Source organism: Coturnix japonica, chromosome 3 (assembly GCF_054131305.1).
Source record: "Coturnix japonica strain WE chromosome 3, WE-NBRP24, whole genome shotgun sequence".
Classification (NCBI taxonomy): Eukaryota; Metazoa; Chordata; class Aves; order Galliformes; family Phasianidae; genus Coturnix; species Coturnix japonica.
Window position 1 is genome coordinate 32,306,594 of NC_140665.1, and position 72,089 is coordinate 32,378,682.

General features: G+C 37.3%; 1 long non-coding RNA gene across 2 annotated transcripts; it reads left to right on the forward strand.

The window, feature by feature from the left end:
* Nucleotides 1-8,206: 8,206 nt before the first annotated feature.
* LOC107311348 (uncharacterized) lies at nucleotides 8,207-40,219 on the forward strand. 2 transcript variants are annotated; one of them, XR_014943893.1, is made up of 6 exons: nucleotides 8,207-8,723; nucleotides 8,846-15,826; nucleotides 18,629-18,689; nucleotides 34,812-34,995; nucleotides 35,459-35,597; nucleotides 39,532-40,219. It is a non-coding gene; the product is annotated as an uncharacterized LOC107311348 (long non-coding RNA). The 2 variants fall into 2 exon arrangements; XR_014943894.1 differs by lacking the exons at nucleotides 8,207-8,723; nucleotides 8,846-15,826; nucleotides 39,532-40,219 and adding an exon at nucleotides 18,006-18,211 and having other exon boundaries at nucleotides 35,459-35,565.
* The last annotated feature ends 31,870 nt before the right edge of the window (nucleotides 40,220-72,089 follow it).

Genomic DNA, 72,089 nt, shown 5'->3' on the forward strand with positions numbered 1-72,089 from the left:
TTTTAGTGTATGTTTGCCTCTTAATCACATTGAAACTGTTATAGAAAATTATAGGCTTTATTAGAGGAGAAGAAGGGGAAAAAAAAGTTAAAAAGAACACAGTCAATATTTTTGTAGTTAAAATTGCTGCTTACTCTTACATAGCCTGGAAAAAGTAGAGTAGCACTGCATCCAGAAGTATCCCTGAGGTAAGTGTTCTGAAGTGCCATCTCCTTGAACATACTTTCTATACCTCTTGTCTAACTACTCCATATACTCATTTCTAGTCATCAAAGCCACATTAATTAATACATTAAAACTCTGGCAATATAGAAGACTATTATCAAACTTGCACAGACAGTTATTAGCATATTTACCCTGGCTCAATTTTTTCATTGATTCATTTCCAAGTCAAAAACAATTTCAGCAAATACATCAGCACTTCATCTCAACAAAAAATGTCTTCATTTCCTCCTTAGCTAAAAATCAAGTTTATAATGTTCTGAATAATACATTAACTATCTGTATCCATCCATCCATTCAACCAGAACAGAGTTATCTCTAGGCTGAGCAACATTTTACGTTTAATCTCCCCATTTACATTTCTGAAAAGGTAAGAAAAAGATCTTTACAAAACACTGTAAGTCAAAGGAGTCTATTTTTATTCAGCATTGGAAAGGGAATTCTCATTCCTGTAAGTAGGGAAATTTGTATGTTTTAATTTACCACTTAGATCTGGGTATCTTAAGCTCTTCTTGCATTTACTCCAGCATCTATTTCATTATTAATTGCATTACTTGCTTTTTGCCTGCTAGGCCTCCTACCACTTTGATTTTACAGCATTTCCTATTTTTTTACATTAGCATTAAGAATTTTTACTGCCCCACAGTGCATTCAAGGCTTTGGGTTTTATTTCACTAATGGCTCTTTTTGAAAGGGGAATATTACTCAACTTTTAGCTTTCTCTATTGCAGAATGATATGGTACTCTATTTTTCACCCTTGTAAAAGTAAGAAATTATGCATCTTTTTTTGTTGGTTGTGGTGGCTTTTATTTTATTTTTTAAACCAATGTAACTTAGTTGGGCTTTTGATCAGCCATTACTTCAGAGACTGCACTTCATCAATGTAAAGAAAATTCAGTAACCTGTGAGAAGGGTTTGGGGCAAAACAGATGCAAGCTGTATATCTCTTCAAGGTAAGAGAATTGCTTTAGCAGCAGCTATGGCTGATCCTTGGATCACTCCAATATATTTTGCATAGAATAAACACAGAGCTCTCACATTAGAAACACATCCAACCTCTCCGTGTTCAGTGTGTGATCTTTCCTAGTGTTTCCAGAGGCTTTTTTCACATGATTGAATTTAAGTGTATGTTGGCTGCTTTAGGGCCAGAAGTCTGAAGGAATCAGAATTTAAAAATTATTTTTATTTTCCATTTTGTATGTAAGCTTGAAAAGTTGGGACAGGGCTCTCTATTATCCAGCAGAGTGCAGATAGATGGATAAATCCTATTTCATCCATGGTAATGAAAGGGTGCTACAATGCAGATAAGCACATATTGAAGCTCATATTTTCTGTCTTTTTCCTATATTTTTCAACTTGGGAGTCTAACTCTTCATGCTTCATGAGTTTTTAACTACCCTTTGGAATAAAGAGTGTAGTGCATCTGCTGCTAAAGGAACTTTAGGTTGGTTTTCATCCAGACCATGTGAAGGACAGCCATGTGATACTAAGGTGCCTGTGTCTGTAGCTTGGGCAAAAGGTAAGGCTGGGCTTGAGACTGAACTCTGAGCACTTAGATGGGCAGCAGCAGTAAAGACAGAAAGGCCAGAGAGCCTGACCAAAGTCATATGGGGAGTTGCAGTTAGAGGAGGAGCAGAGCTGAGCTCTTTCAGGACATCTGTACACAATTCCTTTTTGTGCCATCCTTTCTTACTGCAACAGGAAGAGTTACAAGGTCTGAAGCTCAAGGACTGAGAGAAAGCAGAATAGAGTACTTGAGATATATGCGTATGTATGCATATATCTATATATATCTTTCAATAGTTAAAGTGGTAAGTGCATGCATATTCCTATGTTCCACTAAGAACTTTTCCTTGCAGAAGAAAGCACATAAATCTGAATCTCCAGATTTTTGTGTACTGAAGCTAAATGAAAGAAAGCTAAAATGTAACCCTGCTGCAACATCAAAGGATTTACATCTCAGAAATGCATTAGTAAGTGAATACAGTTTTCATGTGATTGCAGTTATGATAAAGAATAATGCAGTGTGATGCTATTCTAGCTTGTTTCTACAATAAATTATTATAGCGGATTTTCCTTCTTTCTTCTGTTTCCTTATTTCTATTTTTTAAAATTGGTGAGATTGTAGGTAGAGCTAGTAATATGCAATATATATTGACATTTAGCAATATAACTTTGGAAAGCTTTATTTTTCACCTTTAAAGAATGCTAAATCTGGTCATTCGTAGAAATTTAAGAAAATGTACTTCTCGTAGATTGAATGAGTAGTGCTTCTGAGATGCTTGTAAATTGTATTTCCATTCTCCCTTAGCTCTACTGAAGTTCTTCACAGTCTTTCTTCTCTGTGCAGTTGTGCAGATTGTATCCTATGTCAAATTTTAAAGGAATAAATTTAGACACTTAACACTAGTTTTTCTAGTTACGTTTATTTTACTGCTACCCTACACTGAATCTTACTGAAGTTTTCCAAATATTGCTGAAACTCATCAAAACAGTCTCATTCAATTACTCTCATTTAATCAATTACTATTGTTATTAGAGGTCTGACAGTGAGAAGTCAGCCTCCTACCCACACAGTAATTCATGTACACCTTTCTGCTTTCTGAAGGAAGAGAAATTACCTATCCGGTGCAGATGGAATAGAGAAATATTAGAATTTCAGAACTTAAGAAAATGTATCTTTAAAACTAATAAAAGTAAAGAAAACAAAAAGGAAATATACCTCATAATATTTGAGGAACTACTGACTTGTATGGGACAGTTAAAGTACACGAGTAGGAAAATATTTCAAGAGAAGAGGTAAACAACTTTATACTATATTCATGATCACAGTAGGAGCAATTGGTGATTCTACTTATCAATTCATTTCACTTAAGTTTCTCTGAATATTAAAGCTTTGACTGAATGTATATATGATACCAAAATGGCAGTCTTTCTCTGAAAAACCTGCAAATTCCTAGTTTGCACCAATCTCTGTCTAGGAGATCTTGCACACAAGTGTAGGTGGGCAATTCTGCAAAACAAGAATCAACATCCATTGTCTGCCATTCATATAAACAAGTATTTGGAAGTCCAGTCTGAGAAGCCTTTGAAGATTTAGTCTGCCACATTTCTAATAAATAATAAGGGTGCCATTAACTTCTAGGAAGATGCAAAGTTGAACTGTGCTTCATCCTTTTCCAAGAAACAAGAAAAATACTTTCAGAAGTTTAAAATGTATTTTATGCATGTCAGGGAAGCTGGACTGTTGAATATTTTATCTAGTAGAAGTTGTGACTCATTTAGTCATAAAGAAGTAACTGTATGAGTCTGTGCATATTTATAAGCAGAATATCTTAGAAACTAGCTTTTTCATTCTATTCAGATACCTCTTCTACTTTCTTTATCTTGTTGATAGCTTTACATCCCAGCTGGGATGTAAAGGTCTCACCAATTACCGAAGACCAATTTATTGACAAAAGCTTACTCTTATCCTTCACACCTCTGTCTTTGCCCAAGGGCAAACTGCCATTAGTCAAGAAGCAAGGGCACAAAACGGAGCCCAGTGCATCAAACCAGACTTCTTGCCTTAAAAAAGCCTCTCATTAGTAAATACCATTTTGCTTTTTAAAAACTCAAATAAATAATGTATATTTGTGAAGGATTACATATATATATTAACTAGGTGTGTAATTAATTATAATATTTATATGTTTTTATCTTTCCTTGTTAAACATCAGTATTGTTTCTCCTCTCTGTAGCTCCATGCACTGAGGAGGCCCTTTGATTTAAGGCATTTATAAATCTCTCCACTAGCACAGAAGCCACAAATAGTTCAGAAATGAGCTCAGTCTCTCTGCTATGTCTATGGGGAGGAAGGAATGGGTGGTAAAAGGAAGAGAGGCTTTAATCATAGCTCTCCATGTTGCTTGATAAAACATCACAGGATATGAGGCTAACAAATGAGTGGCCCTTTTGTTGTATAGTAAGCATACCAGGTTGTGCTAGCAAGATTCATCTGTTGCCCATTTGTCATCCTTTCACCACAGTGTGGGGGCTGTGAATTGTTACACATCTTTAAAACAAGTTTTAGGCATCAAGCTGGGCACAGGCACAATGAGAGATCCAAAAACCAGGGTTGTTCCCCTTTCAAACACTTTTGCTCCTCCATTCTTCCTCTTCTTTCAGCAGAAGTTCTGTGCAAGCAAGCAAAGTAAATCCCCACTGCTGCTGTCCCAGACAACTACTCATAGGCATGAAGCAGCATTTGCAAGGCATCTGGCTAGGGAAGCTGCATTTCTGTAGGTCTCCTGATCATCCTGCTGTAATCAGCCAGCGTGTCTAGGAAGCTGCTTCTGAGTACCCATATTCTGACAGCTAATTCTCACCTCTTGCATTACGTATCCCTGCTAATCTACTGCTTGATCTACTTATTTGTCCAATTGCTGACTCATCTTTCTTCCTGTTGATACCTGACGTATTAAGTAAGGTAGCTAATTATTTTGCTGATATCTTCTACTTATCTTGTGAACCAGTTTATTGCTGCTTGTGTTTTTTCTTTCCCTAGGTAGCCGACTTAAATGGTAAATTAATTGATTATGTTCCTTTTAAACAGACGTTGCTTCCTCAGTTGATAATTTCATATTGCGCACCTCTTCCTTTTGTCAGCTGCTAAACTACCCTTCTGACATTTTGATTCCTACCCTGCATACTCACTACCAAATACATTTGTTCTACTATCATCACCCTTCTCTTTTTTATTGCTTTTTCTCCTTTCTGTTTGTTCTTTCCTTGCCCATACTTTCTTTCATGGCATCTGTCACTTATACTCTTTGTATTCTCCCTTTGACTACCTGTACCACATCACACCCTTGAATCTACCATGTTGCCAGTAAGATCAAAGGAGATTTTTGCTTGGCTTTGTCACCCCATCATTAGTCTCCACCATATATAAGACAAGGAGATAATGTAAATCTTGTAATTTTGCTTATATTTTACACAGAATGGAATGCTGGTGGTATGAGCAGCAATAACTGCACAATTATTAAACCTGAATTATTTCTAGCAGGAGAGCTGGAGTAAAATAAATCAATAAAACCATATTAATCCTTAATAAATATACATAGAAATCAATTATTAATTTTTCAACTGTAAATATAAAAAATAAAAAAAAATGGGATTTCCTAATTTTTTGTGCCAAGCCATTTCAGGAAATTTCAGTAGTCTTTGTATAACACATTATTTTCATTGATCTAATGTTCCCAATGCTTTTACAGATAATTTTCTTTGTCTTTCCTTATTCCAATGCAGTTGTTGTGTTTTTTGTTGTTTTTTTTTAATCCAAAATAAAAACTATTTATTGCATAAACAATTCTACTTTTTTGTAGTTTTTAATATTCTACACAAATCTGAAAATGGTAATCTTCTCTACTTCCTGTAATTTTAATATAGAATAAAAAAAAGGTGAAAGGTCTTGAGCAATGTTTATGTACTTTTTAGTTTTACAATGAACATATAAATGTGATAGAACTGCTAAATCTCTCACTGCATTTTAGCATGCTGTCTCTTCTTACTCTTAATTAGTATCCTTTACTTTTGACAACTCATATTTACTGCCATAATAATTTTGCTGGATGTCAAAGACATTTTGAGGATGGATCCATTTTTTTGCTTTCTAATTACTTTCAAGACCGAAAAAAGCATCCAATAAGAGAAATGCTGAAGTTCCATGGAAGCAATATTTTCCTACAGAATCCATATTTCTTTAACACAGCACTGATGTTACTTCTTCACTGATAATACTTAAGCAAAGAATCAGCATTTCTAAATGTCTAGTACTGTCATTCATTTATTGTGACTTTGTTGCATTCTTTAAGGAATCTCCTTCTTAAGCAACTAAGAAAATGCAGAAACACACAAAGAAAAACTTATTTTCCCCTCAATTTCAGAATCCCTACTGATGGCCTTGGCAAACAAAAGAATGTCTGCCTTGGTGTTGATTTTATGTGTGAGAGTAAATTGAAGAAAATCTTATGTAGTGTGAAGACATCCAACAGAGCATCCATTAATGCAGATAAGAGAATCTATTATTGCACTAGTGTAAATCAAAGAAATGTGTGATTCAAATATAGATAACAACAGCTGAGTGGTAACTAATGAGATAAAATTCATTCTGACAACAGATATATTGCAACTCGGTCCAAGATGCCTGACTCCAGGATACTAAAGCCTGATTCACTTACACTAGACCCACATCAAGCAACTCTATAACAAAAAAAGATTTTCCTGTTTCATTCTCAGGTGGAGAGTCTTAAAACTTCTGCTGTAATCACATGAATAACAAGTCAGTACTAAACACCTTCTCTATGAGGACAGGCTGAGGAAGTTGAGACTGGCACAGGCTGCCCAGAGAAACTGAGGATGCCCTGTCCCTGGAGATATTCAAGGCCATATTGGACAGGGCCCTGAGCAGTCAGGATGTTTGTGGCTTCAAATAAGATAGACCTGATGTCTGTCTCATGGGGCAAATAGCCTGGCAGAGCTCCCATCTACAGAACCTAAACTAATTTTTTTTTTCATAAAACGCTCAAAAAGTCTGCATCAGACAGCCTGTTGGGTACAGTCCTGTTAATTTGTAACTACCTGAACAGTTTCTGGCTGCCCTCTGAAAAACAAGCACATGAGCAACTAAACAACTAGACAACAATATTTCAGTATTGCAGCTCATGTCTTGGATTACCACAGTAAGGTTGTTATCTTGGAGTCTGCTGAGGTTAGATATACCTAGAATCTCTTTCCTGTCTTGTGATCATTCAGGGATAGAAGAGAAAGACTTGCTATGGTCTGACCTGTGCCTTCAAAGCAGGAATGAATTCTGTCTTTTCATCATAAACATTTGCCTGAAGAGCTACAACAAGCAAATAGAAGAGTTACTTGAGCACAGAATTTGGACCGTGACCACCTCTGAGTTAATTAAAAATTGTCTGTGTTCATTGGACAGAAAATCAGCAGAACTAGCTATCCAAATGTACAGATGAAAAAATCAAAATCTGAGAGAAAGAAAATAGTACACTTTTGCCGCAGTCCTGTGGGCTATATTCACATCAAAAATTCTGCTCACTTCATGGTCAGCTGTTCATTTGTTTCTGTGCTATACAACAGTCATATCAAATGTTTTAGGCTACATAGTCTTACTGCTGATTTTCAAGACTTCAAGATTTTCACTGCAGCTGCTTCTCCTTACTAGTATGGTCTAGTAATCACTTACTGCTGAGTGTGCTTCTGAGTAAGGGAACTCTCCAGTCCCGGTGTGCCTGAAGAGGAGGCCTGATGAGATCTTGATCCCCTTTTTCTCAGCATGTGTTTTAATTCCTTTGTGTGTCTTGGAGTGTTATTTGCCAGAGAAGTGAGTAGAAACTGCTTGGAGGACTGCACAGAGTCTCAGTATTTCTCCCAGGCCAGAATGGTAAGGACAGTCAGAGATGTGTTGTCCCAGATGCCTTTTCCTGAGCTGTAATTTAAAATACTTCAATATGTTTTGAAATGCTGTAGAAAAACTTGACATTATTGTTAGCTTTAGCTTTGTGAGGAAATGTGCTCTGTCAAATTGTGATAGCATGATTGTAACTGCTCTATGTTTTAAACACTGTATCCAATCAACACACACATCCTCTGAATACCTGTTTCCTTCTATCTACAGTTTTATGTATGCTTGTAAGTAGCTGTGTAACAAAACAGATACCTTATTCTCCAAGTACTGTAAATTCTCCCCATTAGAGAAAGAAGAAATTTTTTTTTTTTTTTCATTTGTTGCTGTCTTTGTATTTTCCTAGCAACGTTGTTATAATCTAAACATTTTCCTTTCTTATCATTACTGGAAAATATTCATAAGTCCATTGTATAAACATGAGCATTTTATCTTTTTATTATTTTGTGGTTTAACTGGGAAAAACGGCATGTTTTTTTTTCTAAACACTTTGCTTCTTTACAATCCTATATGCTATGTTGTAGCTATTTGAAAGATATATTTTCTGATTCAAAATCTTTGGAATATGATTTTCAAAAACATAAATTTATTTAAGTCTGCAGTCTCTGACATTTACAGGAGAGAAGATGTTGGACACCAGTAAATATTCCTGCCCTTGGATTATCTTAGAGCTGTGGCACCACTACAGATAAGGCCTTTCTTTTTTTGTTTTCTTTTTTCTTTTTGTTCTTTTTTTTTCAGGCTACTTCACCTGAAACAGAATAGATGACCCAATAATATAATAATCAAATTCTATGTTCCTATTCATTGTTCTTAGTGATAAAGACTGTCTGGATGTTTTCAAATTCTATTGTGTTGGCTGCTTGCAATTCTGAACTCTGAGATTTTCTGCAGAAGTTGAATAATGTTATTTCAGCTCATGTGCCATTCAGGCAAATGTCAGTTACAACCTTACTACACCGCCTAGGCTACTTGCATACAGCCGATTAGAGATGATGCACTTAGGATTCACCCTAATGTGTGAGGGTGTTCCATGTTTACTCATACCAGAAAGTGACATTCCACCTGCACTTACTGTAGAGGGGCATTCAGCAAAATACTTGAAAGCGTATTCTCCTGCCATGTCCTTTGCCAACAAACTACTGCACCTAGTGCAGCTTTCACAAATGATATATCCAGGTTACATCCACAGCATCATTTTTATTAAGCTTCCATGTAGAACAGAAACAGCATGATACCTCCAAAATGGTACATCTACAGTAAATAATAGGATAAGGCATATGCTAATACTATGAGATAAACATGAATGCTCAGGATAGGAAGATGAAGCAAGTGTGGTCATTGCTATGATGAGGATACATGGAACACATAGAGGATATTGGAGTGCAAGTTCCTGTATGGTCTTGCTGTTTTGTAACCTGGATAACCTGAAACAGACCATAAATGGCAGTTTATTGAACAACTGATAACTTTGCAGTTAATCCCATGATCAAGCATAATTTTAGAGTCCAGCTCAGCAAAGTAGAGGTAGGAGGTAGAGGGCAATATTGTACTAGATTCTAATAACATGAGAAGTCTTTCGGTAGAACAAGGAAAAACAGTGAAGTCACTGACCACAGGTTGCAGTTAGGAAAACTAAATAGAAAGAAAAACAATTTTGACAAAATGAAGGCCAGCTTTAAACCAGGTCACCAGAGAGGTCATAGACTCTCCTTTCATGGGAGTTCTCATATTCAGCTAGGCAAAGCCTAAGTGATCTTGTCTTTTGCTGGCTTAGAAGTCTTGCTATAGAAGTCAAGTAGACGAGCTTCAGAGCTCTCTTTTTTTTGAAATGGACATGCAAAAGATGCCGTAAGTCTATCTAATGTAAAATATTATAAAGTATTAATTTGCTGTTAATCTGTAATTCATCTTCATGGACAGCTAATGGAAAACAGATATGTAATTAATATTAAACACCCTCAAAACTTTTGACTCTGGAAGAATCCTTTTGCTGAAAAATGTCTAACTGGAACATACAACACATATTTTATTTCAAATGTAGTTGAAACATAGCTCTTATTGCTCTATGTTTCCAGCTTACTGAAAATATTCCATAGCATATGGCCCATCTTTTCTTTCCCTACATCTGTAATTTATTGAAGAATCTGAGGCATTCGGAAAAGAGATAGAAAGCATCATGTCACCTTTCCTTTTGAACAGCTTTGAATTACTTTCCTGTAATCATTACCGCAGATTAATGCCATCAAAGAGCAGTTCTGCAGCAGATAAAATGAACAGTTTCTGATAAATTTATCATTATAGCAAATCACACCGAGCAGGATTTCTTCCCTCAGCTTGCAGAATGTACAGATGATTTTTTTTTCCCTTTAAATTTTAAAGGACTCCATAGCTGGGAAGGACAACCTGAATGTCAGTATGAAAGTCCTGAAAACATGCTATGCTAGCCATGTGGGAGAAAAAAATAACAAAATACATTTGCCTAAAATTTGGACATTTGTACTGTATCACTGTGGTGAAGCAGATCTAATTATAAGTTTAAAAATCTTTAGAGAAAATGTTAATACCTAAAATACGATCTGGGAGAGAATAGCATTAAGAAATTCTGAATCTTCTTTTGGTTTTGCTTTGTTTTATCCTAAGTCATTGTCATTTGAATTAGGTAGGATTTATCAGGTTTATGGGTTGCATGCTGAAAAAAACAGACAAAGTAAGGGTCATCAGGTTTCTCTGCAGACCAAAATCTGCTGTGCGTGCTCATCTGTCTTCTATCTCTCAGTCATTTCTCTGGCTATTAAACATTAATGACTATTGAGTGACTCAGAAGAAGGGCAGGGGGCACTTCTGGAAGAAGTTCAAGTACTCTGCTGATGAGAGCAGTACTAGCACCTTAATAGTGTAGAAGAAGATATACCAAGTTGCATATTCAGTCATATTTCTTCTTTTATACAGAAATGGAAAAAGGAATACTAAATTAAAAAAATAAAAAGAGTGATCATTTAGACCTGAGGCAAACACGTGGTGTAATCTTTGGTGTTGCACTATTGAATGCTATGAAACTGGCATGTAGCACTGTAAAGACAAAATAAAGGTATTATGGGACTGAAATTTGAACTGAAAGAGAACACCTGAAATAGCTCTTGTGTTTGCCTCTGTGCAGCCTCATATGATGTATTTGTCGATGACAGCGGAGAAGTGGACCTGAACCTAGAGGGGCCTCTTGCAGCCCATGCTTCATCTTTCCCACCAGAAACACAGAGCAGTTCGTCCACCTACCTTCCTGCTGTGCCCCATTCTCTTAATAAGCACTTTTTTTCCTGATATGATAGACAAGCTTGTTTCCCACAAAAGTGTTTATTATGTGGTTAGCAAGTGATAAAATGATTATAACAATATGTGCAAAGTCTTATGCTAAGTTGCTGTATGGTAACATTAAAGAGGCAGTCATTAAGCAACATTAAATACTTTGTTACAGTATTATAGTTTTACATTTTCATTCCAAACTTCATGTTTGAATCCATTCCAGTGTAAATAAGAATAATTTTCTCTGAGTTTGTCATTATTTTAGTTTTATCCATGTTTATGGTTTAATTGAATTGGACAATTCTGTCAAAAATATCTCAGCCATTTTTGATCTATCCTCAAACATAGTTAATCAAAGCATGCTTCACTGGCTTCACAGAAATAATCAAATAACTGCAATTTTTGTGATTAGACCACTCAAATTCCTTTCATAGTTGTCAGGTATATTGTCTTCAAAGAGTGTATGTCTTTTTTATATGTTAGAAGACAGTTGAGTTTCAAGGAGCTGAAAGAGGAAAATATTTCAAAGGCAATCTTGTAGCATTATTTCTTATATCTTCAGGAGAGGCTCTGGGAAACAATGGGACAGAAGTGTCTTTGTTTTATAAGACTGAGTTTTAAATCCTGGCTGTAGCACTGAATCTGTGTACAACCAGGAACAAATTATTTTACACTTCAGTCTTCATTTCACCTTTAAAATGAGGGTAATAGTATTTACAACCCTTTCCTGTCTGTTTCACAGCAATCCTGGGGTTGTTAATGAAAAAATATATAGTAAGACACTGTACTCCGAACAACTAAGGCTACAACTAAGGCTTCATAACAGTGTTATAATAATATTTCTGAAAGGAAGCACACCAGTTCCCATAACAATGTACACTTTTCCAAAGACCTTAATTTGTTATTAACTCAGTTTCTATACATGGACACCCTAAAAACATGGGAGTAGGTAGATGAAAGCAAACAGGGACTTTTCAGGTACAAGAGTGGTTCCAGCTTGTCTCTCTTTTTTTCAAATTTTGAAATTTTGCTTTCCAACTTTTTTGTGTTTGTCCATTTCTCAGCAATGCAAGGCAAAAGAAATTTGGTGAGCAAAAAATGGCTTCTGCAATTATTCTGATTCCATTCGTTTTCATCATTACCTGCTTCCTAGCTAACCCTACACATACGCACATTTACGTTACTGTCTGTACCAAGCTTCAGTATTGCTGGTGGCTTCTGCTTCGCTGCCATGTCCCTCTGCTTTTTATTTTGTTCCCATTTCAAGTTTGTGTCCTTGAAGATTTCTTCTTTCACTAATTGAGTCCTTGACATTCTGGAAGATAAACAGGTCTTAGGCACGCTGTTATCAATGTCAGATTTGCTTCAAATATTTTGGGAAGTTCTGGGAGTAGAATTTGAAAACAGCATTTACAGTTTTGGAGATCTGGTATCCAGTGAATGAGGGAACTAATTTTTGTCCAGATGGTGAAATGAATTCTTTTTCAAGATTTCATCTTCCTCTTATGCACTTTTCTCACTCATAGTGTCCCTTATGACATTAATACCAAGTCACTCTCTGTGACATGACCTGATCTGCTGTGGTATCTTTTCTTCACTCCCTTTCTCTTTTATTAACACTTTTGTTCATGACCCTTGTTAAATACACAATCAAGGCGAGAAAAACTGAAAACACATAATAGTTTTCTATTAGAGGGAGTATGAAGTACACACCAACTAGGAAGGATCTAAACTGACATTTGGAACAGGTTATTGCATAAAAAGATCTTCCTTTAAAAGTTTTATAAATATTTTTTTCTCTATGAGGGACACCACCAGGTGAACCTGGTTTACATGTTTTGTTTGTACCAGTCTTTTTTTAATAACTCATGAAAACTGCAGCAGTGTGTCTGCAATGAAAAATATAACTTCTGTGATTATATAGTGTGCTAAACATGACACGTTTAGTCCATGGCTAATAAGTGCAAATGGAAGGAAGAATGTGAAGGGAAAACATAAGTGTGTTGTTTCATACAGTAGACAGTGGTGTGATGTAGGGAGAGTATGAAGAGGTAACAAGTACCTTATAATTTTCTCTGTGGATAGGAATAAACTAATGCTGAACAATCTTTACCATATAAGGCTTCTTGAAGAAATTAATGAGTCACAGATTGCTGGAAGTTTCCCTGTTGCGAGCTGTTTGAGCATCTGCTTCTAAATTTCAGAACAAGACAGATGTCATATTTTATAAATGTCCTCAGAATATATATATATATATTAGTCATTTCCAGAAGCTTCAATTTCACGTGTGGGAGCAACTAGTTTTAAGACTGATTTGTGAGAAGTCCTGCTTGTTTTCACACTGTTATTTAGCTACAGACTTAATGATGGGCTGTGTTCAACAAAGCATAATGCGAGAGTGTACTTTTTGCAGGTTCAATACAAATTATAAAAAAATAGTGCAACTGTTCCTCCTCCATCCACCCACAGGTCACTGACAAGCTATCTCAAAATCAGGCTGAGGCTCAGATGAGTTTTGTGGTCATTTGTCATCAGGGTAACAGAATATTTGCTTCATATCTCATTTATAGAGGAGTTGTACTTCACATCTGTCTCAGGCAGAAGGTAGAAATACTTCAATTTTCTGTTCTTAAGGGAGACTGTTAAAGGAACTCTTAGTTATTTTCTGCTGAATTGTTCTCCACAGAACTAAGGCTGAATGATTTGCAGGGAAGCACTTGTACAGGGGCCATTCCCTGGTGTCTTCTACCCTCACCCTGCCACTGAAAGTTTGCCCAGACTCACACTAGAAGAAAGGAAGACACTGCTTAAAGCAATTTTATTCATACCAGCTTTTTAGAGAACTGCTATTGGAAACAGCAATATGAAGCAATGAAATTAGCTCTCTGGTAACATGCCTCTGAATGGTTTCAGACCAATTATGTGATCAGGTTTGAATACCTGTGGACAAACCGCAGGGTGATTTTGATGTCTGAGGGAAGTGAATGTGAAAGGTGATTCACCAGGTCCCCTGATACAGGGAAGCCACTGACTTCAGTGGAGTTGTGCTAATTCACTTGGGGATCTAGTCTGTGTTTCACCATGTTCACAATACCATCCATCGATGTACTATTTTGCCTCTGTGTCTTTGATTCTTGTTCTTTTCTCAGTCAAGATTTGCCCTTAAGATTGCCGTTTAAATATATGGTTTAATACTAGCAACAAGCTCTGTTCTCAGATTGCTCCTTTTCTGTGACCTTACAAACACCTGTAGTCATGCTGTTTATTTCACCATGTGTTACTGTTTGATGCAGGACAGCATCTCCCAGTAGCCAGGCCTGGCAGCCAGTGCCAGTGTCCCACTGGTCCACAGGGGCAGGCAGCTGGGGGCACAAGGGCAGCCCCAGACAGAGGCATTGGAAATGTCCCTGGGGATGAGCTCAGTTGGGACTAAGATGTAGACCTGAAGGTAGGTCCAGCTCAGGAGGGCCCATGGCTGGGCAGGGCAGGGTTGCAGGTAGCTCTGTCAAAAATAGACAGACTGTGGTGACAGATAGGCACCAGGCCAAGGGAAATACATTTTTGGTAGATATTGCCAGGACAATGCCACCAAGGCAGAGCAGAGCACTGACCCCAGCCCCATTCACATTCCACATGGAGAACTTACTCTAAGGGCAGCCAACAAGGTGTTGGGGTCCTGTGTGGGCAATCCTGGCGTGAAATCTGCTCTTTTCTCCCAGATGCCCAGTATAACTGATGCAGCATTGTTTCCCCAGCAAGAACCAGTATTTGGCCAGTCAGCCATGAAGTTTCTACTCCTGTGTTTACAGATTTGCTTCGCAGAAGTGCTGAAGTCACAGGAATGCTTGCTGTGAACAGTCTGTGTGGACTGATGTGACTAATGCCACGAGCTGTACTTGTGGTTAAGTTAGAAAACATTCATTTTATTATTAACACAAAATAGTTGCTGCGCTGTTAAGAATGCTTATGTAGGAATTATTTGGACCCTAACAAAGGATTTACCTCCCGCTATTATGAATCAGTCCTCCAAGCTGTAAGCAGAAATAATGCCATGTCATTTAGGTAATTAATTATCAGTCTTTAATTATGAATAACAAATAGCTACTGTGACTGCTTTAAGAACAAATCCCAGCATAAAATTTGTCTTCACAATATATTTGTCAAAAAATAAGAAATAATGAGTATGAAGCAAACTGATTATGCAAGATTGGTAAGTAAAAAGGTTGCTTAATGAATGTCATTTGTTTTTATACGATGAAAAATGTGAACTGTAATTCACCCTGATATGTGTTAGAATTTCCATGGGCCCATGCCACTGAAAAATTATGATTCTTCATTCACCATAAAGTTAAGCACAGATGAAAGCTTTGACAGGCTTGGAAAACAACTAACATTGGGTCACCACATCAAAAAACTAATAAGTGAACAAGACACAAACCAGTAGTTATTACAGTGATTAGTTCTGGTGATGTGGAGGAAAAGAAGTAAAAAGAAAATAATTCAAAGAATATTTATTTATTAACAATTTCCCCTCTGCAGTCTGATATTTTGTTTTGTTTCCCCTCCATCTCCTCCTTTCTTTTTCTATTTATTTATTTATTTATTATTATTTTTCTTGTCTGGATGTAAGAAAAATTTATGTTCCAGCCTGAACTGATGATTGAGCACCTGGTGAAGATGGTGGCTGGCCCAGGAAGCACAGTGCAAGCAATTCACCTGTGCCTCTCACATGACCAGAAGTTCATTTAAAGGCTAGCCAAGGGAGAGTATTTTCTGGATGAAGGCTACTTCTGGAGAGGGTGTGTTCTTTAGCTGGAGACCCTATCGCTTGTTGGGTGAGTTAATGTTTTCGTATATGTGATTACTGATATTCCTGATGATGTTTCATCTGGTGTTGCAAAGACTTTTTCAGAAGGAATTTCACTGCTTCTAAGGGCCAACAATGGATTATAAAGTTTTTCACATCATTGCAAATATACTGAGTAGCTGAATTATTGGTGTGTGTATGATTGGTTTGGTGTGTGTTTGAGGATTCCCGGTGTACAACCCAGTCTGCACACAGTAAATTTGGGGTTGTAGTGTGTGTTGGACTTTGTTGGTACTTCCATCACAGAGCTATCATAGGCACCAGAATACAGGATCTTGCCAGAGGGCTCAGGCTGTTCTGCCTCATCACTGGCAGTGACCGGTCTGGGTTAACATGATCTCCATGAAGGAAATACAGCCTACCTATGGCTAAAATAACTTAGAAGCCATAATGACTGCTAATGTGTGTTTGACAGTTTAAATTATCACATTTAACTTACAGATCTATCTTCTATCTTAGAATCTGCATCTGTTTTGTAAAGGTGAAGAATCAAGGCATGGGAAGTCTGAACTGCACTTCAAATTCCTGTTTTTAAAAGTTATCAGATATTCTTTTATTCTTATATCATGATTAAGTTTTTCTTCTATTTTTCACTAATATTTTGTATCCTGAGTCTGTTCTTTATTTGAATTACTTCTACACTCTTCGTTGCCTTCGTTATGTCCACAAATGATGCAAAAAGCTACACCACTTCAGAAGAAAAAAAAAAAAAAAAGCATGAGTATTCAGTAGTAATCATATGAATAATTTCTCCTAATCCTGGTTATCCTAACTTGGCAGACAAAAAATTACAAGTCTCTGTCTATTATTGTCTCTCACAATCTGGAAAATACTGGGAAGGAAATAGACGTTGTCTCTTGCTGTTGAAGACTGCAGACATTTTTCTATAACACAGGGACTTGGGTAATAGCTTTATAGTTAAAGAGAGCAAGTGTACAATATTAATAACATATTTGTCCAACCAAAATTAATTATTAGGAAACTATGGTTGCTTTATAATTAGAGTTATAGTACAGTTTGGGTTGGAAGGGCCCTTAAAGACCACCTAGTTCCAAATCCTATGCCATGGGCAGGGACACTGTCCACTAGGTAAATTTACACCAAGGCCCATCTAACCTGGTCTTGAATGCTTCCAGGGGTGGGATATCCACTAATTGTTTGGGCATCCTGTGCCAGTTCCTCACTGTTCACTGAATAAAAAATTTCTTTACGCTACAACTCCACCTAGGGCTCACACAAAAAGGAGCTAGAACTAACAGATTTTGGCAGCCCTAACATTATTTTGGAAGCAGCTTTCCAGCCCCTCTTGCACAGCCTCTGTATTTTCTCTCTCTTTCTGAATACTAACCCTAGGCAGTGCCTGGGTCCAACAGCCACCCCACATAGGGCTCCCTGGAAAATGGTGAGGACTGAAAGGTGTTGACAGCCCTTTTGTAGCCCTACTCAGCCTGGGGCTCTGTACTTTCATGATTGATATGGGCTGTACAGTGCAATTTGAAGTTCCCCATTTATTTATTTTGTGTGTGTTATGTGGATCTTGAATTTTGGAGTCTGAAGTACCTAGAACAGGAAAATACCTGATTGAGTAGGGTTCACTGTGGTTAAGTAACGTTGAAATTTGTGATGCTGAAAAACAGAAGGAGAGGAAAGTGGTACTATAAAAACTGGTTGTTTTTTTTTTTGTTTTGTTTTGGTTTTGGTTTTTTTTTCTGTGAGACTTGTGCATGTTCACACAGTCCTACAATCACTTCAAGCACCTTCATGAAAATTTATATTTCAAGCCCACATTAGTCTTGGATGTAGTTCTTCGTGTTCCTCTTCAAGGAGACTATATTGCTATAAGTTTTGTTTTTGAATATGTGCTTCTTAAATGAAAACTGAAACTTTCAGAAGGAAAATGTAATTATTTGAAGGTGAAGGCATAGGCTATAGGCTTACATAAAAACAAACAAACAAAAAAAACCCACAACAAATATTAGGAACATGAACTTTAATCATGGTGAATAATGACCCTGTCTTACACCATCTTTTTCCTGTAATGCTGTTAATGTTCAAACAATCTTTGTTCACAGAAAAGTAGCTATTACCATGTACCACTACACTGACTGTTGACCACCTGGCTTCCTGGCCTCTGTATGAACAAGACAGCTTAGCCAAGAACAGTATAACTTTAGCCAAAGTCACAAAATTAACTAGTAAAATAATAAAGTTTGCCAAACTTGGTAGAATAGTATGGTCCTAATTTTTGATCTGGCTCTGCCAGTCAGGATTTTTTCCCACTCGCTTCTAATCAGTTTAAATTGTGGGTGATTTGTATCCCCCATAAAAACTAATTGCATGTTATTATAACTAGGTAAGTCTAGGTGAAAGCATCATGAAACTATTCTTTAGGCACTGCTAATTTAAAGAGATGAAGTCATCTGTGTTTCTCAAAATGACACCACAAATGATATAAACCTACCCTAAATGTAAATGTCTTTGGTGTGCTTCCTTATTATTTCTTTTAGTCTGATTTTGTTTGAAAACTCCTTGTTATTTCATATTTTTGTGGATTGTAGGCCAGGTGTAGATTTATAAAGCAGGTTTTAAATATATAAAAAAATGAATTCTAGTTGGGCATGCTCAGGATTTCTTTTTATTTTCTCTTGACTATTTATCCTGCGTCCTTACTGAGTTTTCAGGAGATACAACAGGAAGGTGCTTCAGAAAGAAGATGGCATCATACAAAGCCACATTTTCTTCATGCTGGCATCTTTGTTCTTCCTTTCAGAATTGTGTGCTCTAGAGAGATTGAGGAAATGGATCATTGAGGATTGAGCTACTCTACAGATGTAAGTCAACATCCACTTTTTATTAACATAAGGTGGTAGAAAATGACCTTTTTCAGTTAGTTTTCATGAGAACTTGCTTGTTTAACTATTACAGCTATTAGTCATATTAAGAGGAAACTGCCTTTTGGTGTCTTTGCTTAGTCAATGCTATCTACAGTGCTGTATACTCTTCAGTGATGTTACATTCATGACTCTTTTTGTGACGTTGCTCCTTGTATAAGCTGTTATTTCGTTAAAAGGTTACTGCCCATTCTGTTTCAGAAGCGAAGGCTGCAAGCTATTAAATGTGTACATATGAAATTGTTCCTGCAACTCAGGAGTTTCAAAACAAAACAGCAAAAGTACAAATTTGTTGGAATACATATTGTGGTTAGACTTGTTAAAGCAGTGTGCTGTCACTGACAGGGTTGGCAGGGTGCATATGAAGTCCTGAGGCAACAGTTATGCTGTGGTTGGTGTGAGAGATCGGGGAAATCTGGCTTGTTTAGCGCTCTTGTTTGCCATCACTTAAGTAGAGCTGAGTAGGTTAAGTAAAAATGAGTGAAATATGATATTTGAAAGTTCTTTGACGTATAACAGCAAGAAGTTTATTGGAAGTATCTCCCTTTTTTATCATCACTTTTTTTTTTTTTGGTACTTTTTTTTTTTTGTAGTAATTTACATGAAATACAGTTATTTCTTGAGACCCCTTTTGTTTCAATAAGAATTCAAATTTATAGTGCTTTCAGCAAAGTCTGCCTAATTCTATTCCCTCTTGTCATAGCACTATCTGCTCACATATGAAGGTAGTCTCCCCCCGTTCATAAGCTCCCTTTAACTACTGTGAGGCTGCAGTGAGATTTCCACTTCTTCCAAGCTGAGCAAGCTCAGCTCCCTCTGCCTTTCTGCACTGGAGAGGTGCTTCAGGCTTCCAGTTGACTTCACTGCCATCCTCTGGACCAACTCCAACAGCTCCACATATTTTATTTTATTTTATTTTATTTTTGAGGGTGGGGGGAACTGAGGCCTTGATGCCATACTCCAGATGGGGCATCACAAGGGCAGAACAGAAGGGGATTATTACCTCCCACACCCTCCTGGCCAACCCTCTTTTGAGGCAGTCAGGGATACTGTTGGCTTTCCAGGCTGTGAGTATGCAACACAAGTATGCTGGAATCAAGCTTTCCATCCACTAAAATCCCTCTAAGTGTAACATTGTTTAATAGAGATAATTCTCAGCTACAGAATGCTTTTTCAACATAGTCAACAGCATTAACCATACATTTCACTAGCAATGAACAAGAGTGTGCAAGCCATTTTTTTCCTGCATGGAGGAGTTCAGTGACACTCTTCTGCTTTATTTGCATTTCCATGTCAAATGCTGGTATGTCAGATGCCATTTTGTCAGACTGCCTCTCTGCTGACTTCTGTCATGTGACAACAAAATGTAATGAAATATTGGTATGAATGTTTGGCCTCTATTGCCACACTGCCAACATACACATCTGACTTCATGGTCCAACTTAATAAAATAGGAAGCACTACTTTCAAAGCAGCCCTTGTATGTCTGATATATTTATGCACAAAGGTTATCTACAGAGAGAGAAAAAAATACAATATGATTTCAAAATTTTCGTGTTCTGAATCTTTCTATAGCTCTTGCCTAATGAGATATTGTAAGTAACTTGGAGACTTCTGATTTGTTTGTCAGTCCTATAGTTTTCATCCTGCATCTCTTCTGGTTCATAGAATAAGATTGTTTGTGTATATTTGGGACTGTTTTCATGTACAATCTTTTATTGGCTTATTTTCTTCTTTACTTGCTATTTCCTTACATTCTACTAAGAACCTTTTACCTGGCCTTTTTCTTTTCATAATGGGATTGTTGTTAACATACCCTGCAGCAGAAAATTTGAAACGATGCATGAAGTCAATTGGATTTTGAATACTGCACTGTTTATTATCTATTTCCAACATACAAATATACTTTACAATATAATGACTTTTCTCTGAAGCTGTGTTGGATCTCTGGGCGTTTGTACAGGACAAAAGCAGAGCTGTGGCTATTCATCTAAGCATCGAGTCTCAAAAGACACTTTTCCTAAGTGTTTGAATTCATACATTTGAATTTGTAATTCAAATGTTTACAAAAAAGGGAAAACAAAAGCACATGAGACTGAATCATTTAATCCCTGCAAAATATCTTGTAGAATCTCAATGGGGACCACCTGAGACAGAAACATGGAAGTATTAAAATCTTCCTTTTAAAACTGGTTAAATTTGAGACCATGATAGAGTCGCTCAGTTCCATCCAAATGCATAGATAAACCCAGAAAGTTAGAGTACTCTGATCAGCTTGAAAAGGTAGATCAATCTGAACATGATTCATAAAGCTAGGAAGATTTGGTCTGAGTAAACATGTTTGTGTAGATTTAACTATAGCTAAATATGCATACAAATACTGCTGAGAGAACCTGACCTCTTATACCATTTGAAGGTCAGGCTTTGTGTTTCTATAGGCATGTAATCCAGATATTAATACATATGGAGATAACATTTTGTCCTATGTAAAATAAGTTAGCTCAACTTAAAAATATAGGAGAACTCACCCTGCTAGTCACAGAACCAGGCCAAATCAACCCATAAACTGTTGATAGAAGGTGAGGTTAAATATCTAAGTGCATTCTTAAGAAGTTAGATAATGTGTGAATGGAAATCATCCTCTACACTTGAAGGGTTTTGCTGAGAAAGATGACTCTCATGGAGACATCTGGGTCCACAAAGGTTTCTACTGTCTGCTACATGTTATTCTAAGCAGAAGAAATTGAGGAAAGTGCTCACAGGAAATGAATTCAGAAATGAAGGATTGTCATTTATATGGAGGTAATTTTCCTCCCCATACAGAATACAGGGAAACTGCAGTGTTCTCCTGCACTAGTGATGTGAGGAAGTGCTATGTGACCACAATGGAGAGGTACTGCTATGTGTTTGTTCTGCTCTCATATCCAGGAAGTCAATGCTCCTCCCTGCTGAAGAGGAGTTGTTTGGCTGAGAGAAACCTTTGATCTAACCAAGCTCAACTTACTTTCTCATTTGTAGTGTTTTTCAAGTCCATAATCCAGGCAAGAGAACTTAGATGCACAAACTATTATTGCTATAGAACTCTTATGCAAAAAGAATCTGAGTTATATACACTGCACTGAAGCATAAGCCATAAACTATTATTAGACTATATCTGAGAGGCCAGTGGGACTGCAGACTTGACAACACTGCCTGATTGGCCTTATTTGTTATGTTCATCATCATTCAGAGCTATTGTCAGCACAAAATAAATTCTTGCAACAGAGTCTATCATGATAAATTTTGTGGCAGACTCCTGTGCTTTCTTTCCCATAGTCTTAACACTCTCAGAGGGAATTTTCATTCATCTTTGTGATAAATGATGAATCTAGCAATTTTATGTTGAAACTTTTCTGCTTGTCTTTTTAAATTTTCAGGAATTTTGCATGATTATTTAAAATGTGTCAAAGCAAGTTGAACACAGACTTTTACCCAGTCACATCCTTGCTGTTCTGAAGATCGTGCTCTGGCAGCTGGCTCTGGTGAATCTTGGGCTGTGCTGTTAACTCAGTCCAGAGGGACAATGTGCTCTAGAAGTTTTGCAGGCATCCTCTAGCTGGCATTTCCACCTCTTACTAGTGACTCTGAATCACAGTATTAGCAGGCTTTGGAGAAATTCGATGAAATATGTATTTTTGAGCTGTAGTTCCAATATTTATGTTATAACTAGAGAAATAATAGCTGAGTAGCTGTGGAAAGGGAGAAAGTTTCTCTGTAATGGTCCTAGAGAGCAAACACCATTGTCTGCTTTTCCTCACCCAATTGTTACAGCCTGATCAATATAATTTAATGTTTTGCTGAATACGAGTCTAGTAAAAAATAAAAAGCAAATATTTCCTTGGGTTAGGATTAACCATGTTCCCTTGCTGCGTGCATGTTTGCTTCTAGCAGTACACATCTGAACTCGTGGTTAACAAACATGTAGTGCCTGTGCTAGTTCTATTCTGCACTGTGTTAAGTTAAAAGTAAATTTTATAGCCAAGAGCTACCAAATACTACAGTGCTAATCCCTAAGAGTGTGTGGCTCAATAGAGAATTCAATGAAAAAGTTGCTGTGAGGGACTTATTTTTTGTTCCACCACATTAGTTATGAGCTGTAAAAATCCAGCAAACCAAAGAACAAAACAGAAAAATAAGTGTTAGAACAACTTTTGCTTTTAATTCTTAAGTGTACAGTATTTGAGACATAGATTTTTCTGTCACCATAGCAATCACTGGACAATATGACAGCATTTGAAAACAATATAAATATTTATTTTCATGTAATGTTTTATCTGGAAACCACTGCTATCCTACCTATTTATTCCAACTTCTGCAGGTGTTCAGTTTGTTTGGTTTTATTTATGTGTGTTGGTTTTTTTCATTTTTTTGTTTGTTTGTTTGTACTGGTAGGTGCATTTATATACGACAGGTTCAGATAATTCTTCACCTCTGCCCAGGTAATTGTGCATTATTTAATTTATTGTATTGTTATCACCATTTTCCTCTGTCCTACTTTGTTAGGCCATATTTAAGTAATATGTGTGCACATCTGATGTCAGTCCAAGTGAAGTCTGAATCCAGATTCAGATGTGACCTTCTCCCAAGGATATAACTTCTTCTAATAAAAACTGACTGGATTAGAAGCATAAAAAAAATGGCTCCCTTGTTTTCTCCTTACTTCAGAAATCAGAACAATTTCCTAGCTTTCTCATTTTATATCTTGCTGACAAATTCTGTCTCAGAGTATCTGTATCTCATTGTCCATTCTTTTTGGCTTCAGGGCATCTCATGTGCTGTATCTGTTGAATGATTCCATGAATGAACTGCAAGATGAAATATAGAGCCTGTCAATCATATTTTTAGATGACACAATTCAGGGAGGGATTGTAAATTTATGGGAAAATGAGAATAAAATACAGTGTAATCATGCACTGGAAAAGTGGTCTGAAATCAATCAACCAGATTCACTAAGGATACTGGCAAAGTGGCTCACATAGGAAATAACAATCAGAACAAAATTAATGAGATTAAATGCAACATGGAAAACTTATAGCTTAAAACTGAGGAGGAAAAAAATCCTGAATAACATGTAATGGTTACTTTGGATTTCATCCAATTACTGCAAGGGAAGTCTCCCTAACATTGCTTAATAGTACTGAAAGTATGAGAGAACTTGCAGTTTTCACTCAGACTTTTGGAAGATTCTGAAGCACTTTTTTTTTTCCAGAGTTTTTCAATATAAAAATTGAAAATATGTAAGACTCTGCTCCATTCCTTCTCATTTTGAATCTTTTACAGTGGAAGGCACTTAGGTTTGGTAACTCCTATTAACTAAAATGTCTGCCTTTAATCCCAAAGGACATATTATGACTGGGTAACACGAAGCGTAACTCTGTGCAGCATCAGCATATAACGAATAACGTTCTTCTTTCATCATTCACAGCTGCACAGGATTCCTTGTCAGTTCTGTATTATAGCTGTTCTCTCTGTACTTGTGTCTATGAATTAATTACAACAGAGGTCCTGATTAAGGTTATTTGTACTACAAGTACTAACTAAAGTGGTATAAACACAGAATGCTTTATATGCGCTAAGAAAAAATGGCAATTCAAAGAGTGAAATATCTTCATTTCAGGTCTTGGTTGATTGCATCCCTCTAACTCTTCCAAAGTTTTGACCACTATACAGTATAGAAGACAGAAGTTGGAAAAAGACAACCATCTATTATCTGAAAACAAGCCTTTTTCTCAGAGGCTGCCTGGAAAACCGAGCATGAAATTCTTAATGATAAAATACTAAATCTAAAGTTCTAAAAAATTCACTGAAATAGGTACTTTCTTTATAATTGAGGCAGCCTAATAAATAATTACAGCCAGGTGTTGTTTTTTTTTTTTTTTTTTTTTTTTTCTTTTCCTATGGCTGAAGACTTGCCAAATCTGGCTGACGAAGTCTGAAAAGTGTGATACAGTGCTACTGAACAGCACTCATTAGTTTTTTGGAAGTTATCATGTAGCATGTTTGCATTTACTTCCAACGTGGAAGCATAGCATTCTTCTACATTAAGGCCTTTACCACTAACTGTGTCATTTGGGTAAACAGAAGCCAAAAACATCCTTAGGTGGTCTGCTATAAACTTTTAAGGGACCCCAAAAGCATGTTGTATAACATGCACAGGAATTAAATACTGTTTCTCAATGGCAGTGACTCCAATTTGAACTTTCTACAGTTTCTGCACAAAGATTGCTTGGGAGAGCTGTAGGGAAGAGAGCTTAGCATTTAGGAGGTACTGTTGCAAATGTACCAAAACATGTGGTTAACTAATGGCATTATGCCACTGGAATTAGAACTACACCCAGCCATCTTGACAAGGAAACAATTTCTGTAGGAAATGTCTGCAGGTGAATGTCCCATGTAATGAAAAATTTGGCTCGTAGCTGGTATTGGTTGCAATCAGAAGGTCTTACTGGTAGAAAATATGGTACTTGCTATGGTGGGGTTCCTCTATAAGCTGTTCTTCAGCTGTCTTTTCTGCCCTGTTGAAACTGGTCTATCACCTTGTAAGTGGGCATTGCTGCTCCCTTAACAGATGGCAGTGTGCACAGGCATGCTGCAGAACCAGACTATGGATCTATTTTAATTATAATCGCAGGATCCCTTCTGTGCAGGGCAGCCATGCATGAAGTTATGAGGATAATATCTCATTATCATTCTATCAAGGAAGCTAGATTAATTTGGAAAGAAAATCAAAACATTCCTAGAGGTAAGAAAGAAATGGATGAGGTTTCTTCAAAGTAAATTACAATCAACAGCAAAAAGAACAAATTATTTCTTTCAATATGTCAAAGTCCAGCTAAATGGCTTAGATGGGTGCAGAGAGAAGCTGTGCTGACTAACGTAACTGGCCATGCAACGTCAACCAACAGATTTCCCTTAAGGAGAAACTGAGTTTCATGAAACTGTTTCTGCAGTAAGGTACTGCTCAAGGTGGGTGATGCTGGTCCTTCATTGTGTTCTCAAGCAGAAGAGGGGAAAAAAGAGAGAAGAAGAGAAAATATTTTAAGGATGAAAATATTTAGGGTACTTTATGCAGTGGATTTACTTTATTTCCTTTGATTTTGTTTAGGAATGAATTTGCTTTGCAAACCCTATTCTCTGGGGTTTTGTTTGCTTTTGTTTGTTTGTTTGAAGATCCCTTAATGTGCTTTTCTTTTTTATCTTCTGTCTCACATTGTCTTGGTGACACCTTTCTATATAGCCCTTCCTTGGAAGTGCATGATTCTCCCTTTGTTTAGAACATGTGTTAATAAAGTGAAAAAATAGCCTGAAGGCTGAGAGGGTAGATAGGAGGAAGGTTAGTCATTCCTTTGGAAATGTTGAAGATGAAGTCAGGAAAAAAGAAAGACAACAGTTGGATTGTGGGAGGATTTATGGATGAACCAATCAGAGGTTGAAAATTAAATTTTAAAGCCAGCTCCAAAAGTTACTACATTTTATCCTCCTTTGGAAGTCTCTGTTAGAAAAGAAAATATCTTTCATCTTCTTTACATTTCCTTAAGGGAAGTTTAATTTGTTTACGAAAAAACCTACAGCTTTAGAATAAACTTGCAACTCTCAGCAGAATACCTAGCCAATCTCTATGTGAAATTTACCCTGTGAAGGACAAACATGTAATTCAGAATCCTTCTGTGCTCGTTTCCTTTCAAAAATGTAAAAGATAATCTAGCTCTAGCACCCTTTGCAAGATAAAATTTCTCCACTGTCATCTGCTACCTCTGGGTGACACCAAAAAGTGTGTGGAAGAGATGGAGGGCTTTGGGCATGGGAGGCTGGCTAAGCAGGTGGAGTGCTTTGGGCTCCAGCCCCCCAGGGGATGGTTAAGCATACAGCTCTGCCAACTTCTGCATAGGGCTATGCTCAGTGCTTGGTAGAGGTCCCTCTCCAGCCCATGTCTTTGGTTTCAGACCTGCTTTCCTAAAAGAAAGAGGAAGGATGAGTTCTAAAAGGAAAGCAAAGATGAACAAAGTGATGTAAACACAGCTTAGCAACTAAGTCTAATAAAAAGTACAGCTAAACACCAGAAGGAAAGTAAAAGCACCTTTAAGTGCACTGCAGTTACAAGACATAAAGGCAATTTAGTGGAACAAATCAAACCCAGGCAACTACTTACTGAACTGTAAAGGCAGTAACAGAATCAGCAACACCTGAAGGATTGCCTTCACTGTTTGAAGAACAGAGAATCTCTTGTTAAGAAACACACAGAGCAGGAATACATTAGAGGGAAATGAGTTAGGGCACCCATTGGAGAAAAAGAAATATCCAATTACCTACAAAAATATTTCATAGTCATTTCCAGACAGGTTACTATTAAAAATATCTCTGCGGAAGTGAATTTTATGACAGTTATAACAAAATAACTGGACTCTTCAGTATGTGATGGCTTTATGGATATGATATCTGAATTTGAAGGTATGTTCATAACACTATGCAATTACTAAAAGTAATAAATAGCTTTTAGAAGGTTTATTCTCTACTGAAATGATGAATGCAATGCAAAATAAAACTCTGAAATAAAGAGCAAAGAGCATACAGGACTAAAAGATAAGCCATTGTGATCTTAAATCCATAATTAAAATGGAACAACTTCTGCAGAATTGACCTTATTTTTAAAATTCATATATATTTTCCATTACAGTTCTGTAGTATACAATGCTTTTAATGCCAAGTTGCAGACCAAAGGTGAATGTTACTGGGATGGTTTCTTGAAAACCAGACAATTTACTTGAGCTATGAAGCAGTAATCTATTTCTTCTGTGTGGAAAGTATTGTGGGCTGGGTTTGTTTTCCCAGGACACAAACCATGTGACATGTTTGGAAATATCCACGCTAGGAATGAGTATGCTAGGCATGTATAAATTTGTTAGCCTTTTAAGCTGCAAGAGCTCACTGCAATAGATATTATAAATGTGCCAAGGATTTTTGAAAGTTATAATACTTGCCAGGTACAGTTGTATTCTTCATGTTTATTGTTCCATCTGCTGATTTCTACATCAATTTTTACCTGTTGGCTAAAAGGGTATCATGCAATTTGTCATGCTATTTAGATATCTTCTACAGGAAATCCTGAGCTGGATTTTTTAATCATACTGAAGTTTGCTCTTTTTGACATTACAAATTTGTAAATTCATACTTGGGATAAACACGAATCACAGAAAAGCATGGTTCAACTCTCTGCTTTAGAAAAAGATAGTCTCAGAAAGATGTGATATGGAGCACCTAGTGGATGATGTAGGATTTTTCAGGATATACATTCTCCTATCTATTTATATTCTCCTATGAAGAAAGGTTGAGAGAACTGGGCTTGTTTAGCTTAGAAAAGAGAAGGTTCCAAGGAGACCTCAATGTGGTCTTTCAATATTTGAAAGGAGCATATAAACATGAGGGAAAATGACTGTTTATGAAGGTGGACAGTGTTAGGACAAGGGGGAATGGTTATAAAATACTATGGGGTGGGGGGTTATGTTAGATATTAGAAGGAAATTTTTTACTCAGAAGGTGGTGAAGCACTGGAACAGGTTGCCCGAGGAGGTTGTGGAGGTGTGTGCCCCATCCCTGAAGGCATTCAAGGGTGGCTCTGGCCAGCCTGGTCTGGTGGTTAGCGACCCTGCACACAGCATGGGGTTGAAATTGGATGATCATTGTGGTCCTTTTCAACCCAGGCCATTCTATGATTCCATGATATACCTTTGAAAATGTTTATTCACTGATACTATGCTAGCTATGCTAGTTGATGTCCCAGGGCTATCTCACATTGGTTCTGTCTATTGAAATGGCCAAAAAAAAAAAAAAAAAAAAGCAGAACGATTATCTTCTAAATGAAAATTTCACATTTTCAGCTAAGATGGAACATGAACAATCCAAACCCAATAAAAAATCATTTTTGTCTTTAACTGATTTCCTGAAACTTGGACTTATCTTAATATTGAATGGAGGAGAAAGGCTTCCAAATCACTCTTTCACTTCTTCTTTTTTTTCTTTCTTTCTTTTTTTTTTTTTTTTTTTTTTTTACTAGTGGGAAACCTATTTTTCATTCAGCTGTAATTACCTTATTTTGTTCCTAATGAAGTGTGACATGAGAGAAGATTTATCAGATATTAGGTTCTTGGACTGTAAAGAAAGGATAGTAGATGAAACCATATACATCTATGCAGCTATCCATAACTGTCTCTTTAACACAGTTTGGAACTCAGAGCAGAAGGTATTTCAACAATGAACATCTCATTAATAAATTGAAATCTAAATTAAATGTTACACTGAAAGAAGGGGGTCCTAAAGGTGAAAAACAAACAGCAAGTGATTCAATTTTTTTTTCTTTGTCCTAGTACTTTTTAATTATTTATGATGTTTCAGTACTTCTTCTGACAGTACAAAAGAGAGCATGGTACTTGTCTCTGAATTTTGGTGGCTAACCTAATTACCAGCTATGAAACCCTATGAATTTCTCTCCTCACTGAAGTCTCACTTATACTACATTAAGTGTAGTTCACCTGCTTCTATCCCAGATTTCCAAAGCTTTGTATGCCTCTAGACTGACAGCTCCACACCTGATTTTAATATGCTTATGTTCTCCTCAAAATTTATCACTGTTAGAGATTCTAGATTTTCTTGCCTTGATGGTTTGCCCCCAGGCTGGCATGTGGGACCTGAGGTTTCCCTTTAGTTCCATCACTTTGGACATAAATAGTGATCTGCCTAGATTTTGGCTCTCCTACCAGGTTTTGCCTAAGTTGTCCAAGTCTTCCACTACCAGGAGATCAATGGAAAGGCAATGAACGTACCTCTGTGATACTCTGGTTAAGTCTTAGATCTCTTTTCATACAATGGAGAGTGTGTTTCAGATGGTAGGGATGGAGATCCTTGGTTTTCTGATACATGGAGATCATGGGCCACTTAAGCAGGATTCTGTGTTTCCCATAGAAATTATGGGATTCCTGACCATGCTCGCATGCTGCTTTGCTGGTAGGCCACATCAGCACTCACTGTCCCATATCTGCTCCCAGTTATTTCACTATTTCCAGGTCAAATTAGGCTTAGAACATTTGTGCATCCCCAGAGAAGCCTGTCTTCCACTCCATTGATCAGGAATGGCCTGTGACCAAGGTGTCTGTACAATCCCTGGCTTGCATATCTGCCCTGCAGCTTTCCTCTATCCTGGACAGAGTTGCACAAGTTTGTGTGGATGCAGCCCATTGTTGCCCCTCACCTCAGACGACTTTCTGCAAAGTGGGATGGTGGTGTCACATGGCTCAGCTGGAACACAGCCCCTGGCAATGGTATAGGTTCAATTCAGGATGTTGGTTTCAACTCTAGGCTCCATGTATACCTGGGCTCTGTCTCCACAACAAAGTCTTCAAAAAGCAGAGTGCATTACCCACATCTGGCAGCAATTGATACTGAAGTGTCTTGGGCATTTCACAGTAGCTTTTAGGAGCCTGAAGTCCCTATTTTAGCCCAATAAATACAGTCTGGTCCCTGTAGACTTTCTCAAGTCTAGATTTTGGGCCTTAGCCATCTTCAGATCCAGGCTTCCTCCAAGTTTAATCAGTTTCTCTTTGCATTCTTAACATTCATGTGACTGTGGACATGGATAATTTCTGCAGGCATCAGAGTTTTCCTTTAAAATGTAACCAATCTGCAAATATTTTATGCTGAATAATGCCTTCTTTTATGCTATACTTCTATGAGGTTTAAAACTTGTTTGAAATCGTTTAAACCTTCGATGTATTGTGTTACTCTAGAAAAAGAAGGAAACTGGCAGTTATTCATGATGTAGCCTAATCCTTTTACCTGTGGTTTTTTTTTTTTTTCTTTCCCATTTTACAATTGGATAGCACAGCTGGAAAAAAAAAAAAAACCCTTTACTAAAATGTTCACTCCTTATAAACTGCTTTGCTGTTCCAAGTCATAAAACTCCTGCAAACTGTAATAAATTTCACTTCCTCATAGTAAGAGGCACTGTACATAGTGTTAAAAAATGCAAAATAAGCAAGTATTCAGCTAGCCAGTAGTGCAGAAGCTTCAGCTTTAAATGTGACAATAGAAGAAGCACTAATCCAGTGATCCGGGCAAAAGTGGCCCTTTGTTCTTTATTCCTTTTTTCCACACTCCGCTAACCAGCAGCAATTTTCTGATGTCCTAAAAGCTCAAAATGTGCTTTCCCTGTTTAGTGTTATGTAAAGAATATATTTTAAAGGTCAGAATTTATTGTTTTATGGATAAGAATTCATCCTCGGTCTGTCTTGGTAACTACCTAATTTCACAGTTCTGGCATATCAGCATCAGAAAATGACTTCACCTGAGAGTTTTAGTTAATTTTTAGTGATTTTTTTGGAATGAAATCTCAGAAGAAAAGATATTTGCTTTCTTTGAAGAGCTGCTGTCATTCCCATGAGAAGTCTTCTTGCCACTGAACACTGTACAGCAATTGTCTGAAACTACCTGAAACTGTGTGTCATGTAGCTGGAAGCTAAGCCAGAAATCCTTTGAGGAGATGTTTTCTTTCAGAATCTTCTTGTGCTTCTTCTTATTATTATTAGTTCCTCTGTGAGCTGCAAGCCTTGATTGAGTTTAAATGGAGGGCAGCTGCTTTGCATGGCATGCTGTGCAGTCCTGGTGCCCAGCTCCTCTGAGTAGGCAGGCTGCAGCTCCATCCATCCGCACCTGTTGCTTCAGCTTCCTTCTCCCCAGCTCCCATAGAGGCAGAGGACTGTGGTGCTGCTGCACATGATATTTCTGATCACTTCTATACTGACCATTCAGATACAGTCCTTGAAACTATCTACAGCTCTCATCTCATTGTCAGATATTTAAAAGCAATACCAAAGCCACATGACTTAAAATCTTAAGTTTAGTTAGTCATCTCATAAAAACCAGGCAGGCTATTGTAGCTCTGCTTCTGATTTCTACTGTGTCCAGAGAAAATTTAAAATGTATTTATGAATGAAATTGTAGATTGGAAAGAAAGCATATGTAATTATGTTGGTTAAAACTAAGTATAGTATCCACTCCATATACTACCAGAAATAAATGCCTTTAAAATTTGCTTTCTGCAGAAATTTCAGAAGCACGTTCAACTAAGGCAAGCATGAGATTCTCCTCTAATTATCAGAGTAATAAGGGAGATTGGACCTATGAAAGTCATATGAACAATAAACATCTGAGAACAGTAATTAATGCTGAGTTAATTGAAATATTGAAAGATTTTTGAATGACACCAATGAGGGGTATTGGGATAACTAGCAGAGATCAACCTCTCCATTCAAAAAAACATAAAAATTTAAATGGCTTCAGAGGGGCCACCCTGCCTTTTCAGGTGATCCAGTTTTAGTCTCTTTTGTCCACAAATACTATAATTCTCCAGCAAAACATTCTACAGAAAGAGTAGGAGGAGACAAGGAGAGCTCTGAAGAGTCTGAAATCCAGCAGGGAAGGAGATGAATGAATAAAATTGTTAGAACCTTTGCAGACCAGTTCTTTAGGCTAAATATCCAACTCTGTGCACTCCTTTGTCACAGTATTATTTTGCATTTAATGAAAATTCACTTATTAATAGATACAGTATGTGATTCTTCATGGGGAAAAACAAAGCAAAACAAACAGGAACCAGTCAAATAGTTTGCATACAATTTTATAATGCTATTTTCATTCCTAAAGTCTGCTGTGCATTTGTTTTTTTTAGGCTAAGTATTGTTTTGGCTGCATAAAGTCTAAGTGATCAAACAGCTTCATCTTAAAATAAAAGATAATTCTGCATTTTTACACCATGTGTGATATAGAGAGATGATTCAACTATGTTCTCTTATCTAACCTCCTCCAGCTGCCAACCACAATAGCAGAACAACCTGCCCCACATAGCCACATTGCTCCTTATGCTGATTAAAAGGGCTCTTCAATATGTGCTCATCAAAATGACCACTGACTTCTGCTGGTACTATCTGTTAGTACAAAGAATTTGAGATCATGCCACATAGCTACAGTATCCTAAAGCACTATTAATGGAGAACTCTGATTGCTGAGAGATCACATGCTGTTAGACTTCTGTTAAACAGAATTGGATAAAAGTATTCTTTTTATTATTATTGTTGTTGTTGTTGTTGTTGTTATTATTAATGGGAAGGTGAGGGCAAGAAATTTTACTTTGATAATTGCAATTATGTAATGAATTAGAATAGCAAAGGCTCTTCTTTTGCGTGTAATGTGCCGAATAAATGTGTTTCTTCCATTTATTTCTTCCTTTTTTTCAGAGAGGTAATGTCACTGAATCTCAAGATTTTACAGCTTCTTAGTAGTCAAGTAAGGAAAGAAAATAGGGATCCTTCATAGAATCACTCAGGTTGGAAAAGACCTTAAGGATCACTGAGTCCAACCATGACCCAACCATACTACCCTAACTAACAACCCTCTGCTAAATCATGTCCCTGAGTACCACATCCAAACAGTTTTTAAACACATTTGTCTAGTTCAGTTTAGAAGTTGATGTTGTATTGATGGTGCTATGATAAAGCCAAGAAACATCACAAGATTGCAGTATTTCTAGCGGCTTTCAAGTGTGTAGTTGTGTAAAAATCTTGCACAACTCCCTAGAAAATATTTGGATGATAGCTCCTATCAGGTAGGAGCTAGAAAAATGTGAAATAATCTGAAAGCTTGGAAAGTTATGACTATTTTATTCAGATACTTCATATTAGTTAAGCTTCCTGGCAATACCTATAGCACCTGTGAGCTTGTAAAACCTTCACATTAGACTGCATAGTTTAGTAAGAAATACCTAAAAAAACTCCCACACCCACAACTGTCTGAGGTAAAAATCTGAATCTCACACATAACATACACCAGGGACAAAGACTGGGCATAAATGTCACTGGCAGGTATTCTATAAATAATTCTTGAAATCTTATGTGTTCACTTGAGATATACTTACTATTAATGAGTTTGGTTCCCAAGGGAGTATTGAAGACAGAGAAGGAAAGAACATTGTATATAATGCATATATTCTAAAATGCCATTAAATGTAAAAGCTGCATCTGAGTGTAACCCAGAGAAAGCTGTGGAATGCCATACTCTTATGACTCCAGGGATGCAAAGCAGTTGTGGAGCAATCCCATTACATGAGCATGACACCCAGTCTCTCCCTGCTTAGCCCTGTATGTGATCAAAATGAATTTGAAAGGGAGAATAACAACCTTTCCAATGCATTTATTTTTCTGGGGGAGGATGGAAATACTGCCAAGAAAGGCTGGTTACTGTGTGACAGCCACATGGAGTGCGAAGATGGCATCCAGCTGGGCATGTACGGAGACTGTGAGCTGCTTTCCTGGCATGAAGCACTGCCATATTTACCTTGCCCATAATAACATTACAGCAGTGTAATTCATATGGGAATGTAGCCCAGAATTATTGTCCCACTTCAGAGCTTTAAGGTCTGTCTCATTCAGTGTGCTTGCACTGCAAGGAATATAGCAGATGTCTTATTCCAAAACTTTGTATTCAAATGTAGATGAGCTGAGTATGTGTGTGCCATCAGGATTATTCACAGGTTATTAAAGGCTATAACTTCTTGCTTTTTAAACTCTAAACTTGAGTTAATTCTAGGGGGCATTCTCACTAAACAGTAGGTGACCAACTACATTAATAGTCTCTGAAGGGAGCTTCAAAGCAGAGCCTAACTAGAGATGTATTTGGTCATATATTGCATGCAAATCTACAAATCAAAAACACGTTTGCAAAATTTGAAGTGAGAGTAATTCACTGTTTGAAAATGGGCTAAATCCCTTAGATTATTTATTTATATCTCACAATTAAATCTGATGTAGATGGTATTCATTTAACATGGATGAAATTATTGATTTAAATATAATATGGAGAAAAAATCAAGCCAGATATACTGCAGTATTGCTCTGGATGAGAGAAAAGTGAAGTTGAATATTCTGAAAATGGTTTTCATTTTAAAGATGCATTATAACCTGCTCTTCTTTCTTTATAAAGGGGCCAGCTTTACAGATGGTACAGCAAACAGAGGGCTGCAAACCAAGCTGTACCTGAGCTGGGAGCAGCCTGATCCTGCCACAGGGACGTTGGTGCTGAAAAGTCACGGTGCAGTCATTGGCAAGGCACATCTCAGAACAGCTCTGCAATCTCTGTCTACTTATCCATCAGCAAGATCTGTAAGGTATACCCATGATTAAAACTTTTCGTAGGCCACCCAGATAGACACTATGGGTCATCAGTGACCTGTAGTGCCTGACTGCAGGGCTGCAGGATGTGTTACTTTATCTGTGTTTTACAAAGGAAGCAGTGATTCAGAGGGTCTTTTCTTTCTGAGATGTTCACACTGCAAAATCAAAGCATCATGAACAAAAGGTGGCACTTGAAAACGATGGTCTTAAAATCAGCCAGAAGTACTTCCTTCAAATGCTTTATGAAAATCCTTAACCCCACCACTGGTTTTCTTCCCAGCATAATTCTTGCTGACCCTAAAGGCAGTGCCTCTGATCAGAAATATCATCAGTCTACAGTCCTTTACATTTCTAAAATGTTTCTTGTTGTGAACTACCTTTTCATTACAGAGAGAATTATATGGCTAAATCATCATTAATTGAGTTTTAATCAAAACCTTTTTTTACATTTTTCAGATGCTGCCAGGTTGGCAAAAGCCATGATTGGTGGGACAAACATGTGTCTTGAAAAGGATATACGTTTTTTGGAGAAACAACCAAATAAACCAGGCTTGCCTACGGAATATTCTATAGCACAATCACTCATTTAATGCCTGTAAGATTTTGAGGGTTTTAAAACAAAATTTAATTTTAGATTGGCACCAATGAATTCTGGTCCCAGACATCATGCGAGCAGTGATCATGCAGAAAACAAATGAAGCTCTGTGGTTAGATGAAGATTGATTAATAAATGTAAGAGACAGAAATTTGTACAGACTGCTGTACATATATGCTTCCTTGAGTAGGTGCCTGAGATGTATTAATGGCTGACTGTTAAGACTGTGAGGTCTGGAAACTTCTCTGATCTTGAAAATGAAAATAACAAAATACATAAGAAATAGGGGAAGAAAAAAAAAAAAGAAACAAAAAAAAGAAAGAAAAAAAGGTAATTCATACATTGAGGAAGGGAAAGGGATAAGTAGCACATTGTTTGTGAACTTCCAGTGCAAATAGGTCAGCATTTCTTTCTCTCACAGCCCTCCCTTCTCCCTTTCACTTCTCAGTGACTTGAAAGGCCTGTTTACGACCACTGCATTGATTTCCTTTCCTCTGACTCACTGCAATCTGGCTCCAGTCCTCCCCATTCAAACTAGCTCACCAAGGTCTCAAGTGACCTCTTTCTGGCTAACATGGGGATCTCTGTGTCCTCTTTGACCTTCCTGTCTAACCCGATACCCCTGATCACTCTTCTTGCAAGGCTTTTGTGGTAGTACCCCCTTGTGGCTCACTGTTTACCTTCTTCACTGCTCTTCAAAAGAGTTCCTACCTTCACGGCTCTCTCTCAAAGCCACCACATACATTCTATTCCCTGCACGCATTTATTTTTTTCCTCTTGTTTTCTGCTATTATTCCCAGGCTGAACATTTTCACCTCCCTGCCCTGACCATTTCTATACTATTTTGTGAGTTGAATTGACAGTTTGATGTATTCAGGACAAATCCTTGTCACCTGAAGCTCAAAAAGATCACAGGTAATTCTTTCATTTGAACTTGCCACTCTTCCTCCTCTGCCCATTGCTGTTGACATCTTCACCATTCCCCTTCAGATCTCAAACTCAGGATCATTTTGGCATTCCTTTGCATGTTTCTGTGCACTGAGATAATCATGGCAGGCTTGCTGCAAAACCTCTGGGAATTAGGAAAATCTGGCAAAGTCATACAAGTTTAAGTAAAGCTTGAAGTAGTATCTTCCCCATCCCCCACCTTCAAATTCACCCCTTGAATTTCAAAAACCCTACTCAACGTTTCTTTTCTAAGTTCCACACTTTAGGCACCAATGTTTTATATATATTTTATTTTATTTTATTTTATTTTATTTTATTTTATTTTATTTTATTTTATTTTATTTTATTTTATTTTATTTTATTTTTTAAACCTGGACTATGCTCTTAAAGTATTTAACACTCCTCCAGAGCGCCTCTCCGAAACTGCCTATCACTGCTCTCCATCAGTGTTGCTTGGCGTTTTGCCCTCTTGCCTGTACCAGTTGTTCACTCACTCACCATAGTGCCATGGCCTTGGCAGTTCAAATCAAGGAAGTTGCATTTCATATTCTCACCATCCTGTGAAAACTGAGATTACATTTTTCCCTGCCTTTTGCTCTTTTGGGAGTGGTGGGAGGGATGTCCTGGACACACCTTTCACAACTTTCCATGCTCTCACAGCGTGACAGTTGTTGTACCCAACTCCGTTTTTTTTTTCTCCCTCTCAAGATGAATAATCATCAGAGAAGGAGCAAATCTCCATAACAGCATTCCTCTAAGGATTTCAGAGTAAGCCTTTTGGAGGCTGGCAACTTTACGTAGTAGATAATCACACAAAATACTGAGTGCTCTGAGCGCTGCAGCTCAGTTTTTAATCTAGTTGCAACCTCAACAATCCTTGTAGTCTGGACCTTCCTGAAGTCAGTGGTCACGTATTTAGGATAGTGACTCTTGCCACAAAGTGTCATAAGTTCTTGTTATCCTTTTGATACACAACTCAATACTTTTGATTAAAATCAATACTGTATGTGAAAATCTTAGCACATTCCAGAGCTAAAAAGTACATCTTTCAGAAACATGCCTGTTGTGGGTTTTGTGTCAGACCAGTTTTTAAGCAGAGACTCCACCCTAACATTACTTTGGAGTACCATAAAAAGCCTTCCGAAGAGAGTACTCCTCAGAGACTTTTGGTTTGCACTTAAAGAACTAGAAGGCAAAATGTAAAGCCTTCTTTCTAACAAGTGGAGACAAAATAAGTCAAAATAGCAGCCCGAAGGATCTTCATAATTAGTGCCTTTCTGTAACAGAATTCACTCCCTTGCTACTGTTCCCTTATAGGTATACATTCACTTTTCTGCCTGTAGTAATGCACACCTTAGCAATTTTTGTTCCCAGAAGGTGCCCACTGAATTCCCATGGACAAATTCATCAGCTGAACTATGATCTCATTTCCCTTGGCATGCCACGGAACCAGACACATCATGTTTTCATTGCTGTAACTTAATTCCCCAAAGTACAGCAACTGGAAGTTGCTGCCAGGAAAAATGTGACAACCATAGCATAATTTACCAAAAGGCAGTAGTGACCTGAGCATTGAAACACAGCACCTAGGTTAACTGATATCGTACAGCTCTGCTCTAAGGGAAACTTCTATGCATATGAATCTCTTTTGTTTATTTAATTATTTCAGTAATTTGCTCTTAAGTGTGGTAGTGTGGCAGTGTTACAGAAATATGTATGAATATGCAAGAAGTAAAAGAAAAAGAAATCAATGGAGGAAATCACTCAGAGATTCCATTATGTGTTTTCATAGATTTTCCAAAGATGGAGACATATTTGCATTACAGGCTTCAGTGACAGAGTAAAAGAACCAATGTATCCTGTGCAGTGTTTTATTCAAATAAGAATTATTATTATTATTACTGTTATTTTTTGTATTTACACTAACAAAAGTCAACAGTGATCAAGCAGGGAAAAAAAAAAAAAAAGTATTCAATTCCTGAATAGGAAACACTGTAACAATCACATATATTATATATGAAAAAAAAGAAAAAAGAAGAGTAATGGATTGCAAAGACCCGCCTTTAAAAATGCCTATCAGGACTGTGTATATTTAAGGTTGGTCAGACTCATCAGTATTAATAGGATTGGAACTTCATTCTGTTAGAAATAAACTCTCAACTAAAAAAATAAAGGGACATGAATCTGAAAATGTATGTGGACATCCAGATGCTTATAGGAGGAAGCAAGATGCAGGTTTGATCCTCATTTTCATTATTCTCCATTTTACTTTGTGTTCCTCTTCTATAGCAGAAAGTCAGATACACCCTTCTGGGAAACTGGGAATGGTCTGTATTTGGCACTGTTGCTCTCAAACACACCCTTTCAGGAGATGAAAGCAATGAAGGAGCCCTCCCAGGGCTCAGGGAATTCTCCAACAGATGACAGAAGTTGCTGAGGTCGCTGAGACATTGCTTCCCTCCTTCCTGTCAGCTTGCAAGCCTAGATTTGCATTGGACAATTTCCTGTTCTCCAACATAGTCACCGCAGTTCACAGGGGGAAAAGTAGGAATGACTGAGGGAGAGCATCTGTTGAAAACAAGAGTGGCAATTAACTAACTGGCATCTTAGCTGTTATCTTTTGTGTTCTGGACAAAAGAAGAATGGCTTCCCAGTTAAGATCAGATTAAACAGCTGCAGGTTGCAATTGCTTCAAAAGGCACTGACAGTGAAGGAAAGAAAAAAAATATATGCCAGATTTACTCTGTTTTATGGTATGGCCTATTGGACACATTTGTTTTTGAATACCTAATGTATTCTCCTGGACTCCTTTAGGTTTTGTTTATGCAAGCACCAAGGCTTTTTCACTGCAGATGGACAAAAATCATTTATGACAGCATCAGAACTTTAGAATCTGACTACTTTTAACTAATATATTCAGGCAGAAAATTACTACATTGAAAAAGTCCACTAAGACTAAGGACATTAATCTTTTTCTGATTAACAGCACAAAGTCTGTGAAGCTCCTGGCACCACTGGATGCCTTTGAACACCATCTTATATGGAGAACTCCCACACCTGTTTTCATAGTCCTCCCTTTGTTGAGTGTCCAGAAACACATCCAGGGCACCAAATGGATGGACTGGTTCGAATCAAGTATGACCTTATCACTGTGGCCATGGTAACTACCAACTAACAAGGGAGACAGGTATAAACTGAATATCTCTTGTTTAGTTTATCACTCTCTGAATGGATGATGCAACACAGCAGCAGTTCCGGGGTAGGAATCTGTAAAGACAAAGATTCAGAAATAATATCTCAAAATCTCACTTCCTGCTCTGCCCTCCTCCTGTGTGTTTCTTTAGCCCTTCTACCTGCCAACAGCTTCTAGCAAGGATTAGTAGCCAAGGTGGCCAGGTTCCTTGGAGAACATGCTAAATGAAACTATATATGTATAGCTGCCTAAGATGGGGGATGGCTGGGTTAACATCAAGGGGCTGGAAAAGGTAGAGACTGGTAAAATAGAGGGAAACTAAAAACCCTCAGAGGGAGTTCTCATGCACTATGATGCCTTGTTACAACTCTGCTTATCCTTCTCCTGAACTTTCATCTCTCACTTAGAAAGAGGATGAGAGATTAAATCTGTATGAGATATTAAACTCAGAGATGTTGTAAATACAGAAATAAACCTGAAAAGTAAGGCAACAATTTTTCTCTACTGAGCTTGCAACCTTTGATCTTCTCTGTAAGCGGCAACTGAATAATAGTAACTGTGCAACAGCATCGCATAATAATATCCAGCAGGAGCAAACGCATCATGATAAAATCACCATTATTGAATAACAACTCAAAAAGCTGTCATGAACAGTCTGCTTACTGCACACAATTCACCAAGGAAATACTAGCTTGCCATATACTATACATTTCATCACAGCAAAGTGCCATTCATTGCCCTGCCCTTTTAACAATATTATACATATGCACATAGCAGGGAACTCAGATTATGTGACACTGGTGGACCACTGCTTACAGTCTCTCCCCTGCCCTAGCTGGTAGGCTTCTCTGTAGAGACTATTCCTGTTCAGTTTCTCTGCAGCTGAAGAAACAGCTGTGTGTGATCACATGCCTGTTCTTAACTTAATTCTCCTTCTGCAAAAAGGAGAACTCAGTAGACAGAGTCTCTGTGACATAAAAATGAAGATTGTTTTTGTGTTGTAAATTATTCTGCTGGTCAGAAACCTGGAATGTTTGAAGTGGTTGATTATACTATTATCTTCACTGGGAGCTTGATTGGCTTAAAGTAAATGAATGGAGAATTAAGACAGCATAATTAAGGAAATACAAAGGAAAGAATGGATAATTTTTACACTGGGGAGCTGGATTTAATATTATTAATAGCAGAGATTCAGAAGTGTTCATGGTTTTTACATAAAATAAGTGCAGCACAGTCCACAGATTATCTTCTATGTTTAAATTTTGGAGAGCCTAAAGACAACCTTCTATCTGCATAGCTCAAATCAACCAGCAGAGATCACAGACCAACCAAAACTTTTAGCGGAAGCTGGTCAGTTTCTAGCTGAAGAAAAATATTTCCACCTCCATGAAAAACAAATTCTAAAAATTCAGAGGAAAACAAGAAAAAGAAACTTGAGTGCACCAAATCCAAACCAGACAGAAACTGAAGCTCATTCCCCAGCAGTGTGATGGGAGGGAAAACCAGCTGTAGGAGCAGCACCTATCTGGTGCAAGAAGCTGCTCATTATCATGTAGGGTACATTCTCCCCATGCTCCTACAGGCCCATGGAGCACCTTTTGCATACAGACTCTCTGCTTATTCTTCTGCTCAGTGAAGTCATGTCACTTGAACATTCAGGCATTTACCCTACCATTTCAAAAATATTTTGTGTATTGGCAAGTGAAACTACTACTTTGGCTTCAATCCACTTCAATCATAATATCTGTTTCTGTGTATTACTTACTGTAAGGGAAACTGTTGATTATAGCCTGAACCTCTGATTAACCATCTGAGGCAAGAAATGACTCAGCTGTGGGAGCACAGGTGAAGGCAATTCAGCTGTGCTCCCAGAAGGGGTGGAGTTTGGCTCCACCTCTCCTAGATCCCATTTAAGGGCTGACCACTACTAAAGTAGCATCTCTTTCTGGATGTTGTTTGTTTGTGGAGTTTAGGTGGTGAGCCTCAACATTCTTCATCTTGACTGATGACTTCAGAGTTGGTGAGTCTTCTTGAATATTTTCTGGCTATCTATTTACAACTATACTTGTATTATTCCAATTATACACTTACCTTTAGCCAAATATACTTCTTTTTTTCCTTCTCCTTTTTGTCACCAATTCAATATGATTCCAGTGAATGTAAGTGTTTCCATGCCCTCAAGATAAGGGTCTCATTACAGTAATTAATTTACAGGTAGAGTATGAAATGAAAAGTTTATGAAAGTAAGATGGGAAATGTTGTGCAGAAAAATGAATAGTTATTTCCATTTCACAGATGAACATAGCCACAGCAGATATAACTACAAAGCATTTGGTAACTTCATTCTCAGTTAGTCTGAAGTCCAAATTACCCAGAGCCAGCTGTGTCCATTTTGCCTCTAGGAATCTAGTTGGACTGTAAGCTACCATTTATTATGCATCTGTGGTTTTTCTCTTTGGAAAGCCAGCTGGCTCACTCCAAGTTAGTCAGAGCACAAGTCTTCTGAAGACATGGGGATCATGGAGTCAATGGAGACCAATTAACTTGCAAACATATTCAGCAGAAAAACTCCAGGATGCTTTGAGTCTGTGTTCAAGATCTTCCTGTGTGGACTTGATAGTGAACAGATCCGTTTCAGTCAGCCTTAATACATATATAAATATACAGAGTCTTTTATTGGTAATGAATTTAAGAACAATGTGGTTTATACTAAAAAACTGAACCCTCCATTAAACACACTTCCTGATTCAAATAAATTATATTTCAAAGTAAAAAATTCTCTATCACACTTTCAAGGAAGAACATATAGTAGGCACTGAAAACAAATACAGTACTGAAAAAGAAACCATGAAAAACAACACATGAATGAGAGTGAGCAGAAGCCAGAGAAGCAAGTAGGTGTTAATTACTAATAACTGTAACAGTTTCGACTAAAAGTGACTGAACCTAACTGTCCTGTAGACCACGCAGCCAGTTACAGTATACTTCCTAGGTTACTTGCAAGAAAACTATGTGCTCTTGAAACACATGAAGGAAGAAACAAAATGTGTGGGTGAGCAAAAGAAAGCAGACAGTGTAAAATAGATATCTACCATACAGTAGGTCTCAATAAAACACTACCCAGGATTTCAGCTGTATGATCATGACAGATGCCATGGAATACAGTATTAATGCCTCTGAATGGTCTGCAAGGAAAGACTGCTTGGTGGAGTGCCAGATGATCAGAGATTGGACTTAGAGAGCCAGAGGATGGGGAAGGTGCAAAGGGTGCAGCCTGCCCCCTGGCATCCCTTTGTCAGCAAGAAAGGAGAGGGAATCTGCTGCCTCTGACAGCAGCTAGGGACAGCCAGATAAAAGGTGAAGATTCCTCCTGTAATCCCATGCGTGAAAAAAGAATGCTCATTCTTGTTCTTAGCAATCAAATACATTGTGGTTAAAGCCGCAGTGTTTCTCAGCAGCTGCCCTTTCCTTTGCAGCTCCTTCAGAGACAGGTATCTTGGATAATCATTTTAGTGCTGATACTTCTTGGTCCTTAAGTATGGAACTTAACACCTAAATACTACACGTCTTTTCTACCTTCCATTTCTCATCTATAAAATGAAGACAACTATGATCTATTTATTTTTGCGTCTTTTACCAATCCTGTTCATAATGATTAAAGTACTTTAAAAAGATCCAGTCTCTACTTCGGTGTTTAGACAAAAAAATAATGATTCCTAGTCCTGTCTGGAACTACTGATGTTGTGATAGAGGTAATAATAAAGCTAAGGAGAAGGAAAAAGGAAAACAAAAACAGAGGAGAAGAGTTTTATCAGAAATAAGAGAGAGCAGGGGCCTGACTGGAAATAAAACTTACTTATAATTATGCCAGAAAAGAAAGGGTATAATATAATACTATTCCCTATATTCAGTTATTAAATTTTGGATAAATATGTCAACTAAAACAAGTAAAGATGAAGAAAAGTAGAAGGGGGTACAACAAATGGTTTGCCCACTGAAGAGCTTTAAAAAGAACACAGAATTAACATACAAGAAGTAGCTTGTACAGAGATGCATATTCAGCAGATTTTTGTTATTTTATTCATTGTTTGGTCAGTTGAAGGCCTGGAGGCAATAAATTCCTGTTGTACATAATTCAGCAGTGATAAATAGTTTTGAAATCACTGAACCTCTAGTTGTGCTTGAGGCATTTGCATTTAGATGTTTCACATTTGCAGCAGTGTCTATTTGTTCTTTGTGGGAAAGTAAATGACGACCCAAACAGGACGTGTTTTATGAAAGTAGGTGAAAACTACTTCCCCATGAATTATGCACTCATCAGTACTGTTATTAATCCTTATAGCAATTTCTTCATTATCATATTTTTCAATCTACAATGTCATGTGGAAGATTATGATAGAAGACAATCTGTTAATAAATTTACGAGACATTCATCTTAATATGATACATATGAAAAAGTGGGGGCCTTTTTTAAAAGTTTATTTTTAATCAGTTGGGTTGCACAGAGGAATTTCTAAATGAATTTCATTTTGAAGTTAAGAATTGTTTTAAATATTTGTTTTCAAATCTGGATAGGGTAATTGGAAGTTATATGTAAACTATCTGCCACAGGGAATAAGTGGTACTGGTAGTAAAATGATTATAATAAGAAATAACAAAAAACATGAAAATAAAACATGAACATTTATTTTGTATTTACTTGGTAAGTGGCAATATATTGTAGGCTGTAGTTAAACTTTTTTTTAGCTGCCTTGCCACAACAACTGTTCTAAGAAGAGATATTATAGTGATAGCTAGTTGGCTATTAGTCTTTTTTTTTTCCACCTCTATCTTCTTATTCAGGAGTTATCAGTTAGATCTGGGAAGTAGCTAGATTTGGAAAGTATCTGATCTCTGATGAGTCATTCTCCTTGTAAAGAACAACTATTATGGGAAACAGTAAGCAGTGGGTGTTAGGAAGTGCAGGTGAGAAGGACAAGTCATGGTTTCTAATAATATTGCAGTGAAGTACTCCTGTAAGTTGAAGTATAAGATACTACTCTGGGTCTACAATTTGAAGTTGTATTGATCCAAGAGGACTTAACATCCTGGTCATTAAGTCATTGATAGTTTACCTTTTTTTTTTTTTTTTTGAAGTAAAAGATAAGGTTAATGAAGTTTATGAATATTTCCTGTCTAGCTTTAGTAAAGATTTGTGGTAAGGGCTGCCTAAAAAAAAATTGAGCATGCCTTCTGGGTAAGTAGAAATATGTTGCCTCATCTGAGAAGAATGATTTAGAAAACACCTTCTGTGAGGGGGGGTGGGGGAGATCTGTGCAAAATGATGAGGCTGAAACCCCACCAGAGCAGGAAGCATCTAGCTCATCTGCAGGTATGCAGAGGTTTAGGGTTCAAAAATGTTCCCCATGACTCATGTTCTGCAGGTGATTATAGTCACCAGTGCTGTAAATCATTTATGAAAAAACACGGTGGCAACCTGATTAACACACACTGAGCAGGGAGGGAGACATAAATTATGTAAACATTCTTTTCTGAATCATGAATGCTTAAAGCTACAGCTGAAGCAAGGTTGAATGTGATCAAACAAAAGTTCTATTGTAAGGGCTTTGTGAAAATTCTTTTAAGCTGTTTAAATGATTTCTGAGAAATAATAACAATCTCTGTTTGTCTACATGCAGATGTAAAAATAACTTGATACAGAGTCTGCTTCACCAATTTTTACCCACCCTACACAGTTTCAGTTATGCAAAGAAAAATAATTGGAGGATATCACATTACTTGCATTAATATTGGATTAAGACATGTTTCAGTCAGTTTGAGCCTTTAGAGAGCAACAGAAGAATCTATTTCAGAGCTGACTGTTTTCCTCTAAAACAGCATGCTCCCAGCTCATTAGACTCAACAGTACTATCACTAAAGCTGAGGAAGAAGTGGTTGGTTGACTCTTCTGACCAGGTCCTAGTTATGCTAAGTTCCTAGTATTTGATTCTACATACCAGTGAAGTCAATAGGAAACCTACTACTGCTTTAAGTGTCTTTCAGCTTCAAGAGTAGAACAGTTAACTGTTTTTGAAATTCTTATACTGATTTTTGAGAGCTGTTGAGAAACCTATCCAGGAATAAGCTAGGGTGAAAGTAAAAAGATCTCAAAGAGTAAATAAACTGGACACAATGGGAAACAAGATCTCATACTTTTAACAGTGAGCTTGAAAATTTGGAAAGGAACTCTGTATACTATTAACCATATACTGTACATGCTAATACCTCTGGTGCAGACAGCAAAGCTCCCTAGAGCAATTGTACAGATGACAAATGGCTGCTTCAGTGCCTCTTGTCGAGGAATCTCTAGTTACTAACACCCTTTGCACTCCTTTGATAGTACTAGCTCTAATATAAGCAGTTGGTTGGATCACATTTTTGTGGTTGTCCTTTCATGGCTTTGACCACTCCTTGCACACTCTCCTTTTTCCACCCCCACAACTCTTCAGACCGTTACAAAACCTGCCAGCTTCTGGCAGGTATCCCTGCTCTCTCACATTCCCTTGATAGCCTGCACCAAACCACATCACCTCAGAGAATGTTAAACAAGCATCACAATAGTAATTAAGCTCTCTACTAATAAACACTGTGAAACTTAAAAAAGAGGAACCATTCAGTTTCTGGAGTCTCCGGTTAGGCTTGCTGAGTGCACAAGCCAGTCTAGGATCACCAAAATTTACTGCTACTGAGTACCTATACTGCTTGCATATGATATGACTACTCAACACCATCAGTGTCAACTGAAGCTGAACTGGAGGAAGCAAGCTGAGACATGGCTAGTATAGAGCTGCATTCAGTGCTCCACATTAAAGAGCAATAAAAATGCTTGAATTTTCTAAATAAGCTATTTCATCAGTTGTGAAGAAAGAGTTTTCAAAATAAGAGAAACAATTAGGCACATACCCAGATTTCAGTCACTTTTCCCTATGTATTCTGGAGCAGCTTGCTTTCACAGCCCTGTTTCTAGACCAGCTAATTAAACACAGGTGCAAGCTCAGATGTTGCTCAATTTTTTAACTATTGTAATGCGTTCTAGCTGACAGGAGCCCAAAAAGCCACTGGTGTTGTAATTAACCCATGGGCAATTGACAAAAATAATGAAAACTACAGCCACCAAGGTGTTCACAACACACCTAACACTTCTTCCTGGTAAATGGATGATCTAAGAGATATAGCTTCTCTATTCTCATTGACTTTCTTCCTTTCCTTTCACCCTTTTTCGTGTCTTAGCCCAATTTCATATTTTGGGCAAAGATGCAGATTAGAGAGTTATTCACAAGAACAGAAAGACAGTTCATCAGCTGTTCAAAAATGAACCCTCTTCTGTCCTGTGGAGACCTCAGGCAGGCTTAACATCTGGCAGAAACACTCTAATATCTGAAAGGAAACACAGCCTCCACATCCTGCAAGGCAAATTTTTTTCTCCAAGAAATTCCAAACATATGTGGTATTTCAGATATGACAGGTTGAAAATGATTTACACGTTGTCTAATTTCTTTACTGCTTGCAATTACAGGCTGTGGCACAGGAACTCTTTTATTTCAGTTTTATTCCAGTCTTCTCTTATCTCTGACTAACACCTGCTTAAAAGAATTCATATTATCACTTTCTTTTTTTTTTTTTTCCCCTTGCTTTCTGGTCCTTTCATTTCTTTATCTTGTCTTTTTGTTACAAATATTTTCCTATTGGGGTCTTAACTCTTGGAAAGAAATCTGATTGTGACAAAATGTTTCTAAAAGTTATCTGGTCTTTTCTTTCTGTGTTGAAAAGCAGCATAAACAGAAAACTAAATGTTTCCCAACTAATGGCTTGCTTGCATTTCTTAATGTTTTCTTCCTCATTGTTCCACTCAGCAGCTGAATCAAAAAGTTTCCCAGTGAATTATACATGGGCTACTTTTTACTAGGAAGCCTTACTACAATGCATTAGAGATAACTGCAGTTGGTATACCATAAATACTTTCACAACAACACTGGCAGACAGAAGAAAGCATTGAGTACTCCCAACATGAATCAATAAATAAGAGAAATGCTTCTTTTCTTCTAGAGCAGCAACGGCATGTTATTTAATAGTTTGAAAGAAAGATACTCACCAAATGACAGAAAGAAAATCTGCAGTTTTCCACTTACCTCGTGCATTCAATAATTCTTCAACCTCATTTCAATATGTTTGGCTTTTAATGACTGATTTCATTTAGTTTAGCATGAATCTAATGCAATTCTGAAAATGACTTGGTTTAATGAGACTTTTGTGTTACAAGGTGAAATTTTGTGACAGGTCCCAACAAATCAACCTGCTGTGACCAGAGAGGCTGGAAATGATCTACACTGTTTTATATGACTGTGAGTCTCAGTTTTGTGTTTCAGACAGTGTGCCTGACATCTTGAAATGCACGTACAATCAATAAGCGTGCAGAGATTAGACTTATACAGATGTCTGGTTAAGTAAGATTATTGCAATTGAAAGATAATTAATAATAAATGAAAATTTATTAGCAGTGTTGAAGGCTCACAGTAAAACTCCACAAAGGAACAATCTCCAGAGAGAGATCCTCCCTTAGAGGAGGATCGATGGGGTCAAGGAGAGGTGCAGACAGGCTCTACCCCTTCCAGTAGCACAGCTGAATAGCCTTCACATGTCCTCCTGCATCTGACTCACTGCTTGCATCGAGTGGAAAATCAGAGGTTCAGGCCACGATCAGCGCTTCCTATACAGTGCAGCAATACATTTTTATCAGGAACCTGTTTAATCTCCATCTTCAGGGGAAATCCCCAACCATAGCTTTTTAGAACAAAGACATTTGTCTTGACTCTTGACTGACTTGGTCTGTTTTGATCGTCCAAAAATTATTTAAAGAGATGTACTTCAAATGAAGATCCTCCCCTCTCCTTCTTTTATCTCAAAATAAATAGTCTCCCAAATACATACGTACCTTTAAAGCATCAGAACTACACAAAGAGTAGTTATTAAATGTATAAGATGTAAATGGATGTATAAATGACGTTGATGGTACAGAGGAAGAAAGTCATATAGGTCCAGAAGTAATGCTGTTAGCAAAAGAAAAGCTGTTTGTGGTGACAATAAACTGTGCTAGCAACAATTACTCTTGGACGATTTATAACTCATGATAGCAAAGAGTATATGAGTTTAAATAGCAAAAGGAAAAGAACTTCTATTTCACACAGCAAGTGTGTGATCCAAAGAGTATTGAAGTCAGCGGGCATCTTTCAATTGGCTTCAGCAGGCTTTGTCAATGATGTAAAAGTGGTTAAAGGGATTTGACTCATATGTTCCAATATTTACCCTCTGGACTTGAGAGCAGCTGGAAAATTTCAGTCTAGAAAGAGGATTAAAAAAAAAAATGACAAGCAGCTGAAAAAAAATGTGTGAAAATTATCTGCAGCTGAAGTGATCACAACTGAATAGAAGTAACAAAAGAAATAGGTGCTGTTGTGATACTAGTCCTTTCAGGGTAACTCAGTAGAAACAAATATGATTATGGCTGTTTGATCCAAGCAGAAATAGTGAAAATCACTTTGACCTTGATTGTGCAAAGAGCTGCTTGTTGGGTAAGGGTTAAGGACAGCTAGCATCAAAGGTGCTAGAAGCTGACATTACTTCTGCTATTTGAATGCTGTTATGCTATTTGAGCATGTTTCTACTGCTGTGTGCTGTTTGCTTTGTTACTGTCATTGTAGGCTTTACACCAGTGCCTGATAAACTTTAACAAATTTTGGATTAGACTCGGAATTAACTTTCTTTATGACAGTTCTTACACGAAATATACAGATATATTTGTATATAAATATTTTCTTTACTCAAGAAATCTTAACTATAATCACTCCTAATTAGTGTGTATACTTTAAGCAAGCTCCCAGTTTACTGTAAGAAATCAAACAGGACCAAGACAGAAAATATTACAGCCAAACTTTTGCAGATAACATAGATACCTCTTGAGGTACACACACATGACTTTCTACATTATTAGGGAGAGTTAATTAAGATTAGAAAAATATTTTCAGATCAGCTAAATGTAATTCATGGTTGAAGCATGGCCATGAATGATGGTTTTACCATTCACGTGAAAGCTACTGATTCAGCAAAATGTGGTTTATTTTGAAATGACTTATAAAATCATTCTCTGAATGCCAGCAGGAAAGAAAAAAAATCTTTTCCTTTCTGTCTGTCTTTCTGTCTGTCTTTCTTTTTTAAACCATAACTTTTGAAATACCTTTAAGCAAATTTTCATAGTGTCCATACAGGACAATCATAAACATGCTCACATTCATAAAATGAAGAAATATCATACAGGGTTTTTTTTTTTCACATCTCATTTGATTACAGAAAGTAATATTGACACCTCATGTCTTCCCGGGCAGAAGAAAATAAAAAATTAGTAGGTACATTAATGGGGCTGTTCACAGGATTGAATCAAGGGGTAAAAAACAGAACAGTAATCCAGAGCAGCAAACAAAGCCTCTCCTTTGAGGGAGCAGTGGGAAATGACAACATACTTTTGTTTTCCTACCTCTGGGTATGATATTCAAAAACTACATTCAGTGTAAAAGTATATTAACCACTGTATTCAAATTGTATTAATCATGTCTTAAACTCACTAAGGTAAGGAAATTCAGAATTAAGACTGACTCAATACCTAACTCTCACCTTTGTAGTTAGTGCATATGGAATGACGGATCATCCACTGTTTAGAAGCCCTTGCAGTTCCAGCATTGATGTGTTGAACTAGGTCTAAAATATTAAACTATTTGTTAGTTTTCCTTTTCCTCTTTTTTTTTTTCCCCCTTTCTTTCCTTTCCTTTTTTCTTTTTCGTTTTCCCTTCCTCTTTCATTCTCTCTTTCTCTTTCTTTCTCTTTCCTTTCTCTCTTTCTTTTTCTTTCTCTCTCTCTTTCTCTCTTTCAACAGTAACACAAATAAAAGCAACTAAAATGTATGCAGACTGCATGTTTTGAAATTATTTTTCTTTTATTTTATTCTAGTTTGTATTTTTTCCAATGATCAAATTTGAAGAAAAATTAATTATGGGAAAAGTATGCTTTTTTTACTATGCTCTCATGCAAATTTTCAGTCCAAAGCAAAATTTTATAGTCATGTGAATCCGCAGAAAGAGAATTTTATAATGGAAGCATTGACAAACCCTTAAGTACAGCAATGCAAGTAGGTGTCTCTATAATATTACTCAATAAGAACCTTGTAACAACTCTCAGTAGAAGAGGGAGGCATAGGCAGATTGAAGGATTTTCCTCCATGTGATATTTCTGGCATAATTTGTTCTGAAAATTTTCCAGAGTCCGTTGAGGCATAACCACAGCTTTCTTCTCCAGTAACAAAATACTAATGATACAACTGCTGTTCACTAGTCTTCTAGAATAAAGTTCTTTTCTGACTAAAACTATATTTTATTGCTTAATCTCCAATTGTAGCTGAAAAAAAACAGTCTGAAAATTCCCTTATTTGTGAAAATAGTTCTTTTCTTGTGACAGAAAATAGTGACATCTCAGCAAATCACACTTCATTCCAAGGAAAGAGGTTTTATGGGCTAGTGTTGTGTAAGTTCACAATCTTCAGTGTCAAGCCTTTGAAACTATTCTACTTTACCAAGATCTAATCAGGTATCAAAACTTCAGTGATTCAGTCAGTCAGGATATCCAGTTGCAGCTTCATGTTTAAAACTTTATGGCTACAATCTTCTACGTCTGTAATTCTTTCCTTGTTACGTTTAAAGATCACCCTCTTCTGTAAGAATGTGTCAATCATTAACCAGCGTCAAGACAGTGCTCTTATAGGATTCTCCAGGGGAGAATAATCAACAGAACAGTCCTTCCAAACAGCTTTTCAAAATGGGACCAGATGAAAGAACTTGGATCTCCCATAAGATATCTCTCTCTCTAGGATATAAAGGTTGGGAGGAAGTGGAGTGGGAAGGAGGGGTGAGGCAAAGGAGAGAGATCATACACTAATTTCATATACAGAGTGACATGGAAAGGAAGGTTAAAATTAGAAGCAGAGTGGAAATGGACAGAAACATAAACTAAGGCACTCTGGTGAGGTCAAAGACTGTGAAGGAAAAAGGCGTAGGCTTTTGGCAACTATTTCTGAAGATGAAGGTTGTTCTTTCACTTCACACTAATGGCCACTGTACTTGGCCCTCGCTCAGGTCACGTTCCCATTATCCTGACTTGGAGCAATACTTTTTCCATATTGTCTCTGATTTATGGTACTTTAAGTAAACTGAGATTAGCTCCCCTGAAACCATGGGAGCTTTATGCTAGCATAAATAAGATGTAGCTGAGAAGACAGTTCCTCTTTAAGGACATTAGGATTTGGCTAAAAATGGGAATATTAAAAAGCCCTCAAATTAAGTTCCTTCTGTCCTCATATGGAAAAGGGAAATAATGCAGACCCTTTACAGGAACATTAAGTCATACCACATCAGGTCCTGCTCTCCAGGCTTGGTATACTCGCCCGTTCCTGACTCCTGCAGGCACTCCTTTTTTTCCTTGCTGTTGGAACTCAAACTTCCCCTTCCATTTCTCTATGCTGGATGAAAAGCTGGCAGGGGTGTAAAACAAAGGTTAAATGCTTGTATTCCAATCAGAAAAAAAAAACCCTTGGCAGAGACAATGAAGAAGACAACTTCCCCACTAGCCCTGGTCTGCCAGAGGACCAGAAGCAGCCATGCAAGCTGAGGCTCTTGTTATGATTGGCTTCAGAGCTGGTGATATTTTGTCAGAGTAAATTGTACACTCCAGGGGCTGTCCCATGATGACTTAACATCTTCTCTGCCTCACAGCCTTGTTTGGGGAGGTTTGCACCTCGCAGGATTTCTGCAACATCCTGAAGCCAGAAGAGACTGGTTGCTTTGAATGAACTTCTCTGCCTGGTTTAAAAAAACCATTGGTGGGTGCCCTGTATTGCTGTTTCTGTATTCTTTGGTCTCCAATACCGTTGCTGAATGACTGCAAGCTTTTTTACTGTCTATATGTTCTTTTAGGGTGATAATATGAGAGTTTATGAAAGCCCACATAAGCATCACGTATTTGCAGGCATATGTGAAAACATGCCTACTATTCCACCTATCTTTATTTATTCCTATCTCTAACTGTATGTGGATTTTTTTCTTTGAAGACAGAAACTTTGTAGTACATTCTGTTCCACAGTCACAGGTTGGATAAGTATTATTTAACTATGAGCTAGTATCTATTAAAAGGTATTAAACAGTGATTAGAGAAGGAATAGCAAGAAGAAACTACTCACTGTGAGATGAGATAGATTGTGACAGATTATTTGGGGTCATTTGATTATATGAGTTGAAAAGATCAAAAAGGAAGAGAGCTGTGCAGCTGATACTTCTGTACTTCCAAAGAATTATATATGTTCCAATTTTTGGCTTTATGTGTATGATTGTCTTGTTTCTTATACCACATAATTTTCCAACAGTTTGTTATTTTTTTTTGTTTTTCTTTTAATGCTTTTTATTCTTACTAGAACCCCAGGAATACTTTAGATTTGGGCATGTTATTTTCCTATGCTTTTCTAAATCTCTTTGACAGTGACAGGTTTGGTGAACAAGCTCTAGCCTCCACAGCTTCTTTGCAGTTGTTTGCATCTGAATCTCATTAAACTGTCACTATTTTTTCTGTGTTTTTGAAGCATATGTACTTTCAGCCAACTAAAATAATAAGGAAGGCTCCTCAGAAGTCTGAGGGTTTGTTTTTTTTCTTTTTAATTTGGGGTCAGTTAAGGTTTCCAGTGAATGGCAATAAGCTGTAAGAATGTTGAAAGAATGAACTGACTTGAAGAAAATGGTTCTACTTCCATAGGCCACCTGAGAATCTATCCTAAGCTCATAGGCACACTTACATTTGGGGATTGATGCTCATTTACCTCCAGGATGGCTAATACCATTTCAGCACAGAAATGTCAGCCATCCCTATGATAAATCCAGGCTGAGTCCTTTGAGTTTAAAATGTCAGGCAACAGAAATGGAGAAGAGTAAACTCCTGAAAATGATTTCATCTCAACAGCCTGTAAAATTGATGAAATTCATTCAACAACAAACATGTTTATATATTTACCAAAGCAGAACAGAACTGAAAATTTGAAACAACAATTGCAATTCATCTGTAGTTTTCCCTTTTCACATTATGCTCTCAACAGAAAAATACCTTTTTTTTTTTTTTTTTTTTTTTTTAATGTGGAAGACTTAAACATTTGACCTAGTACTATTTAGATAGAAATTTCTACAATTGTCATTTCTCCCAAGTATTCAAAAAAGAAAGAGCAGAAAGACCAAGAAAAGTTATACTATAACTGGTAAGGATGTATTATGAACTACCACTTATAACGAAGAGCAACAGTAATTGTGCTGCCCACAGAGAGTTGTTCTCTAGCCTTGTCAGAAAATGTAGGATTGCTGTAGACTGTGGATTGCTGTAGGTCCTCCAGCACATATCTATAATATTGTGTTTGTGCTCTGGGTCACAGTTCTCACCACTCCAGGACTTTCTCAGCTCCTCTTGAAAGGCTCTTGCTTGATCAAGACAGCTACTACATTTGTCTGTATGGCACATGTGCTCTAATATGTTTGCAGTGATGAGGATGGAGGTGTGAGAAGAGGAATTTTCCTTCACTGAGAACTGTGGCAATATGAGAGAATCAGCTTGAAGGGATGGGTCTGTAAGTAGGCAAAAATAGATTTTGAGTTGATAAAAAGCTACACATCTTTGACTGTCAGCTTAACTCAAGGGAGGCTAATGAATTAGATAAGAAGAAAAAAATGAATGAAACAGTACATATCATGGACATTTGGGTAGGGGAGGGAGAAGCTAGTACTATTTTTCTTACAGATTTATAAGTGGTATCTAACTTCTCTGTATGGCTCTATGGTAAACTGAATGACCAGTCTGATTGGCATTACTTCAGGAGCAATGCTAATTAAAGTTTAAAATTTCACAAGGAGAAGATAAAATAATAGTGATCTAAAACACCTCATAAATATGACAGTAAAAAATAAAATCTAGAATCCATAGAACTTTTGAGGATTAAGCTTTACATTTCTGGCAAGGAATAAGTGAGAAATATCTGGAATCTCTGCTATATATTTTTTTATATTAAAATACTATAAACTATGCTAAATTTAAATAATTCTTAAAATTAGGAAACTGGAAGCTTCTGTGGATGCATAGTGCCAAAATCCATAGCAATTCCATTTCCTTAACTGCTGAGTTTTGAATCTCTCAGAAAAATGACTTTATTTCATAAAATAGCAGCAGAGAAGTCAAATCAGTGAGCAATAATGTAGAGAGGTTGAAGCTTGAGAGATTCCACATCTGTTAGCAGAAAAATGTCAAAGAAAGAACACCTTAATTGACGCTTCTCCTTCTACACTAGGAAAAAAAAAAAAGCCGCATGCATCAGGGCATTGGGTTTCCTGCTAGATTAATTGTTACTGCAGGAAACATCACAAGGAAACTTGGAGAGCCAGAAGCTGCAGAGGCATTCTTAGGGAAGCTACAAAGTGAATGTAAGTTGGGCTCTGGTACAGATGAACTCACTGAACTTGGAGAAATACATGAATACTGTTACTGAGCAATGAAAATGGCTAACTAAAAATTAAATTAAATTAAAATAAATTGGAATAATAATAATAATAATAAAATAAAAGGAGAAAGTATTCCAGGTGACAGAACAATTTCTACTGTCAGCACAGTTCATGGTATTATTATAGTTATATCATGATATTGTACCTCAGAAATACTTGTTCTATTCCTTTCAAGTGATGGTAGAAGAGTTTCTAGCTGCCTACTTCATGTGTAAATATCTGTGTTGTATGTCTGCAGTTAGGGGAGATAAAAACCATGCTGGATCTTCAGCTCCCTTCAAAATTTATGTGTGCTGAACTATCATTGGCTTCTGCAGTCCTGAATGGCACAGTACTAGGTGTTAGTGTTCTGTAAGTGTTGTACATTGCTTTCTGACATGGAAGTATCAAGATCAAATATTTAGTCTTAATCAGAGCACAGACTTGAATTTTCTTTTCCCATACCCAGGGTCTATGTCATCACTGTTGGTATCTCTATGGTTTTGCTCATTCCCTCTTCCATTTTGGCCAGAAATGTCATCCTGGAGGTCAAAATCTTTAAAAGACATGCAACTGCAAATTAAAGAAATAACTAGAAGCTGTTGCACTGTTAATGTAGGGGTTGGCTAGCTTTTGTGATTTCTGTGCCAGGCTCACATTTTGCAGGGACTCTGATGGAGCAAATGTGCCTTTTTCCACACTTTTTCTGAAGCAGGATTATATTTACAGATGAGAACAGCTGCTGTGCAGTTAACGATATTATATAATTGTTGGGGATATTGTTATTAATATATGCTTCTCTGGGAGAAGCATCATTTTTCCTTTGGCTTCATGTGATCTCTCACTTCCTCTCTCTCCGGAAACAAGTTTCATTTCTCTTAATAATTAACCTCTTTTAGAGGAACAAAAGAGAAGATATTCCTTTATAATACAGTTCATTACTGGGAGGAATGAACATTAATCTAATGAGGAATTAAATGTCTTGTTATTTCTGTGGGGACAAAGTAGACTTGGGATGCTTCCAACATCAAACTTAGAGAACTACCCTTTTTAAGTCCCTCAGTCATATAAACTGTAATAGCCCTTCCTGCTGTCTTCCAAAGCCAATACTTCGCTCCTGAGGGAGAGGTACCCGTTAAATACTCAGGACTTACCTCTTAATCTTGGACTTGCCGTTGCAGCAAAACAGTCATGATGTCAGTAACACAGACATGGAGGCCAGTCAAGGCTGAGGCAGAAACAGGACTGTGAACCATAGTGATAGCTCCCCCACTGAGTAGAAAAGATTTTAATTTGTGTAATACTCTGGGATTTTTCAGAATGAAAAAAAAAGTTCAAGCCAGAGTAACAGTGACACCATGAGAGGTTAAGTAATTGAGTGTTTAATTCAGTGTCCTTTACTGTTGCTAGAAATATCATGCTCATTCTTGTATATTTTGATTTAAACTAAATAATCTAATCTCCTTCAGTTCAACAGTTTTAAAAAAATCTATACACTTGGAGTGAGGTGGTGGTTGTTTCTATGCTGTTATTATTATTATTTTTTAATCTATTTTCTATGTGCAAGATGATATCCCAATGCAAACTTTGAGGGAAACAAGAATTTTGCTGTCATCTCACTGTAATATAGCAATAATTATATTCAGCCTCAGATATACAGACAAACCCCTTTTCTAGTCAATTGGAAGTAGGGAAATGAGTGCATGGTAATTAAGCATTTTAAAATAGAACACTATTTGTTTCTAGATCTTACGACTCTTAGATCTGCAGGAGCAATAAGGAAAAAGTATATTAATTCCTTCTCAAAGTTCTCTTTTTCAGAAGATTTTTCTTAGAACAGGACAAGAGCTGTAACAAGTAAATGAGAAACTGAAAAAGTGTGATTTTTAAATGGAGTTACAAAATATCTGTTTTATAAGACCTAACAGATATGCTTTGAAAAATTCTTGCGTGGTGTTTCAGAACCTCACTGAAGTGTACAAGTGTACTTAATTTATGCTGGCTTCTTGAAGTCATGATAAGTAGACAAAGTGAAAATCCATAGCCACAATTTTCCTGAAAGGAGAGCACAGGCATATTTCTGCTTCATGTGGGAGCAATATTGACACAGCAAAATCATTCGATTAGGTGTCAGCCTCTGGAGGCTTGCTTGTGCTTGATTTTTTTTCTAGTTAGCTTGTACTATTTCATGTTGAAACATCTAGCATTCTCACAAAATACATTTGGTGCAAATCCATTGTTTTCATGGACAGTATAAACCTTTGCTTGAGGTAGGTTTCAGTGAGAGAGAATGTTTTCCACAATAGTAAATAGATTTATAAAGGATGTGTCTGATCATATATAAAGTCTTCTACTGTTTTCCCCTGCTACAGCCAGGTCGTGCTGGCAGGATAAAACCACAATATTCAGTTCTGCTTTACAGCCACAGTCTGTTCTGCATGAATTCAGTTACCTGAGTCAGATCACATGCCTCAAGTTAATCCTTACTTTGTGGATTTCAGGTCTCATTCAGTCATGGCAAAATTCAGCTTTCTGTGTGTCTATCTTAACAAAACTGGTGTTAATCTCGTGTCAAATAAAGGTACTTGAGATGAATACATACAGAATAGAATATAGAGCAAAGGAATGTACTCTGTTCACTAAATGAGTGTGTTCCATAGGGAGATGGACAGTACTTTTCTGTGAAATTACCAAAGTATTGAACTTCTTTTAAAACACTGACACCTCAGCTGTTGTAACCCATGATGTGGGACAGACAGAATTTGGCTCTCAATTCCAGGGTTTGACTAGAGCTCTGCAGCCTAATCATTCACAGCCAGAAGTTCTTGTTTGAGCTGTAGTTGTAGCCTTGACTGGGAGGAAGATCACTCACAGGAACAGGCAGATCTTAATAGTTTGGTGTTGTGCTATCAGGTCTCTGCTGTTGTAGGATGTGCTTCTCTGTATATTTCTGGTTTTCTCTTTTCAACATTTGTTTTATAAACTAGAGGATGCACATAGGAAAGCACTGGATAGCAAAATGGGCAACTCAGCTTCTTGGTGTGTATAAGTAAATGTGCTCTCTACTGCCTGAAATTGAGAGGAAGAAAAGTCTTTTTCCCTACATATCCCCTTGATTTTCATTGGTATGTATCCAGAAACTATTCTGGAGATGTACAGGTTTTTTACTTCTTGTTGCTAGATATCTAATTCCACAAAAATGCTGTTTTGCTGCTTCCTTGTCCATTGCTCTCCATACTTGGACATTTGCTCTCCTATTTTCTTCCTCTTCCTGCTTACAAAAGTGCACAAAAAGGGCAGTGGTGACGCACTGGAACAGGTTGCCCAAGGAGGTTGTGGATGCCCCATCCCTGCACGCATTCAAGACCAGGCTGGATGTGGCTCTGGGCAGCCTGGTCTGGTGGCTGGCAACCCTGCACATAGCAGAGGTGTTCAAACTAGATGAGCATTATGGTCCTTTTCAACACAGGCCATTCTATGTTTCTATGAAAATCATCAGACTAAGTGGTGGCACCTTGGGGATTTGGTATGTATTTAAAGGAAATAGATTATTCCCTCTGTGTGTGTTTGTTTCTTAGCTACTCTGTGTGTGTGTTTGTTTCTTAGCTTTATTCATGTGTGCATGTGTTTTCTGAGACTTGAACCAACACAAAGCATGATACAGCTGATATGGTAAACCAGCCAAGTCACACAACACAAGTATTTCCAACACAGAAAGATATTTTAGTTACTGCAGAATTCTAGTCATTTTGCAGCTACCATTATGTTGATCCATTTTCTTCTTAGAAAAACAAGCCAGAGAATATGTTTTAATTTGATGCACAGATTGCATGGCAATGCAGTTCACTTGGCACTTTTCATAGTGCCTGTGATTCTTTTTCATCCTGCTTCCAGCTTGGAAAACACCATTCTGAAAAATGAAATCACCACATAGTTCCTCAGCTGGACCAGTATCTCTTCAATAGATTATGTTTTAATTGTTGGAAGACACACCTGAAGTGCTCTATTCTCCAAAGCAGGGCCAGACTATTGGAGAGTCTCTTCAATTATCATCCTACTTCAGTGGTACTGTTTCTACAAAAAAAAGTCTATGTGGATTCAGAAGGCTGTAAGAAAGGAGTGAGAGAGCAAGAGAAAGAAAGTGAAGGACAAAAATATGGTATAGTCACCTCAGACAGCTGAGGAAGATGATGAAAGGTAAAGAAGCTTCCTGGAAAGTACAGTGGGTCTCATGATAAGGCACTATAATATAGACTATGCAAACCTCTCCTATTTAATTTGTGTTTAAAATTTTAACTTGGCACATGATTGTGCATGTCTATTAATACTGTTTATTGGTCACAGTTGTGCATTTAGTCTTTTTCTACTGTTCACAGCATTTAATTTGACATACTCATTGTTACTTATTAAAAATTCATTGAAAAGGCCTTTGCATTCATGAGCACCAGTCTTGAGTGATTCATTAAAATGCCCACTTTCACTTCAACGATTCAGTAGACAATTCATTAAAATGCTTGCATTTGCCTAACCTTTAGATGCTTTGTTTTAATCTCTGGATGTGCAGTGTTAACATTCCCATACACAGCATGCTAAAATCCCCATATGAAACATGATAAAAGTTTTATGACATTGTATCTATCTCCTAATACACATGTTAATCAAAATTAAATCTTATGCAGAAAGTTGTACACATTGTTCACATGCAGCCTTTAAACTTTAGAGAGGTAGTGGGATACATTCCTCATTTTACTCCTGTCATTTGGTGAAGAACCTCAAAGTAAACTCATCAGTTCAGCCATCTGCAAACACCTCTCCTTAATACCACAAAAGTTGAACGAGCCTTAGCAAAGCCTATTGTAAAAGCTTGGATTTCCTTCTATCCATCTAACTACTCTTTCAAGTTTGCATTCTGCAGTCTTTTTATATCTGTTTAAAGTTTTGGTTAAAGAGTGGCTTCTACTCTGGCAGATATCTAAGAGCAGCAGTAGGGTTAGAAAGTGAAGGAGAAGCCAGAGCAGGCAGTGAGGCTGCAGGCATAGCAATGCCACTAGGTCCATCAATGTCTGGGTAGTGAGCTCTTGGTTTCTTCTTCAGAAAACCATGTTCTTACAGTCCTTGCTACAAAGGGCTTGCCAGTTAGTTCAGTTGTAGCACTTACCAACTTGGCATTATGGTCTGTCAGCATCTGAAGTAGCACATCCTTCTAAAATACATAGAGGGACAGGATAGGAGCCAAATAGTGAAGGTACATTTATACTCATCCATGACACCCTTTCCACTCACTACCCCCAGATGTTCTGTATTCCTTTGAACAAATAATGGCATATACTTTTTCAATAACAAGCTAGAGATTCCCTTGTTACTCTTAATGATAATGGTCAGTTAACTATAGATGGATAGAATAGGAAGGTAGCAAGGGTCTAGGCAGCAATAGCTGCAGCCCTTGCTGGAAATTTGGACATTGTATTTGAAGAAACATCCTCTTCCTTTCCATCTCATGTACTTACTTCCTATCCTCTGAAGTTAGTGGATCATGAAAAACATACATACAGTCATCAGTTACAGAACTCTCACCATGGCTTTTGCATGTAGCCTCAAAAATGCCTTTAGAATGATCAGATGAAACATGAGCTATGCATAGTCTGGCTTCCAGCTTATGAATTGCTTTGTCTTCAGGTCGGCCTCCCAGTACATGTAATATGCAAAATGCCAGAAGAAAATTCAAGATGCATATAACATAGAGGCAGAGTAAGGGGGCTTTGAAAGCTTGATCAGAAAAGGGAGTGCTGATTTCAAAACATCTCAGCAGTGCATGGATGCGAATGGCTCCAAGTGAAGGACCATGTGCCATGGGATAGCACTGCACATCTCATGCAACTGTCCTGATGAGTCACTTGATGTCGATTTGGAAAAGCTGGATAATATTTCAATTATAAACGTGCTCAGAACAAAGATATCTCCTCCAGATGAGTGCCTGAATAATTTACATCTGCTCTCTCAGTCAGACTCCCTTGTAATGTCATCTAACATAAATATTAGTTTCTGCAAATGTAGGGATTCAAAACCATCTAGCTAAACTCAAGATTTCTTTGCTTAGCTGTGATTGTAGTGTAGCACTCCTTACAAAGAGCAGTGCCTCTTATGGTAAGAAACACAGGTGTGAGGTGTGGCTCACAATGTGCATTTATACTTTCTTTGTTATCTGCTAGAAAATGTTATAAAGACTTGAGTATGTCTAGCTGTGCAATGCAACAACCAAAATGCTTGAGAGAAAAAAGTTCGATTTTAAGGAATGTTAGAGATTACATTCTTAAGAGAAGAAGATTTGAAAGGCTTAAATCCCTTGTCTAGAAAATACCAGAAAAAAACATGGTTCTGTAATATATGAATACAGACCTGGTTGCATTCTTTGCTTGATGATGAAATAAGAACAATACAACATTTGTTAAGAAAAAATCATTTTATCAAAGAGACATAGGAATTTCCCTAGATTCAGATCAGGATATCAGGAAACACAGAACAAAGAAAAAAGATTGTATTTATCTGCTTCTCATGAAAAAATACAAAGTGATATACTTACTTTGTGTATTCATATACTGTGACTTTATCTGACAACCAAATAAATCCTTTATTTAAATGGTTAATAATCATTAGTTTCATGTGGCATTGAGTGATATGTGCAATGAGCTTTATTTATTTTTTGCATGTAGTCCATAACTGCATAACAGAGTTCTGAAGCAACTATTCCTGGTACGGATTTTCATAGTCCCAGTTATAGTCCCAGTAAAGAGTCTCTAAGAACTGGGAAAGTGGTGTTGTTTACTGACTTATCCAAACAGTGAGTACAAAGCAGTATCCTTTCTGGGAAGCCTGGGGATGAATTATTCCCTCTGGGTAGAATTGAGCAATGCTTTTTAACAGTCAGTTAGTAAAAAATGCAATTTGGAGGATACTGAAATGGCTTGTGACACATCAAACCATAATTTCAGCCAACCCCCCCTTTCCCTCCCAACCCTCCCCCCCCCCCCACACAAAAACACAACAGAAGGAAGTGAGAGGGTAAACAGGAGCTGGAAATGTTGAAAGATTTAGTTTGGTCCTTTACAAAATAAAACACAAATTGGAATTTTGAAGCAATTAGGAAAAAAAATAGGAAAAAAAGGATGTAAAAAAAAAAAACAACAAACAAAAACAAAAACCTCAAAACTATGAAGACCCAAAGAACCCCCAAACAATTCAGTTCAATCTAACAGAATTGCTTGTTGTCTTTCAGTTAACAGGCAGAAAATGAGAACATTGACATAGCCTGGCTACTGGTGTGCTGGTAGCAAGCAGCCTCTCCAGTCAATCTGTAGTGCTGTACAGTCACTCTGTTCTGGGCAGAAAGGATAGGGCTATGCTAACACCTACTAACATCTCCTCTCAGTCTCACCTCAGTTGTGTCATTCCTTACATTTTTCCAAGGGCAGACTTACATTTGTGACATGTTTGCAGTGGTAAAGGAGAAATTTTTTGCACAGAATACAGTACTCCCATTCTTAAACAGCTCCAGGGCTGAAGGATTAATCTAACCAATGCTGCTATCTGAACAGACTTCAACATGGAGATTCACGTACTGGACATTATAATCCTGCCCTGAAAGAAAATGTGTTTCTTTGCACAAGAGAAAAGGATGTCAGTTCATTCCACAAAACAACTGAATCAACCCATTGTACAAACTTGGCTAATGAGTATAATTATTTTGGCAAATATGTGTTTTTGAAGATTGAGATTTTAATGACATAGTTACAAATGTCAGCTCAGCAGCCTGAGATGTATTTGCACTAATGACTGCTGAATCTGCTTTAAACCTTTTCTTGTACATCCTTTAGTGTCTTGAGGCCTGCAAATATATTCACTTAGCCAGCCTTCTTCTGTGGCAGGTCTGGCAAACACTAGTTCTCACTTCCCTTTATTTATGTGAGTGAAAAGAATGTTAAGTTTGGAATATGCCTTCATATCATTAAGACGGTCTTTTTGCAGCATAGACAGTTCTTTGCTCTGCAGGTTAGATATGCTTCACCTTCCTTTTGAGTTGTGTTGAAAGTGATTATATGTGATGCCTTGAGTTCAGACTTCTCTTTCTGTGAACATATAAGTTAACAGACTATTGAGCATATATTACCTCACAGTGATATGAAGAATTTTCTGTTAACTAACTTACACAATTCCAAAAGTAATTACTCCTTTTCACTTCAGTGGAAACTACAGAAGATACAAAAAACATAATAACACTGTTTGCCAGAGCAAATTCTCAGCCATAAAATATTTTTTCTATATAGTCACCAGCATCGGCTATGCATCTGCATCAATGGCCAATGACGAACAAGAGCCTGCGTGCACCAGTGGTTGGGTGTGCTAAAACACACCACCCACCACCTCACTGTGCTCACATCCACTGCTCAGTCTCCAGAAAAGTTCAGCAAGCATCAATAAATGTCAGTGAGTGTAATCTTTTTCTGCATGGAGGAATATAATTCCACACCATTTTTTTATATCCACTTCCATGTCAGACACCATTTTGTCAGACTGCCCCACTGCTGCCATCTGTCACACAGCAACATAATGTAACACTGTGTTGGTGGGAAGGTTTAATTTCTACTGCCTACCACCAACATTCACATCTGATGTTTTGGGCCAACATAATAAAATGAGAGGCATTACTTTCAGAGCACTCCTCATATATTTTCATATTTACTATGATATATGCCCAGCAGAATATTAGTATCTGGAAATATCTTGCTGTTGACCACATGCTATTAACACTTCTGGGTTTCACTCCTTTATTACAGACTATCTTCTATGCTGTCTTTGGCTGGAAGTTTACATGTAAAAATGAACTTATTCAGTTGTTTATATAAATGTAGCTTCCCATAAGAAAGTAGTTAATTTCAGAACTAAGCAGAGCTAACAAGGACTATGAAGGTTTCTATTACATTTTATTTTTATGAACACATCAGATCCTGAATTTGAATGTAAGGTTGCTTTTGAATAACAATACACTGCATACTAATTTCTTCCACATATGCCCTTAGAGTGATCATAAATCTCATTTTGCAATCCATCCAGAACCTTTGCTTTAAGTGCCTGCAGTTTTTCATCTTGATGGCAGTGGGGATAATCCAAAGCCCAGAGAAATCAACAGGAGTCTGTTCCTCAAGTGTTTGGTATATGTCATGCTTTATTTTCTTTCATGCTTTAAACTATTCATCTGATAGCCAAGCAGGTCCATCATCATTACTTTATTCGAGTTCCTTGCTGAAACCTAATTCCTGCCAGGAGAATTTAGTCAGGAGAATACAATATAAACAGTGCACCTTTTGAGAGAACTCAAGGTGGCATTTCCTTGGATACAAGCATCACCACAGTGTCTTGAGAATTTTGCAAAAACATGAAGTGGATGGCAAACAACAGGATAGCAACAACACCTCTAGCTACCTATCCTACAGGCTCGCTGCCTTTCTGTGTTATGAAATTACAAATCTTTTAAGAGTCCGTATGAGGGTTGTTTTCACTGCATATGCTGAGAATGTGTTGAATGGAAAGGGAAGATTTCTGGAATGTCTTTGTTAGGAAAACTTCATTTATAAATGTTAGTGATACCTGTACAAAATATCCCAAATATCAAATTTCCTACTGAAATACAACAGTGAATCCCTTTTTTGCAATCTTAGATGCATTTCTGCTCTTCATTGGCACAGGCCTGTGAAAGATGTCTTTCCAGTGTCTTTCCTATCTTCCTAGCATGTCTATTACACAAATGTGCTGGTTCCTGTAACCAGATTTCTGGATGCAGCATAACAAGGTTGGCTTTGTTTTAATTAGGTTGTCATTTGTACAGACTGTCTTTGTTTGTTAGCTGTCAGCTGCTCTGGGCAGAGAGTGTATGATATTTCAAACACTCCCAAAGTGACATGCTAGATAAGTACTGGCTATCTGGGACAGGACGATCACCTAAATAGTACAGCAGAGCTTCACAGAGAAAAGATTTACTAGGTCATCTAGTCCATATTCTTCCCTCTCCCAGTATGGAGTATTAGGCACCATGCAGTCCTATTTTAAGGGTCCAAAGCAACAAATTAAAAAGCTGCAAAGCAGCTTCAAAGTTTTCCTTCATTTATCAGTTTAATTTCATCCTGTTGAGCCTAGTTAATTCTTGCTGTTGTATCCAGCATCATCTTACTTCCCTGGCTACTTCTCCGCTTCCCAAATTTTGAACTGCAGATGATATTTATTTAGGGAGGAAAATAATTTTGAAATTATGACCCCTCAGACTATCCACACTTGCTCTCCTGCAGCTGAATTCATCCTTTGGAACCATGTTCTTCCTCTTTCTCTGCTGTTGCTTTCTTCCCTGCCCCTTTCTACATTTACTTTTGGGTTGTTTTGTGCTTAAGCATGGGAAAGCAATTCTCTATAATGGGCCATCTTTAGATCAGCCTAAACATTGCCTAAACGTTTGTGGTGTCCAGCTACTGTGCAGAATATCTCTTCTTAGAATACAGATTTAAAACAGAAATTTGTGTTTGTATCTTATCTTGTAATATGAAGGGAGGGGAGAAAAATAATCACAAATGGTCCTTCAGACTATAGTGTTTATGTGCCTCATGCGTTTCTATTGCCCTTATAAAATGCAATGGAGTGAGTCCCCTGGCCGAAGCAGCAGTACTTATTAAAACTATTAAAATTAACAAATGAGAACAACATCCTGAATTCTAGAAAGATCCTCAAGCACTTGATAACATTAGCATTCATGGTCTCCCAAAACAAACAAAAATATATTCTGAACTATATGCTGAGCATTATTCTCTGTCTCAGAGTCCAGACGCTGTCATGTAACCATTTTCATTGTGCAATTTTGGTTGTTGTAAGTGACCACCAAATAGAAGAGACATTATATGAGTTTAAAAAATATTTTCCTTTTACACAGTAAGCACCATGGCTTTCAAACTGAGTTTTCAGCAAGGCTGATCAAATCTCGACTTGCCTGGCTTCCTAACTGCCATCAGGATGTTTTGTTCCAGTTGGCTTTGGGACTTGTTCTATCATAACTTCACAAGAGAACACTCAGTTTTGTGCTGAAAGATGTTAATAATCCAAATTTTTGTGAGGACAGTAGCAGCTGCTTCTGCTTCCATGCCAGGACACACAAGCCCAGCAGGTGCCCAGGCCCTGAAACATATCTTGGGGCTAGAGAGCTAGCTGGAAAAATCAAGTATCAGGGCAGGGAAGCAGTGATTTGGCCATTTAAATTGGAGATACTTTATAGAGGGCCTCTTTCACTCTTCCACTACTTATATGACATTTCCTGGCTAAAGAAAAATTGTTTCCACATCCTTTTGTTACTTGAAAGTATATTATATACTACTTTCATCTCACCGGAATATGTTAATACACAGCATGCTTTACCTATAATGATCTACCACGGCATCTTTACCCTGTGCTCTAGTGAATTCAGATTCCTGTCTGGCATCCTACACAGGTCACATTTTCCTTAACCAGACAACCTTTGTCGCCCTCTTTATTGCAGAGAACCATCGGGCTTCATTGATTTCAAGATATTTTACAGTAACTCTTCACTCTGTTCTCCTGATATCATCTATACTTTTCTGGAGTTTGTGCTTTTGCTAATGGTATGTTTTGGAAAAGCTTTTTTTTTTTTTTAATTATTATTCCTTAATCTTTCTGAAGTTCTACATATTACTTTCTGCTGTCTGTCTAGTTTACTGCTGCAGGAATAGTGACTTATCACTGAGCTGGGCTTTTTATTTATGAGTATTTTTCCCTTTTCTATTACTTCTGGAGGGGAAGAGTTAAGTATTTTTTGTTATTTCTGCATTGGCAAGAACCACATCTCAGCACTGCTTTTTTCAGATGACATTTTGCATATGACATATCCAATCATCCTCTTCATGAACTGAGCCTTTATCTTTGGAAAGACAGAAGAGAAGAAACCATGCCAGTCTGCTAATTAAGTCAAGGCGAAGTGGCTCTAATAGCTGACTTACGTGCCATGTTGTGCTGCACATTACTGTGCTCTGAGAATATTCTTATGCAGACAGTTAAAGTAGGTAAATCAATAACGGCACCACTTCTTGAAAGATACACTATACAAGGACACATTTGCAAGAGTTGTGGCTGGATTAAAAAGCAGCATGATGCAACTAGAGCAAAATAAAATGTGTAGGGCCTACTGTGTTATTGCAGTTACCTAACTAATCAAATTAAGTAAAAATATGCCATGTAGAATTTAGGTAGCATTTTGCCAAGTGTTCAGCCTTATGCAGGATCCTTGACACAAAGGGCTTACACAAGAGTGTGAACATGACATGGGCTTGGGTGGGAATTTCTGGAATTCCAGGACTCTTTCACAGTAGCAGACTCTCTTTGCTTTGAGCCTGTGGTAGCTTGTTCCTGCACCCTGTTTTTTAAGAAGTGTTTCAATACAATATGAAAGTAGCAATGAGCTGGTTGTTATTACAGCAAGTAGCTGAATTTGAATACAACAGTGCCTCCATCCTGCTCCTCCTTACCAGATTCTTCTGTTTATGCAGAGGAACACCCTTGTCCTCTAAATAGTCAAAGAAGGAAAAAACTTAGAGAAGAATGTGATTACAGTAGGCACAGTTCAACAAGTGTTAGGGAGAGGACTGACCATCCAGCATAACTAAATGTCACTGCCTTTTCTGTGTATACCTTAGTTATCCTGGGTTAACTGAGTGTACTTCCTAAATTTCTCAAGGATTTGCAGTAGCCTGTCTTTTAGAACTCTCATTCAGCTGTTTTCCAATTTTTTTTTCCTTTACCTCTGAGCAAAAAATAAAAATAGGTTAGAGAGAGCTTTGCTTTCCATGGGGGTTGGAACTGGAACATGCTAGCATGCTTTTTACCCACTCCCAGCATTTCTTTCATTCTTTCCACAAGTCCAGTGCTTTCTCTGCTTTTCAGAGTCCTCAGCACTAAAGCTGTTCAATGGTAGATGTTTTCACATTTTAAGGCTTAAAAATAGAAGCAGCTTTAATGAATCCAATATGCTTCGAGAACAAACATGTTTTCTGATATCCTTTAGGGATCCATGCTAATGTTAAGTCAGTATAGCATTTGTAAACAACCACACCCACTGCTTTGCACAGAGTCGTGAATTCTGTGATCACAAAACCATCATTTAGATGAGAAGGAATATCTATTAACTTCCAAAGTGACTTTTGAAGGACTGTGTTTTTGCCTAATTATACCCATGTCCTACCCATGTTAAAAAATAATTCAGATGAGTCAGAACAACAGCGTCCACTGGTTATAAAGAATTTCCTGGTCAGGTGTTATTTCTGACAGCTAATTGAGAATGCAATTGCAAGGAGAAATGTCTGCCAAGAGAAGGAAAATAAGATAAGGAGAGGAGACCAATAGTAGCTGTGCTTGCTGAATTAGGGTCTTCTGTGCTGCTGGTCATTACCATGTGCTTGAGAGACAGAGCTCAGAAAAAGTGTAATTGGAACACTTAAAAGCTGGTGTAAAACTAAATCCAGCTGTTTCTGTGGCAAAGTCTGTTTAGAAATTAAAGGTCTACAGATTTCAGTATCACTCTATTCCAAAAGTTCCAGAAGGGATGCTGCTATAATAAAAAGAAAAATATTAAAACAAGCTGGAAATTTCATTAAGACCTACTGTTCAATGAAAAATGTTGCTTGAAGAACAGAACACAGAAGAGATCGCTATTTTTTTCATCTTAACAGTAAGATGAGATTGAATGAATTCTTCTTAGTGTCATCAGGAATATTTTCAAGGGAATCTTATAAAACTGGATATTGGCCTAAGGTGTTCCCATCCCTTCTTCAGATGTATGTTGAAAGTATTATCTGAGGTAAATACTGCAGCAGAGTCTGCTTATGTCTAAAATTATTCTAATTTTAATTAGAATATTTAATTAGACTTCTCTCAGTGACCTGAGAGAAGTCACAGTCTATTTTGTTATCCCCTAGAAGGTACCTTTACAAGAAACAAAACTAACAAAAGAAATCTCTTTTTTTATTTGTATGAAAAACCTCAAAACTTTAAATTCACCACTGTATAGATTAATATACATACACAAATGTTACATGATTTGCCAAGACTTGGTGCCTACACAAAGTCATTACTACTATATGTATAGGATCTTAAAAATGTTCTGTATGCCGTATTTATATGATTTTCCAGTAACTTAGCGTTCTGCTATATTGCAGCTTAATCAGAAGAACAGTCAATTGGCTATATGATAATATAAACAGACAAAAACAGCAACTGGCATTGGCTAGAGACGTACAAAATCAAGTTTACTTCATTCCCTTAACATGGCAGTATCTTCTCTGAATTTTCTGCAATTATAACCTGAGCAGGGAAGAAAAACTCTCAGTTTTAAATTCAGAAAGGGAAAATGTACGTTTATGCCAACACTGAGCTGATTACTGGCAGAAAAAAAAAAAAAGGTAATAACAATGTGAAACTTAGACATCCATTTTCTTTTTTATCTTCTGATAAGTATGCAGTAAAACACAAATGTCATAATGACTAATCCTGAATGTATTAATCCCAATTAGATTTTAATTATGTGCTACATTCTATGTGCATCAGTTTTGGAGTTTGAAATAGTATTTATACCAAAACATAGTACTTGAATCCTTCCTTCATATACAAGATGTTATAAATAATTTCCCGAGTAATAATAATAATAATAATAGTAAAATTCATTGTTTGTAGCTGTAATTTTATTAAACAATGTACATTAATCAACGAGAGTACTGAGTATGGCTTAGAAAGTACCTTTTGTTTTCTCTTTTGTCATCTCTATTTGTGCACTAGTTAGATTAATAAAATTGAATACACGGTCAAGTGCAGACATTTAGTGAGTAATTTATTTTACGGAAAGGAAAACAGTTTTGTTGTAATTAAGCAATTTATGGTAATAATCCTATAACTCTAACTATCAACAGTGATGTAGCACGTTCATAGGTGCATGAGGAAGATATTCAGCTCCTTATGCTGCATTTGTATAACTTCAGACTGAGTACTAATCAGTCTCTGTGATCGTGGGCACCACTGATCTATAGAAAAGAAGTTTGGCAATAAGGCAACTGTACAGAGATGTATGCCTTCCTAAATGATTAACACCCAGAGTGGGCCAAAGAAGATGAACAGCTGAAGAGGTTTTCATGGAAAGTCCTACAGGATGGAGGAATGGAGTCCCTGAAAGAAAAGAAAAGAAAAGAAAAGGAAAGGAAAAGGAAAAGGAAAAGGAAAAGGAAAAGGAAAAGGAAAAGGAAAAGGAAAAGGAAAAGGAAAGGGAAAAGGAAAGGGAAAAGGAAAGGGAAAAGGAAAGGGAAAAGGAAAGGGAAAAGGAAAGGGAAAAGGAAAGGGAAAAGGAAAGGGAAAAGGAAAGGGAAAAGGAAAGGGAAAAGGAAAGGGAAAAGGAAAGGGAAAAGGAAAGGGAAAAGGAAAGGGAAAAGGAAAGGGAAAGGGAAAGGGAAAGGGAAAGGGAAAGGGAAAGGGAAAGGGAAGGAAAGAAGAGAAGAGAAGAGAAGAGAAGAGAAGAGAAGAGAAGAGAAGAGAAGAGAAGAGAAGAGAAGAGAAGAGAAGAGAAGAGAAGAGAAGAGAAGAGAAGAGAAGAGAAGAGAAAAGAAAAGAAAAGAAGATAATGACTTGGATTATGCACATGAACTGTTCAACCAAAACTGGGAAATGGTTGTTTCTTACAAAGCAACTTAAAGCTACTGAAGAAACACCAAACCACTATCTAGATTGATTTAAATGGAAAACAGACAATGGTTTTAAGGAGACTAGGTAGAAATTAAAATATTGGGAATGAAGAGACCTGTAATAGGAAGCCAGCAGTCTCAAACAGCAGTACATGAACCTGCTTGTGAATACTGTAGCAAACACACACCACAGCAGTTACTAGTTTTTGAGAGATCTAAGAAGCACAATGGATTTTATCATGTTACAGAAGGCTGCAGGTACCAACAGAATACGAATAGATAGGAAGGACAAAGAGGATGACTAGAAAGCCATTAGCTCAGAGCCGTTCTTCATTGCAGTAATGGCCAAAGCAGCAACAGAAGATGAATGAACTGTCAGCTCGAAAACAAATGGAACACTTTTTAATTTTAAGTTGGACACAGGTGCTCAGGCCAAGGTGGTACCCAGGACACTAATATAAGCTCTGCAAAAGAGAGCCAGAGGCAAAATAACAAGTAAAGCTAAGGTTAAAAGTACCGAATGTATATCTGTTGGGGTTGTTTGGGAAGTAAGTATAAAGTATAAAAGAAAAGATACATGAATTACAGCAGTACATAGGTATGAATGCATATCATTAATTTTAAAGCATGCCACACGGGGTTCCCAACAGAAGGGTGCAAACACTAGAAGGACAAGGGACCAGTGTAAGTATGTTTCATCAGAGCTCAGCGTCCGAAGGCACGGACTCAGATTCATGAACGATGCAAATACATGCAGGTTCTAACATCCCTTACCTACATTTCCAAGTTCCCTCCTCTAACTTTCCATCCCCCTACATATCAACAGAACATTAAACAAGTATCCTTCACGTCTAGACGCTAATTGCCCGAGCAAGTGCTCATCCAATCGCAGCCACAAGTCGCTTCTATTCACAGGCTTCTTCTCCAGTCAGGGTAATCAAGC